The sequence below is a fragment of the Daucus carota genome, chromosome 9 (genome assembly GCF_001625215.2).
Source record: "Daucus carota subsp. sativus chromosome 9, DH1 v3.0, whole genome shotgun sequence".
Classification (NCBI taxonomy): Eukaryota; Viridiplantae; Streptophyta; class Magnoliopsida; order Apiales; family Apiaceae; genus Daucus; species Daucus carota.
In genome coordinates, this window is record NC_030389.2 from 13,343,858 (window position 1) to 13,415,946 (window position 72,089).

Here is a 72,089-nt window from a genome sequence, read left to right on the forward strand (position 1 = left end):
CTGGTCGAGTGCAATGACCTCATCAACCACCACAGGATCCTTAAACCTCCGACGCAGCGATTCCCTGATTCTTTCAGGAGCGCCTCCTTTATCTTCCCTGAAGAGATTAATGTCCAACATCTCCTCTAAACAACTTCACTACACATACAATTAAATCACTATATTCAGCTATTGATTTGATACAACAATAATAAATATCAATTCAGTTCAAGAACTAACAGAAACAGATCGAATCGCAGATTTAAACACACTAAACTTAATACAAACATGAGAAATAAAAAAATGCATAAGATTGATTGATGGACGAAAGTAAGTGCCTGAGGAGCGGCGGCTGTAGAAGAGAAACAATGACAACAAGATTAGGGGATTAGGGCTTTAGGATTTTTCACATACATATAATATATATTTTGTTAGGGCTGTGCATTCGGTAAAAACCAAACCGAACCGAATTTTAATTCGGTTAACCGAAACCAAAATAGCAGAAAAATCGCTAACGAAAACCGAACCAAAATTAATATTTCGGTTATTACCGAAAACCGGTTTTTAAAACCGAAATTTTACTAAGACGGAAACGAAACTAACTCAAACAGTTGCAATATCTCCAAGTTTATTCATCAAACAGTTCAAAACTTGAAATACAATGCATCAGATATTAAGAACGGGGACATAGATACATTTTATCAAACAGGTGTGTTGCATTGCACAAAATGAACCAATCTTTAAGAAACCAATTCCGCAAGTACCAACTCTTAAGACTTAATACAGAAGATTCAGATTATAAAGACAAAAGAAAGCAACTAAGTCACATCAAACTAACATGAGCAAATGAAACAAACTAAGTCCCTAAATCGTTTCGGTTCAATTAAAGAACGAATTAAAATAAAGCTTCCTTGATTATATACCTTGATGGCCGCGATACAGATATTCGATTAGGGTTCCGTTGGCGACTACTAAAAACTGAACTACTGGAATTTAAAAGTATAAAGTAATATATGCTACAAATCACGCTACAAATCACTGATATGGTAAGAGCATCTCAACTCGGGTCTAAGTTCAGCGGCTAGGGCAAGCCTTAAAACCAAGAGCGCCGTGTTGTACTGGAATTTTAAAGTACTTTTTTCATAATTTCATTGATTAAATTTGGGGAAAATTAATTTAAAGGTCCCTGAACTATTGGTGTTTTATTGTTTAGTTCCCTATGTTTTCAGTTTTTTTATTTGAGTCCTTCTGTTAACTAAGATTCTAACGGACGTTAGAATCTCGCTGACGTGGCAGACTTGTTGACACGTGTATATGAATTTTATTTTAGAGGTCCCTGAACTATTAATAATTTTCTTATCTGAGTCCTTTCATTAATTTAAAATTTATTATGTATTAAGATACTAAAATTTAATAGACTTAGAAGTTATTCAATTTTTAGTACAACTTAAGCTTTTTAATTCGTAATTATTTTAAAGGTCTAATAGATAATAAAAAAACATTAATATAACACAATAAAATAAACATTAATATATTTATTAATATAACACAATAAATATATTAATGTTTATTTTACACAATAAATAAATTAATGTTTATTAATTAATCAATTAATATTATTTATTTTACTGTGTTATATTAGGTTTTAACTCGTGTTTCTATGTATCTTAATTTATTGTTTATTATTTTTTTTATCATATAATAAATGACATGTAAAAGAGACTTGCCAAGAACATTGTCATAACAAACACAAAGGTTATAGTCCTATTAAAAAAAAGGCCTCACAAGATATTTGCCCTATTTGGAAGTTAGAGATTTGGGCCAAAATTAGTGTTTAGGGTGATTTAGAGGTTTGACCACTAAAATCCACTAATATAGGTGTTTGGTAGTTAGCGAATTTAAATAGAGGTTTGGACCCAAAAAACTAATTTTGAAAAAGCTACTTTGAGGAGTTTTTTGGGTTAGAGGTTTTGGTTTGTGTCAGAAAAAACTAATCAATCCGCTATTAATCAAACAGTTTTACGAGAAACAGCTACTTCAATCCGCTAGTCAAAAAATCTATTTCAATCCGCTAGTCAAAACATCTGATTCAATCCGCTAACAGTTAACCGCTAACAGCTAATCCCCAGACAGGATCATTGTCAAAAACTCTAATAACAAATCAATTTTGAATTTATTTAACTTAAAAGCCATGTTACAATTCAATATTAATTTGTCAAATAACTATCAATATTAATTTTGCAAGAATTCCAATTGGTGTTACACATAATATTATCTATTAGACGTTTAAAATAATTACGAATTAAAAAACTTAAGTTGTACTAAAAATTGAATACCTTCTAAACCGATTAAATGTTAGTATCTTAATACATAATAAATTTCGAATGATAAAGAAAAAAAGTGCTTAATTTCGTTTAAATCAATGGAAGGACTCACATAAGAAAATTACTAATAGTTTAGGGACCTTTAAAATAAAATTAATATACACGTGTCAACAATTCTACCACGTCATCGAGATTCTACAGTTAACGGAAGGACTCAAGCAAGAAAACTGAAAACGTAAGTGACCCGGATATTGGAATCTTTATTTCAGGGACCCAGACAATAAAACACCAATAGTTCAGTGATCTTTAAATTAATTTTCCCTTAAATTTGTGGGTATTCGATTGAGATTGTTTGAAACCCATTAAAATCTTTAGATATTCAATTGGAATTTTAAATTATAAAATCTGATGTTACAAAATATGATAGTATCTAATTAGAATTTTCAATTATGTTTTAAAACCTGATGGTATTCAATTGGGATTATTTAAAATCCATCAAAATCTGAAGGTATTCAAATGTTGATGATTTTTTTGGATTTCACAAAATGATGGATTTTGTGGCATTCTTTAGTGTATTATAAGTTTTTTGAAATCCCATCAAAATTCATGAGATTTTGAAGCATTATCCTTAAATCCTATCAACTCTGCGGCATTTTATCAAGAATCCACACAAAATCAAAATCACATACAATCCGTTAAAATCCATAAACTAAAAACAATCCATTAAAATCCCAATCGAATACACCCCCAAGAGGTTGTAAAAATCGGAACTCAGTCAAACTCGGTTTGGTTCCGGAAAAATGAGTACTCGGAACTCGGGAGAGTACTCGGAATGAGTTATCAGATAACTAATCCAGTATTTTTTTTAATTAATTTTTTCTCTTATATATAGTTATATATTGATTAATAATAAAACTATCTAATAATATTAATATAATAACACACTTGAAATAATGAATTTCAAAAAAAAATTACTTGTTTGATAGTTTTTGACATAATAATCATTCACAAGTTTTAATGATAAAACACATATACTTTCTAATTAATGTTTATACTTTACAAAAAAGACCAAAACATATATAAATTTACGTTTAGTCTCTTTTGAAATAATTTTCATATAAACAATAAAAAATTGATAAGTCAAACTTCGATTTGATCTCGAGTACTCAGAGTCAAACCGAGTTTTTAATAAATCGTTTTTTTAATAATCATTCGTATTAACCGCTCTGATGCCAATTGTTAGGTCCGAAAGCGATTGTAGAAGGGGAGTTGAATACAATCAATACCAAATAATCGCGGAATAAATCTGATTTAGACTTGTTAATCAGATTTTAATTAATTAAAATAACAATGTTTAAAGTCGTTACATAATTAAAAGGTTTCAGTTTTAATGTCCACTCATGTTCGTAGAATAAATTTGACAGTATGTAGTCTCGATTAGTGATTAAAACACACGAGTGATCAAAGCACAGAACTTCTGTATAACAAAGCAAGTTTATCAACTTGATCAAAGATTACAAAGTGATGAACACTTGAAATGAAGAATGTAAAGCCATATTTATAGGCAAACCATTAACTTGAAAGACAATGAAAGATAAGACAATTACAAGCTAGGTAGGACAACTACAAAGCTTGCAAAGACAAATCAATGAAGGGTAAGACAGAAATAAGCTGGGCAAGACAACCAAAGGACAAGGTAAGACAAACATGGCTCAGTAGGACAATAACAAAGATTGCCTACATAGCATAACCAAAACAGTAATACAAAGGACTGATTTGTCTTAGAAGCAACATGATCCATTCGGTAGGACAATGCCTGTATTTGTCTTGGCCACTAGTAAAGACACGGTAGGACAATCATATGGATTGTCTTGGCAGCTCCTTTGATCCTTCGGTAGGACAAATCAAACGATTGTCTTGGAAGCTATCTGAAGCCTCGGTAGGACAATGTAAGAAACTGTCTTGGTTGTTGTCTTGGAGAGCATTCCACACACGGTAGGATAGGCCATTGTCTTGCTGTGTTCATGTGTGATACACAACAACTCGGTAGGACAAACAGAAAATTTGTCTTGCCGAGTGGTTATATGTATATAGACAAATTCTTTTATAAATATAAAATCGTATATTATTCACTTTATTAAATTAATTGCATAACTTAATAAATTAAATCAATTCAAAAATGAATTAACTTAATAAATGAATTACACGATTAATATAATTATTTGAGAAGTGGAATAATAAACTATTAAATATTTAATCACCTTTCATCTGCAGCAAAGCCTTCTGTCTCTTTAATTTTGTGGAACTGCACACTTAAATAATCTGCAAAACGAAATCGACAATTTGGTAGTATCGTATTTAACACCTCCTTCAACTCTACTTACTCTTCCTCCAACTCTGCTTTGATTATCAACTTGGTACTTGAAGGATACATTTCTTCTTACTCTGTACTCTAACTCTGCTTTGAGCCTAATTATTTTTCTAATCTAACGCAATTTAGATTCAAGCAAGTGGTATTCCTTCTCTAAAATCCTGATTTCATCCTCAATGTTCTACTTCCTCCCATCATCAACTCTACCTTCTATATTATTTTTAACTTTAATTTTTTTATTTTAAATGGAGGCGTACTTCGGTAGAGAGTACTCTCTTTCCTTATGGTGTCTCTATCCTCATTCACGATCCTTTTTTCCTCATTTTTACGTCATCTCTGAGTGTGGAGGCTTATCGTTTAAATTTTCTTGTGCATTGTCTTCAAAAAGTTTATGATGGTTGAACTCTGGTGTGGTCCCGCTTCGTGTAGATTCAAGACATTATGTAACTATCAAGTTCAAAGTTTGAAATTCCTAAAAAAAGATTTGGAGGATTTGATCTAGTCATTTGTCAAATTCTTAGTACCTACAATATGAAATGTCCCACTATTGAAGATTATGTCAATGTTTCTAGTCTAGACTTTCACTATTTTATGAATATGTGAAAGTTTTTACAAATTGTAAAGTGTGTGATGAGGAACATTAAGTGAACTTATACATTTAGTCATTTTGTCATGCACATTTTTATCATGAATGGAAATAAGTTAGATTTTTATCATTGTGTCCTGTAATAAGACGATATATTTGTTTCAACTAGCTTATATGTCTCATTTCATTGTGTTGTGTTACTATTTGCATTGATTAATTATTTTGTTCTATAAATATTTATTGTGAAAGGGATTAGTATAACCTGACTAAAAAATACAATTAAGCTAGATTATGATTTTATAATTAAGATTATAAATAATATATGTATGTGTGTGTGTTTGTGTGTCTGTGTGTGCAACTATGTATCATACTAAAGTGTGTAGTTGTGTTAACGGAATTAATTATATATTTGCATCTTACGTGAACGGTTGTTATAATAATTTATGTGATTCTATGTAAATATCTGAATATTTTATTTTTTAAAACAGTTATGTGTTTGATATAGACTACTTCCAAATAATGAAAGGTTTAAAAATTATGCACGTGCAACGGTATAAATAAATTTTTAATTATATAGAAGAGTTGACAATATATTTGATTTTTAATCATCTAAAAGAAGATAATAAGAAAAACATTGTCAAGAAAAAAAAAAGATATGAAGAAATATTGTAGAAGATGCTTAAAAGCAAAACAATGAATTTCAAATTTTATTGCAAGGTGTGTCAGGTTGTTACATTGTTTGAGGAAATTATTTTTCGTTTTACCATTTCACATATATATAATTGTACAAATTTTATGTGCATCAAATATATAATTGTTCTCATCATCAAAATCTTCAGATATAATACTAAATTTCTCTAATATACTCGATAATAGGGGCTCTAGACAGAATAAATTTCTACAATTTGACGACCCATTCTTTCTTTGCCGTACGAAAAACTCAAAAAAATATATTTATTTAAAAAATAACTTATGGACAAAATTGAAATTATTAAAAATATAGGAGATTAATGTTAAAATAGTTTAACACGTGATGCCCTCCAAATCCGGATCATAGACTTGGGGGTCACAAAACAGTATAAACTTGTATATAACATAATATATGCAAGGAACCCAATAATCCACGGATCGCAACATGTTCAAGTATAAAACAAGCCACAACCTTAATTTACATTATAACATAACAAATCCCAACTATTTAGACTTACAACTCACAGTATATCATTCTTAGAAAACCTTACATCTCCTAAAGGTTAACAAAATATGTAAGAACATCAATATGCATTATAGCATCTAACTTACTTTCTTCCAAGTACAACTCCAATTGTGATTTGCTTTCATCACGTGTGTTTTGTTAGCTAAAATTCAATTCAAAGTCCTACAAAAAAAAATTGGCAAGTTAATTAAGAATCCTATTAAGTCGATCAAATGGATATCCAAAAATTTAAATATACATTACTTACATATCTTTCATCCATTGTTTCATTACAATCTCTCCTCTCAGCATCTGGAGATGACGTGACACTTGTAGAATTATCAGGAAATACTCTGCAATATTCCCAGTAAAGTTCCTCCATCCGGTCACGAACTTCCCAAACTTTGTCAGTATAGCTTATTGGATAAATTTTTTGAAAAACATACTCTACAAACTTCAATTTGTATCGGGGATCTAATATAATAGCAAATGAAAATATTAACTTGTAGGCCTCCCAATACTTTTAAAATTTTTCATTCATTTCATATGCCACTCCATGTAGAATACTACTCTCGTCTTGCATGTCCAAAGTGATATGTTATTGTATCTTTTACACCCCATGAAAATAGAGATCAGAAGTGGCATACTCACTTCCCGAAAAGAGTGTTGTGATATCATAAAAAGGTTTTAAAAATTGACAAATCTTGTGAACTGCAGCCCATTCCTCTTCTGTTAGATAAGGCAAATTTTTGTCAACCAAGGCATATTGTGATAAGGCACTCTTACATTGCAATGCATCATCAAACATAATGTAAGTAGTGTTCCATCTTGTTGGAGCATCTTGGGAAAGCTTTTTCTTATAATCTATTGAATGCTCACTAACAAATTCAGCAAATTTTATCATTCTAGCACTTGATGCTCTTATATATTTTGCATTTTTTCTAACTTTGCTCACACAATAATCAATCACCTTGATTCCATTTTGAACAATCAAATTCAAGATATGAGCACTGCAAAGCACATGCAAATACTTTCCATCACAGAGTAATGTACCATTAAGAGTCAAGTGACTTCTAAAGACCTCTATCAAAACATTATTAGCAGAAGCATTATTTAGACTTAATGTGAAAACCTTTTTCTCAATTTTACATTCCTTCAGCAAATTAATAACTTTATCTTCCAATAACTGTCCATTGTGTGGTGGGGGCATAAATCTAAAATTTAAAATCTTTGAATGAGGTTTTCAATTACCATCAACAAAATGAGCAGTAAGAGATAAATATCCGTCCATAACTGACGAGGACCACAAATCAGATGTAAGGCATACTTTTTCAAGAAGGGATTGTGTTTTAACGAAATTTCATACGGGTGAATGCTAAGCGAATTAATTTGAGCGATAAAATGAATAAAACAAGACAAACATTTGGTGACGCGGAAAACCCCGATGTAGGGTAAAAACCGCGGGTGGGGTTGGTTACCCAGCCGAAAGAAATGTTCACTAAAATAACTGTTACAAGAGCGTAGATATGCTTACAAGAACTTGAAGTCTAGTGAATAGCTCCAAGTCGAATGCCTCTAAATTTTCTTTCCTATTCTTTATATAGTGTATCGACTCCTAGAGTCCACTACGCATGTTCCCCTATCAGCCCTATTTTTCCTCCACCTGACCTCATTCGCAGCCACCAAACCAAACAATATTTGAATACTTCTTCCTGTAAACGTGGTCAGTTACAAGTGTTTCCATGTTTATCCACTTTCCCCAGCAGCTTGTGTCGTTATCACGTTGTGGGCCCGCCATCTTTTATTTATCACACCACAATCTTATTGTCACATATTAAAATTATTAATTTTGGCGCGCAACAATAGCCCCAAAGATTTTAGCTAACTGTACAAGTCAGATAAAATCTTTTGCAGGTCAAACGAGATCTTTTGTAAGTCAAAGCACATCCCGAGATGCATTCCTGTTGCGTGTATATCTGTGGTGTTATTCGTTTTGGTTACGTATGCTTTTGCCATATTTTCGCTTCGAATCCCGCGCCTTCATATTTTTCAAAATCTTCTACTTGATTACTCTCTAGTCGTACTCATCGTTATCAGCTTATTCTTTCTCATATATTTAACTCACCCTCCTTTTCTCTAAACATTCATCTTCCCCACTTCCTTATTCTCTCCTGCTTATCAGTATCTCTTCTGATGGCTAAGAGATCGCAAAAAAGCTCCGCCACGCAGGCTTCTAACCCTGCTAACAACCCCGCTCATCCCTCGCACTGGTCTGTCACTAAGCTTCTCGCGTCTTCGGAACATATTTTTAGTAACATGACTGCTGAGAAGCTTGCTGAGGTTACGATGTTATTTGATTCTAACATTGTCACCATCGTACCAGAGTCCCCGGTGGAAGCTGACTGGTTTAGGGAAGGATGGACCTGTTTCCACTACTACTACCCCTTTGAGTTAGGTATGACATTCCCTTTCTCTCAACTTGTCAACGATGTAGCTTCTTCGCTCAAAATTTCCTCTGCTCAACTGATGCCATCTGCCTGGCGTGTTCTTGCTTTCTTGGGCGCTATTGAGAATAACCACCGTCTTGGAATTAATATCGATGTGATTATGTGCTGCTTCACCCCTAAGAAGTATGCATGTCGGGTCGGGCTGCTCAACAATAAGGAGGACGAGCCGCTTATCTTGAAAAATAGGTTAGTGAATGACAGGGGTTGGGGTCGTGAGTTCTTTTTGTGGAAATCGCCTCTTTAGAGAATAGTGTCGGGTTCCATTTGGACCGCTGGGTCGACGAAGGTCCCAATGTTGGTAAGCACACCGTCAACATATTTATCGTTACTTTGTTCTGGATGTCATAATGTTTATCGTTACTTTGTTCTGGATGTCATAATGTTTGGTGAAAGGGTGTGGCCCAACTGTCTTAATAGGCCGATTCGTAATGCAAGCTTCGTCGATGTTACTGAATTTTCAAACAAGATGAGTAAAGAAATTGTTAAGTATGATGGTGACACCATCGAACGAATGAGTGCAAAAGGAACCGCTAGCAGGACACGAAGCAAGAAGGTCGCCGTTTCATCTTCCAGGCACTCTTTGTAATCTCTGCCCATTCAGAGTGTGTCTTAGGACTCTAGTGATGGCCCCAAAGATGGCTGGGATAGCGAACTGAGCTCTAGGCTTCTGTTCAATATAGGTACTTGTGCCTTTTAATTCAGTGCTCTATCTCAAGTTTGTGCTCAGTTTAACAGTGTTGAGTAATGTCTTGTTTAACTTGCTCTTCTTGACTGCAGAGTTCAAACCGCTCGCGCCCCCAATAGTTTCAAGTAAAGATTTGTTTACTAAGCGTAATCGTGAGGATAAGCCCACTGAGACCGAATCGTCCAAAGCTCCTATCTTGTTCAACCCCACTACTAGTCCTCAGCCCAAGAAAGTGACGCCGAACTCACCAGCTGACACCTTTGTATCCGATATTGCAGCTATGCCCATTGCCCATGGTTATGAAGTTGACGCTCACCCAACTAATTTTTCGCCTTTACTCAAAGATCTGTTGCCCCAGCAGACTATAGATGCCCACTCGAGCAGGAAACTTGAGAGCCTTATTGAGGAGTCATCTGGCTATACTTTCCACGTGAGCATCTAATCTCTTTTATACTCGTAATTAATTTCTTGCTTCCCTCTAGAGTTTATTCTTTTGACGTGTACTGTCTTTGTAGGCTCTGCAAACTAACCTTGTAGCCCAAGCTGTTTCTGAACACTACATAAGGGCTTTTAAGGAACGTGAACCTGGTGGTTGTGTAGTGAAACTTCAGGCTGCTCATGAAGCACTTGAGAAGGAGCAGAAAGATTTCGACAAATTTGCATCTCGGGTTAAGACTTTGGAGCGTGAGATGCATGATGGTGCCCGGAGGACCATCACTCAGCAAGCGATGAGGGCTCGAGTGGAGACTATGTTGGAATTCCATCGCGGTGAGTTGTTGCTCAAGGATATTGGTGAGGCTGTCCGTATCTATAATGATGCTTATCTAGGCGACAATTTCGCCTTTGATGATTCGATTGGTGGTGTTGGACAATCCCGTGTCGGTAACAATCCTTGTGACAAACAAAACTAAGCTTTGAGTTAGGTTGTGGGGCTATCTCTATTCTGTTGCGTCATTCTAATAATTTGGTATCCAAACTTGCTTTTGTTGATTTATGATCGTGGATTTAAATCCTGTACGGTTTCGTTTATGTTGGTGTTGCCGTTGTGGGCATCTTTGTACTTATTTATTATCTACGTTGTTTGGTATTTTTGTGACTTTCATTTTGCGTGAATCTCTTATTAGAAGGTTTCTGTTTTAGTTGTTGTCATTTACCTTGTGATATTGTTTATTATTTGTGATGTTGTGTTGTGTTCCCGAAAGTCAGCAAGCCCCAGTATTGTTAATTTAATAGTGTAGTTTATTGTCTTGGCAAAAAAAAAATAGTGTAGTTTAGTGTCTGGGATCTATGTAGTGTTTTGTTACCAGGATAAACGTGTTTCAATTCTTTCATTTATATCTCCAATTCTGTTATAGTCATCATCTGGGCTTTTGCATTTTAATTTTACGTGCTAGAAATACATGGCAGAAGTGGTGAGTTTTGTTGAGGCTACAAAACTCTTTGCCATCAAGTGTTATTATTTTTCAATTGCAGGATTATGTGTTATTGTATGTTATTCTTTGTTCAGCGACTTGTATTTCCAGACATCCCTTGTTCCTGGGACTTTGTGTCTTGCATATCCTGTTTCTTTTAACCACAATGTCGTTGCCAGAATGATATAGTCTGTTGTCTGTAGTTACACCACTTGTGTTCTGGTGTTACTTCATATTTAATATATTGAGCCGCGTACTCATGCAACTTTCTTGCCAGATCGCCATGTTAGTTTTGTTTCTTTGCGTTCTTGTCGATCCCCATATGCATTCCTTCTTTACTGATTCAAACATCCAGGCTTTCAGGTTCATTTTCAAGAGCACAGTAATGGGTGTATGAATTCCGAGATAACAAATCTATCTTTGGGTAGCTACTCATGGCTCCTCGGTTTTTCATCTTTAACGGCTAATGACGCCATTCGGTTTGTCGCAGCTTTGTAATAATCATGGATTTATTTGTAAAAGTGTTGACTATTTTTGTATGAGATTTTTGGTTCCGTTGCAAGAAATATTTATATATTTCTGCATATTTATCCATGTAGTTATTCGAATGTGGTTTAATTTTTGTTCCGGTGTTCACCTCTCAAATAACATATATTACTTCAATCTTCTGCTGTTGTTGGGTGGCGTGATTCTTTGGTGAGTTTACCAGTTTTTTGTTGATCTGTGACCCAGCTCCATGAGATCATGTATGATTAGCTGCCGGATAGTTTTTGCCTCGTGTTTAGCTCTCGAGCCCCAGCACTTTCAACCACTGTTTTGTTATTTTAATGGCTCAGGTATTTGATTTGTAATTCCGCGTATTAACATTGACCCAGTGTTAGGTCCTGAAACGATTGTAGAAGGGGGGGTTGAATACAATCGTCACTAAAAAATCGCGGCGGAATAATCTGATTTGAAATAAACTTGTTAATCAGATTTTAATTAATTAATATAACAATGTTTTAAGTCGTTATATAATTAATAAGGTTCGTTTTAATGTCCACTAAAGTTCTTAGAATAAATTCGACAGGATGTATTCTAGTTTAGTGATTAAAACAACCGAATGATCAAAGCACAGGAAACTGTGGATTTAACGAATAGCAAGTTACAAACAACTTGAAAGTTTACAAGGCAATGAACAAGAACAAATGAAGAGGTTGAAGCCATATTTATAGGCAACACCTTGAACTTGTATGACAAAGTTGGTATGACCATGCTACAAAGATCAGTATGACAATGTGAGCTAATGTCATGCTACAAATGAAATCAGTATGACAATGTGAGCTCATGTCATGCTGAAATAGAAATCGGTATGACATATCAGGACATTGTCATGCTGCAATTTTCGGTATGACAATCCATAGCATGACATATGACTTGGAGGTTAAGTCATGGAGTGGTATGACAATGTTTAGTAATGTCATACAGCATGAATTCGGTATGACAATTCATAGCAATGTCATACTGATTGAATTCGGTATGACAATGCATGGTAATGTCATGCCAATTCAAATTCGGTATGACAAAGTGTAACATTGTCATGCTACACAATTCGGTATGACAATTGAACTTATGTCATGCCACAGACACGGTATGACAAACCAGGTGCGGTATGACAATCTATATGATTGTCATACCGTGCCCAAAATCAGTTTTAAATAGATTTTCTTTAATATAATTAATTCAATAATTATTCACTTAATTATATTAATCATATAAATTCATAAATTAAATTAATTCAAGTGTGAATCAATTTAATAAATAAATTACATAACTTATATAATTAATTTGAGATGTGAATAAATTAAAAGAATAATTATATTGAGCACAGCCTTCAGCAGCAGGTCTTCTGACATCCTTTAAAAGATCTGATTCTTGTCTTGAATGAACGACCACCTATAGTTGATGCTGAATATTTAATCTGAGTAGCTGACACACAAATGTACTGTCTGGTTCATCTGTATCTAGCTGAATCAAATACTCCTTATCAATTAAACATTTGAGAAGTGGCTTGTTCGTCGAGTCTTTGTCTTCGTAGTTCTTCTTCATAAGTAGAAATAGTTTGGAATCTTCTGAATAAATAAAGTATTAAAACTTTATACCTTCTGGACTTCTGGACGTGCTACAAAATATTATTTGTACACTGAGGCTTGAACATATTAATGAACTTCTTCCAGTGTTGTGCAGCAGCATCCTGAAATTCTTCAGACATATGATTTTAACAAATCACTTGACGTTCTTCGTACGGATTCCTTCAATAGTGCTTGCTAATTTACTTTCTTTCTTATCAGAGTTGAGTTGATACTCTTAAATACAAATAGGCTTAACATATGCCTTTCAATCTCCCCCTATTTGTTTGTTAACATAACATGCAAATTATCGAGAGGATAACTCAACTAACTGATAAGACAAAGGATTAAACATGAATTGTAAATAGCAAAAAGTTTCTGGTATTTCATTAAACATTCACCAGAATTCAAAAGATTACATTAGATTACAAAAGGATGTTCTTATTGAACATATATTACAAATCCCTAATGAATCTAAAGATCAACTTCTCCTTCTTCGATATCAGAAGTATGAAGAATAGGAGTTGACGGTTCTTCTCTGGTTGGCACTTCAGATGTAGTGGATTCACCACGCTTCTTTCGTTCCTTTGCCAGAGCCAGTTGATGTAGCACTTCCAAATCCACAGGGTCTTCGCGGAAGTCTGATGGCTGAGATTTTGTAACATGTTTCATCTTTCGAAAGTACTGAGCAACATTCTTTCGAGTGCAATAAGCAAGAATCACATCATCAGCATCAGACTTAGCTTTAGAAGCAAAGCCCTTGGTTCTTAAAAGAGTGGAGGCAAGAGCAAGTTGTTTAGCTGGATACTTTGACAAGGCATCTTCGTTGAGATAGACAGTGCTGAAGATCTCCTTGTGAACGAACTTAACACAGTAAGGATTCCTGACAACCTGAGGACTGTTGAATACAGCTTGTTCCAGCAGTTTGTCACGAAGAAGTTCATTCAGGTTGGAGCTTCGCCTAACCTTGTTTCGAAGTACCCAGAGCTCAGATACAGAGAATGATTTCAGAGATTCGACAGATAGTCTGTAAGAACCATTCCTCTGTGTATAGACAATTAGCTCCCATTGCTCTAGCAAGTTGTTGACCCCCACTGTCACATAATTCAATTCCAAAGCAAAGGCATGCATAAAGACATCCTCGTCAGGGTTTACCTCTCTAAGATCATAGATCAGAGATAAGAACTTGTTGTCGTCGAAAGGCTCCCTTTGAGGTCCATTAAAGATTCTTCTTGCAATGTCCCAGCTTTTTCCTTCTTTCCTCCTTATATCAAGATTTTTCTGTTTGCACGCAGCATCATAGATTTTCTGCTTCTCTATCTTGATTTGCTGTTCAGTTATCAACTTGTCCTCTAGAAGTTTCTGGTAATCACGAAGCTTACGCTTCCTAGCTTCATTCTCAGCTTTAAACTTCCGGACATTCTCTTCATGTTCAGGGTCAACAGGTTCTTCATCCTGAAACAGATAGCTCTCCTCAAATTTGCCTTCTTCCTCTGCTTGACGGTAGGTAGCATCGAAGACGTCATCATCATCCATGTCTTGTGGAAAATCATCATAGTTATCAGAATTAAAGACATTCTCAGATTGATGTGCCGGCTCTTTGCCTTTAGACTTTCCAGAATTGTCAGGAGCAGATTCAGAAGTATTCCCTTTGTTACTTTGATTCGAACTATTGCCCCTGTCACCTTTGTCTCCATATCCTCCTCTATCTCTTCTATTCTCCCCCTTAGTTGAGGGATCCTCTCTGGAGGTATCAGCATCTGACTTTGAGTTCCTGAGGAGTTGATCCAGTTTCCTGTCGATATCATCAAACTTTGACATATATAGTGCATGATTAGATCTCATCTCGACAGTCAACTCATGAATTTCTCCTTTAAGCTCATCCCTGGAAGAACTGGATGGCCTTTCATCAGCTTTCTTCTCTAGGGTCACCAACTGTGCACCCTTTAGCCTCTCATTTTCAGCAATCATTCGGGCTAATTCAGCTCTAAGCTTAGACATTTGTTCCTCAAACAGAGCCGGGTTAGTGTGTGCACTCACCTCACGTACACTCAAAGCTGTTTCACTAGCCTCACGTGCATGTGTATCGCTCGGTGTTTGCCTTTCTTCACTCATAGTATTTACTCTTCCAGCTGTACCTGTGTAAACTACCAATGTCCCCTGAGATGGGTTCAAAGGTAGTGGAGGAACAAATTGTCCTCCGAATGCCTGCGAGGGCAGATTTACTTGCAAGCTGCCAAGTTCCTCCTGATCATCAAAGAAAGTGCGATCAGTAAAGTTTTCATACATATTTATTGGATTTTGAAAATCTGTGCAATCAGTAAACATAGTAACCTGTGTATCTGTTTGGTCTTGCACTAGCGTGAGTGCTAGCGCAGTGCTTGACTCTGTACAGGGTACCGTGGCAGGACGGTCAACTTCAATGGCATCATTCTGTTGAGAGAATGAGTCCAGAGACTGTTTCATTGCCTGTTCCAAGTCCAAGCCTTTTTGGGAAGGCAAGGATGAGGCTGCAGATGTCTCCAGGGCTTCCAACCTTGGCTTCTTTATGGAAGACAGAGCTGCGGGTTGATTCAATAAACTACTCGAACTCCGTTTCCTCGCAACTTTACGAACAGGTTGCATTGAAGTGTTGGTTGATGTGTTTGGAGAAACGAATATTTGTTGAAGAGAATCTTCAGCTAGGTTATGAACCTGTGTGTTGTCAGGTTCATTGCTGGTAGGCTGGAAAACAAAATCAAGGTCACAAACAAAATCACAACCATAATCTGACGTATCAACATTAAAATTAGATGATAAGTTAGAAAGTACCTGAGCTACCTGTAGGTCCTGACGAAAGGACTGCAACTCTGGATTTGAGGTAGAGTCAGCAGGTAGTGGTTGTGAGGTTGATTGTGTTTGAGGGTAAAAGTGGGTGTGTTGTTGTTGTGGTAGTGGTTCAGATGAAGACGGTTGGGTTTCGAAGAAGTTGTATTCCTGACGTTCGTCTTCAACTGTGTGAGTTTGATGCAGAGGGGAATGATGTGGTGATTGGTGTGGTGACTGATGTGGAGATTGATGAGGTGATTGGTGGGGTTCAGGTTGTTGGTGTTCTGGTTGTGGTTGAGGTTGTTGCTGTTGATGTTCCTGAGCCACTTGAAACTGATGCAGTTGTTGTTGAGCATTGAACTGTTCCAACAGGTATGGAGTTATGACAAGGGGAACATTTTCATGTTTTCTCTTGTTGGTCAGAGACTTCATCAGTTTTGTACAGGCACGCGGAGTTGGTGCAATTGGAGAATTGAAGTATGAATTCTTCTCCGCGTCTGTCATCTTGTCATTCAGAAAGAGCATCAAGAACCGAGGGAAAAAGCATATCACTTTGGCATTCTGTGCAACTGATCGGCTGCTGAGTGGTCCCAACTTCTTTAAAATCGACTGAAGAAGCAACTTGCCAAAGTTGATTCGTCGATTGTGAACAATACAGAACCCAATGATCTGAAGAAGGGAAGATATGATGTTGTAGTTGCTTCGAGTGGTAGGTGAAAAGACTTTTGCCAGCGTGTCGAAGAACAAGTCCCACTCTGGTTTAAGATTCCCTTTCAGCATTCTCGGTAGATGAATCTCTCCTTGATAGTGAATGGTCTGAAAGAATTGGACAATCTCAGCATCTGTAGGAATCTCAGCAAAGTTGTCGCGTGGAAATCCAAGAATCCTATTTACATCATCCACAGATATAGTGATACTTCGTCCACCACCAATATTTCCCGAGACTCTGAAGCTTTCCAGCAATGTAGTGTTGATGGCAGAGGAGTAAAAGTCTTGGAGTGGTCGAATCTGTAAATCAGCATGAGCGGTGATCGCCGTGCTGACTAAACTTTGACTATTCAGGAATCTCACCCACGGTCGGAATCTCACTAAACTGATATCAGGGTCTAAGTACCCATTGTAGTTTGTCTCCCCGATCACAAATTGGCCAGCCATTTTTATAATTAAGAATTGAATTAAGCGAGAATTTTTCAAATAAAAAGTTAATTCTCAAATATCTCGCAAATTTCAATTAATAATTAATTAACAATTAATCAATTAATTAATAATTCGAATTAAAAGGTTAAACTCGAATTAAAAATTAATTAAATTGAAAATGGTCCAATTAAGTTCCACTAAATCCAACTAAGTCCCTACTAACTTCCAATTAGCCAAACGAGCCCTTAACTTTACTAAAAACCCCAAAATTCGAACTCAAGGTTAGGGTTTCAAAAGCAGTTGAATTCAAACAAGTGCAAATCGATCTGTACTGGTACTCCACAGCCAAATAATCACAGAACCGGCAACAAAACGCTTAAACTCGGTCAAACTCGTCCTGACCCGGTCGACTCGGTTAAACTCGGTGAAAACAAAGCAAAATCGGGCAGAGTAACAGCTTAAATCGTGATTAAATAGTAACCAGCAAGCAAAATCGTGCTTGAAAAAGAGTAACCAGCAAGTTTTTATGGAAGAAACTTGAAAACCGAGTTGAAAACGGTGCGTGTATGTGTGCGTGATGAATGGGGAAGATGAAGTAACCAGTATGACAATGTTTAAATATGTCATACGGGTTTGTTAAAGCGTCAGTATGACAAAGGAGTGTTATGTCATACGGGTTACACTTCGGTATGACAATTTAACGAATTGTCATACCGAGGTTTTGAACGAGGTAGGTGTATAACTCGGTATGACAATAATAGAAATTGTCATGCCGAGTTTCACAGAAGCTTGTATGACAAACCACAACATGTCATACCGAAATACCTGAAACCGACTAAACAGACTCGGTATGACAATCTTTTAGATTGTCATGCCGAGTTAATTAAAAATAAAAACAGAAATATATATACAAATATTATGATTTTTGATTTTCTTTTGAAATAAAACCTTTTACACATAAAATCAAAAATCTAATACAAATAATATATATAATATATTACACATATAATTTGTAAAATTCAACTTTAATTAAATATAAATATTTATGAATTTAACTTTAATTCATTAAAATGAATTAACTTAAAAACTAATATTCATGTTTAATTAATTTTGAAAAATACAAAATAGACATAAATAATTATCTAAATGCTTGAACAATAATACAGGGGAGTATGCAGCACTTAGAAAATTAACAATAACATATATGAACATGCATAATTACTCAGAAAAGTATCAGATAATGTACAAACAATTATATAAAATCTAATAAAATACATATAATTACACAGAAAATTCACAAAAATATATAATAATATATATAAAACAAATATATAAAATATACAAAGAGAATCATGGCATATTTAACATCCCTAGCTCACAAACCAACTTAGAGAAAGTGGATTCATCAAGTGGTTTAGTGAAGATGTCTGCAATCTGATCAGCTGTGGGTACGAAATGTAACACCACAGTACCATTCATGACATGTTCTCGAATGAAATGATACCTGATATCTATGTGCTTGGTCCTGGAGTGTTGCACTGGATTGTTTGAAATGGCTATGGCACTGGTGTTGTCACAAAATATAGGAATTTTGTCGACAGAAATACCATAATCATTTAATTGATTTCTGATCCAGAGAATCTGAGCACAGCAACTGCCAGCCGCAATGTACTCAGCTTCAGCAGTAGAAGTGGACACAGAGTGTTGCTTCTTGCTGTACCAGGAAACCAACCGACGTCCTAGAAATTGACAGCTTCCAGACGTACTCTTTCTATCAATCCTGCAACCTGCATAATCAGAATCTGTATAGCCGGTTAAGTCAAAACCAGTATTCTTAGGGTACCAAATACCTAAACCAGGTGTACCCTTAAGATATCTAAAGATTCTTTTGACGGCTATAAGATGTGATTCCTTAGGATCAGCTTGAAACCTAGCACATAAACATGTTGCAAACATGATATCTGGTCTACTTGCAGTAAGATAAAGTAATGAGCCAATCATACCTCGATAGCTTGTAATATCAACTTTCTTACCAGATTTATCCTGGTCAAGCTTTGTGGCAGTGGCCATGGGTGTCTTTGCCGGAGAAGAGTCTTCTAGATTGTACTTCCTTAGAAGATCTCTGACATACTTTGACTGGCAAATGAATATACCATCTTCCTTTTGGCTTACTTGAAGACCAAGGAAGTAGGATAGTTCACCCATCATACTCATCTCATAATTACTCTGCATTAACTTAGCAAATCTCTTGCACAAGTTATCGTTAGTAGAACCAAATATAATATCATCAACATATATTTGAACAAATATCATATCATTATCATGCAATTTGTAAAAGAGAGTTTTGTCTATGACACCTCTAGTAAATTTATTTTCAATTAAAAATTCAGAGAGGGTGTCATACCATGTCCTTGGTGATTGCTTAAGCCCATAGACAGCTTTGAATAAGAAGTACACAAAATCAGCAAATTCTGGATTTTCAAAGCCAGGGGGCTGTTCCAGATATACTTCTTCTTCCAGCTTTCCATTCAGAAATGCACTTTTCACATCCATCTGATAAACTCGGAAGTTGGAGTGTGCAGCAAATGCAAGAAATATTCTGATGGCTTCAAGACGAGCAACTGGAGCATAGGTTTCATCATAATCAATTCCTTCTTCCTGAGAATAACCTTTTGCAACCAGTCTGGCTTTGTTTCTCACAACAATGCCATCACCATCTAACTTGTTACGGAAGACCCATCTAGCTCCAATAGTAGATTTTCCTTTTGGTCTTGGAACCAGGGCCCAGACTTCTTGTCTCTCAAATTGATTGAGTTCTTCTTGCATGGCAAGAACCCAATCAGGATCAGCAAGTGCTTCTTCTATTTTCTTTGGTTCTAGTTGAGATAGAAATCCAGAAAATAAACATTCATTTGTCGTAGCACTTCTAGTCCTTACACCAACATCAGGATGACCAATAATCAGATCAAAGGGATGATCTCTGCTCCAAATCCTTTCCCTTGGAAGTTGTGTCCTTGATGATTCAGCAGTATCATCATTAGGCTGATGTGTATGACTAGTTGATCCACCAGCTCCCCCTGAGCTGTTGCCAGGTTGACTTGATGATCCACCACTAGCATTAGTGGAATCTCCAGCATTATTGCCATTTCCTCCACCATTGCCTGGATCATTATCATTGTTGTCATCACCTGTTGCAACCTCAGGTGGCACATCATCATCTGAATCAGAATCTGGATAGTTGTCAAACCTCAGAGATTCAGATGGATCAGCAGATTGCAAACTTGGTAGTTTAGTGTCATCAAATGTTACATTGACACTAACTTTCACTGACAGAGTATCAATTACAAAAACTCTATAAGCATTGTTTGTATAACCAACAAAAATTGCTTCAGATGCCTTTGGCTCAAACTTGTTCAAGTTCTCTTCACCATCCTTGAGAACATAACACTTGGCACCAAAGACATGAAGATGTTTGACATAAGGCTTCTTGTTGTTATACAGATGAAATGGAGTTTTCATATGATCCTTGTTGATCAAAGTTCTATTCTGGGTATAGCAGGCAGTAGACACAGCTTCAGCCCAAAAGTACAGAGGAAGCTTTGCTTCAGCAATCATAGTCCTTGCAGCTTCGATCAGTGTACGATTCTTTCTTTCTACGACTCCATTCTGCTGAGGAGTCCTTGGTGCTGAATACTGCCTTCTAATTCCCTTTTCAGAGTAAAAGTTAATTAGAGTTTGATTCTTGAACTCTGTGCCATTGTCTGACCTTACAGCTTTGACTGGCACACCTTTATCCAATTCAACTAACTTTATATGATCAATCACTGTCAACGGGGTTTCATCCTTAGAAGCCAGGAAGTAAACCCAAGTAAATTTTGAGAAGTCATCCACAATAACCAAGGCATATCTTCCTCCATCAATGGATGCAACATTCACAGGGCCAAACAGATCCATATGCAACAAATGAAGTGGATCTGTAATGGTATTGATGGTTTTGCCTTTGTGAGATGCTCTCTTCGCTTTTCCTTTCTGACAAGCTTCACAAAGATCATCAGTTGAGAATTCCAGGGAAGGCAAACCTCTCACTAGATCTCTCTTGACTAGAGAGTTCATGGTTTTGAAGTTGAGATGTGAGAGCTTCTTATGCCATAACCAACTATCTTCAGCAGATGCTTTAGCATAGAAACAGTGAACTTCGTTTCCTGGTCCTGAAGATAAATCAGCTACGAATATATTGCCCTTCCTTATGCCACATAGTGAAGGATGCTTATCCTTGATATGTTTGATGATACATATCTCCTTTTCAAAATGAACATAATATCCTTTGTCACAAAACTGACTGACACTCAGGAGATTATGTTGAAGTCCTTCAACTATAGCAATATCTTCTATGATGATCCTTCCAATTTTGTACTTGCCATATCCCACAGTACGACCTTTGCTATTATCAGCAAAACTGACTGTAGGGCCAGCTCCTTCTCTTATGTCCTCCAACAGGGATTTATTGCCAGTCATGTGCATTGACGCTCCACTGTCAAGCACCCAGGTAACACGAACAACTCCACTGGCACCCTGCAAAAGACAACTTGATTAGACAGTCTTTGGGACCCACACTTGATTGGGTCCGGCAGTCTTAAAGAACTGATTTCTATCAGGTAATACAACAGAGCCTCTTGGGCTGATATTTGGCTCACTCTTGACTGAACTTACTTCCTTAACAAAAGCCTTATAAACCTTGGTTTTAGGCTTTGGAACATAAGTTTCCTTCCTAACTCGAGGAGGGCTAGCAGTCTTTGATCTAGCATGCTTGTGGTTTGTGTGTTGTCTTGGCGTCGTGTTTTCATTTTTAGCATGCAAATTTTTAAAATAAGCAGACATAGTATTGAAAGCACAGAGCATACAGTTATTAACACCACAGAATTTATGACATGAATCAAATGTAGGAGCAATAGGAATGTCAGTCATCACAGTAGGAACGTCAACAGATTCTACTCTAACTTTGTTAACAGTTTTAAAGTTCTCAGTAGAATGACATCTGTTATCTCTGTTCTTACTGTTTACGAAACTATTAGGCTTGTTGAATTTTGTTCTCTCAGAATTGACACCTAAACCAGCTTTAGGCAACCTAACATTGCCTTTCACTTTGATTGGTTTCAGTGATGTCGGGATCTCATCTTTCTTCTCATTACTCTCTTTCATTTTAAGGTCTTCCTGTTTGAGTTCATATTTAATGACAACAGGAGTTTCTAACAGAGGTTCAGCTTCTGAGGCTTTAAACAAAGGTTGAGGGGAATCTTTCAAAACAAAAGGAATTCCTCTCTCCTTTGCACTCTTCTTAAAGGGAGTAATGTTACTAGCCTTACCTACAGATTTGTTATAGTCAAAGCCTATTCCAACAGTTCTCTTGATCTCTTGTTTATCATTAAGTTCTTTGACTATCATGGAGGCATCTTTAAAGGCTTTACATTTCACTTTCTCTTCGTCTAGCTGAAGTCTTAAAGCAATCTCACCTTTCTCTAGAACTTTGACTTTAGCACATTGAAATCCTAAATCCATAGTCAATTGTTCTATTTTAGGTTTTAATACTTTCATCTCATTCATTTTATAAGCATGAATATCTATGACTAAAGTATCAATTTTAAGATTGGCAGCTTTCAACTTTTTAATAGCATCATCTCTTTCGAGTCCTAATTGCATAAAAAGTTTAGGGCATGTAGGATCTACCTGAAAGCTTCCAGCAGGAGGAGGTGAAGATGATCCAGCATTAGCCATGAGAGCAACATTCCCAATCTGCTCTTCTTCATCACTATCTGTATCATCCCAGCTTTTCCCTTCTGCTAGATATGATTTGCTCTTGAAGCCTTGACTTCCAGAAGTACCATGATGCTTTCTAACCAGTGCATCATACTTCTGTTTCAGCTCATCATACGAATCTTTTCTTTTTCCTTGAACCTTGGGCTGTTTGCATTCAGTTGCAAAGTGTCCAGGTTCACCACAATTGAAGCATTTGAACTTGCTTCTGTCCACCATCCCAGTCTTGTATCCTCCTTTGCTTGTAGAAGATGAATAACCTCCCTTCTGAAACTTACTAACAGTAGGTTTGTATTTATAGGAAGGGTTCTTCCGGAATCTCATGTTTCCAAACTTCTTGGCAAACAGGGATAGAGATTGATCTTCTAACAGTTCCAGCTCTTCCATTGTATAGAACTCATCATCACCACTGGAAGAAGCAGTCTGACCCATCTCAGGTACAACAAATTCCTGAGTGGTTTTAGAAGGAACAACAACATCCTTCTTCTCTTCCGGTACAGGTGACTCAACAACTAGAGCTCTCGAATGGTTCTGTGTTTTACCCCAGCCATATCTCTGTTTACTCTGAACTTGCTCCAGTTCATAAGTTTTTAAAACTCCGTAGAGTCTTTCCAGAGAAATCTCATTCAGATCTCTGCTTTCCCTGATGGCAGTGATTCTGTGTTCCAGATGTTCAGGAAGGGTTAAGAGAAACTTCATGTTGACCTCTTTCTTGTCGTAGAATTTCCCATTCAGATTTAAATTATTTATCAAATTATTAAGTCTGATAAATACTTCTGAAATCCCTTCACCGGGATGAGAACCAAACTGTTCATACTGAGCCATCAGTATCTCTTTCTTGTTTTCCCTAACTTCCTCTGAGCCTTCATTGATAATCTCTAACGTATCCCAGATTTGCTTGGCGTTCGTACAATTAACAACAGCATTGTACATTACTGGATCTAGAGATTCCACCAATATTAGTTGAAGAGCGTCATCTAAGTTCATCTGTTCACTCTCTTCATCTGTGTACTCAGAAAGTTCTTTCGGAATGATCTGATGAGGTATTAACACACCATCCTCTTCGTGTGCTAATATGACATTCATCGGAGTAGTAACACCTTTGTCCAAAATCCCGATGTATTTTCGGTTCGCGGTGCGGAGGAATAGGAACATGTGCCTCTTCCATAGGCCAAAGTGTTCCTTGCTGAACGGTGGGATTTTAATGCTACTGATCTTTTGTGTACTCATATTTAAGGATTTGAAGTGAATAGTGTTTGGATGAGATTTGAATTTTTGAAAGAAAAATATTTTAAATCAGAATTAATTTTTGGAATAAAATTAATTCGAATAAAAAATATTTGGACGTTACAGAGTGTGTATAGGATCTGATACGGAAAATGGTATCAACCGCTCTGATGCCAATTGTTAGGTCCTGAAACGATTGTAGAAGGGGGGGTTGAATACAATCGTCACTAAAAAATCGCGGCGGAATAATCTGATTTGAAATAAACTTGTTAATCAGATTTTAATTAATTAATATAACAATGTTTTAAGTCGTTATATAATTAATAAGGTTCGTTTTAATGTCCACTAAAGTTCTTAGAATAAATTCGACAGGATGTATTCTAGTTTAGTGATTAAAACAACCGAATGATCAAAGCACAGGAAACTGTGGATTTAACGAATAGCAAGTTACAAACAACTTGAAAGTTTACAAGGCAATGAACAAGAACAAATGAAGAGGTTGAAGCCATATTTATAGGCAACACCTTGAACTTGTATGACAAAGTTGGTATGACCATGCTACAAAGATCAGTATGACAATGTGAGCTAATGTCATGCTACAAATGAAATCAGTATGACAATGTGAGCTCATGTCATGCTGAAATAGAAATCGGTATGACATATCAGGACATTGTCATGCTGCAATTTTCGGTATGACAATCCATAGCATGACATATGACTTGGAGGTTAAGTCATGGAGTGGTATGACAATGTTTAGTAATGTCATACAGCATGAATTCGGTATGACAATTCATAGCAATGTCATACTGATTGAATTCGGTATGACAATGCATGGTAATGTCATGCCAATTCAAATTCGGTATGACAAAGTGTAACATTGTCATGCTACACAATTCGGTATGACAATTGAACTTATGTCATGCCACAGACACGGTATGACAAACCAGGTGCGGTATGACAATCTATATGATTGTCATACCGTGCCCAAAATCAGTTTTAAATAGATTTTCTTTAATATAATTAATTCAATAATTATTCACTTAATTATATTAATCATATAAATTCATAAATTAAATTAATTCAAGTGTGAATCAATTTAATAAATAAATTACATAACTTATATAATTAATTTGAGATGTGAATAAATTAAAAGAATAATTATATTGAGCACAGCCTTCAGCAGCAGGTCTTCTGACATCCTTTAAAAGATCTGATTCTTGTATTGAATGAACGACCACCTATAGTTGATGCTGAATATTTAATCTGAGTAGCTGACACACAAATGTACTGTCTGGTTCATCTGTATCTAGCTGAATCAAATACTCCTTATCAATTAAACATTTGAGAAGTGGCTTGTTCGTCGAGTCTTTGTCTTCGTAGTTCTTCTTCATAAGTAGAAATAGTTTGGAATCTTCTGAATAAATAAAGTATTAAAACTTTATACCTTCTGGACTTCTGGACGTGCTACAAAATATTATTTGTACACTGAGGCTTGAACATATTAATGAACTTCTTCCAGTGGTGTGCAGCAGCATCCTGAAATTCTTCAGACATATGATTTTAACAAATCACTTGACGTTCTTCGTACGGATTCCTTCAATAGTGCTTGCTAATTTACTTTCTTTCTTATCAGAGTTGAGTTGATACTCTTAAATACAAATAGGCTTAACATATGCCTTTCACCCAGTCGTTGTATCAATGTATTTGCTCGTCGATAATTCTCGACTCTTATCTTCTTTTTGTGAAAATGATAGGCGAGTCAATATGTATCCATAGCTTTGGTTGTATCCATTATTTTTTATCACCTGCTACGCTCCCGTGATAGTCGTACATATTATAATTTCTTGGTCATATGGCGGGGTCCTCTGTAATTTTTATTTGACACGGGTCGTGATATGCTAATCATTCGCACGTAGTTTATTTGTGTATATGTTCGTGTAGGTGGTCGGTGCTTCAGTGGCGTTTTTCCCATCCATAAATCTCTTAACCACGCATTTTGTTTTGCATTCCCAACTCGTGAATCACGTGACTCGTAGTTCGAGTCCATTGTTTCAGGATATTCGCGTCTTGAGTATTTAAACGGGGTCTTGGGTTTTATATTATCGTTGTAAATGTACTAGAAATTTAGTAAAATGTGCTATGTGTTGAGTGAGTCAAATAGGTTTGACTTCTCAATTAACACGTGATATGTTTTAGGGGTGAGCAAAAAAAACCGAAAAACCGAAACCGAGCCGAAAAACCGAAAAACCAAACCGAAAAAAACCGTAACCGACAAAAACCCAAAAAAACCGTAACCGAACCGAACCGATATAACGGTTTGGTAACGGTTTCGGTTTTACCCCTAAAACCGAACCGAAAAACCGAACCGTTTATATAATATATAATAAAAATATAACATTTATTATATATTATTATATGTAACATATTATATATATATATATATATGTGCTACAATATATTAATTATATATTTTAGTAAGAGAAATAGATATAATAAGTATATAAATATTTTTCTAAAATTAATAGAAGTATTAAATTTGTAGAGTAGTTTCTAATCATATAAAAACCGTGAAAAAACCGTAACCGACCCACGGTTAACCGAACCGAAAAAAACCGTTTGAAACGGTTCGGTTACGGTTTCTACCTAAAAACCGAACCGAACCGAACCGAAATACACGGTTCGGTAACGGTTTTAGGTAGAAACCGAGCCGAACCGACCCGTGCACACCCCTAATATGTTTGATATTCTCATGTACAAACATGCCTTAATTGTTTATACCTATTTTAATATTGCTTGTAATGCTTAAAGAATGCGGCCAGTTATTGATATGTGAGGTTGCCACATTTCATGTAGTTTATTAAAGTTGTTTTACAATTATTGACAAGTTACCCGTCGTAGTGCTCATGTGATGTGTCCATTTAGTAAACTGAATATTCCAATCAACCGAGATAGTGAATATATATGTATGCTTTTGTGTTAATTAATTCACTGTCGTCAAGGTGGTCATGTATTCTGTTTATCGATTAGCGCATTTAAAATGTATATATAAATAGTACACTATTGATGATGCGTATAATTTATGAACTCGACAAATAGAATATTTTCAAACGTTGGTGCATGCACTCGTAGGCTAGTTAAGAGGACTCACCCTCTTGAAACTTAGAGCAAGTCCAAGAGTGCCCTAAAATCATGTCCTGAATCAAAATTTAAGGCATTTGAAGTAAAATGGTGCTCCACCAATGTCCTAGTGGTGCCTCAAAACACTAGGACATCTAACAAATGCCTTATTTTTGAGGCACAATCATGCATGCCCTAAACCATTTCTATCAATAATATATTAGCTTACTCATATTCCAACACACCTCTCTTCTCTTTCTTTTTCACTTCCCTCCAACAATAATTCAAATATACTATTATATAAATAATAAGGCACAATAATAAGGCATATTGTTGGAGTTGTTATATTAAAATGATGTCCTAAATCACTAGGATATTATTATTTATTATATATATAGGGCACTTCCTAGGACATTGTTGGACTTGCTCTTAGCACGTAATCGTAGTTGTATAAGTCGGGAATAATTAAGTTTTTTATTCGTCGGGAACAATCTTATTGTGGCGTGTGTATTGACACGTTTTTTTCGAGTTATTCCAATGTCAATTGATTGTGAAGGGTGATCAGCCCTTTAGATTTTTATGTAAAAGCTATTTAATTCAACAAATGTTTAAATTGTCTAAGAAGGTAAACACATAAATATAAACATAGCACGTAGTTGGAAGAAGAGTATAGACATATGAACATCATGCAATCATATAAGTTTTTATGGACGAAGGTACGAGCATATCTTATTAATTAAAACTAACCGGAGCATGGTAGTTATAACAAACATCAAGCAAATCCTAAGTGGCGGAAGGCCAAGCAAAAACAATTCTCCTAACTTACTTATTGAAACACGACATCTAGAATAAAAAGGAAAAGGTAGCAAGGAACATTACACATGATATGCCTTCAAATGAAAAGCATTCCAGCTCCTTGGTACTTGCGACCCGTCCATTGTAGATAATTGATATGCTCTTCGTCCGACCACAGCGTCTATCAAATAGGGTCCTTCCCACGTGTCGGCAAATTTGCCTGCCATCGAGTCCATTGTGTTTTGAAATACCTTTCTAAGGACCATGTCTCCAACGTGTTTGTTGTAACTATTTGCAACCCTTTGTCAGTATGATTCCAATCGAACCTTCGCCATTTCTTTCAGCTCGTCCACAGTGTCGACGTCATGGACAAGTGCGTCCTGATTGTTTTCTGGCGTCTGTAGGCCATATCTTGCTGTCGGCATCATGACTTCAGTCGTCAAGACAGCTTCTGTCCCATAGACGAGGCTGAAAAGGGTCTGTCCCGTCGAGGTCTTTGGTGTCGTCTTGTCGGACCAGAGGACCTAGGGCAACTCCTCTGCCCATCGTCCTTTACATGCCGTCAACCTCCTCTTGAGGTTATTCATGATGATCTTGTTGCTCGACTCAGCCTGTCCGTTCGCCTGCGGGTAACGTGGTGTCAACTTGATCAAAGCAATGTTATACTTCTTGTAGAAAGCTTCCGTTTTGTCACTTATAAACTGAGAGCCGTTGTCACATATGATTTCAGATAGAACCCTAAATTTGCACAATATGTTTCTCTTGATGAACGAGATCACATCCTTCGATGTCACCTGTCGAAACGCCTCTGCTTCAATCCACTTTGAGAAGTAATCCGTCATCGCCAACATGAAGACCTTCTGTCCAGGTGTCGACGGCATCTTCCCAACGATATCCATTCCCCATTTCAGGAACGGCCAGGACGGTATCGACGCATGTAAGGGTTCCGACGGCTGGTGCAAGACAGGTGCATGTCGTTGACAGGCGTCACATTTTCTGACAAACTCGAAGGCGTCCTGTCGCAGTGTCGGCCAATATTAACCCGTGCGTAGTACTTTCAGGGACAAGTTTTTTGCTGCGGTATGGTTCCCACATTCGCCTTCATGGACATCTTGTAATAAAGAACTTGCTTCCGTCTTGTTCAAACACCTCTGCAAAACTCCCGACACCACTTCTTGAACAGGACGTTGTCGACGACTGTGAAGCGTGAGACTTTCATTCTTAGCGTCCTCTTCTGGTGGTGCCTTGTCCTCACCATCATTCATGTCCATACGGGGTGCTACGCTCTGCAAGGTCTTCTTTGTCGTGTTGGTCGACCTGGTGTGTCCTGTGCTCTTGTCTTTACGTAGTGTCGTGACCTCTTTCTGTAGGGAATCGATTGTCGCCTGTATTTTCTTCATTGCCTCTTCCAGCTGTTTGTTCTTTTCAGCGTCGGTTAGTGGTTTTGACGACTCCGGTGGTGGGCTGTCGGTGGTCATTATCAAATCAATTCGATCTTAGCACACTTCCCACAGACGGCGCCAAATTGTTTTAACGAAATTTCGTACGGGTGAATGCTAAGCGAATTAATTTGAGCGATAAAATGAATAAAACGAGATAAACATTTGGTGACGCGGAAAACCCCGATGTAGGGTAAAAACCATGGGTGGGGTTGGTTACCCAGCCGAAAGAAATGTTCACTAAAATAACTGTTACAAGAGCGTAGATATGCTTACAAGAACTTGAAGTCTAGTGAATAGCTCCAAGTCGAATGCCTCTAAATTTTCTTTCCTATTCTTTATATAGTGTATCGACTCCTAGAGCCCACTTCTAGTCCACTACGCATGTTCCCCTATCAGCCCTATTTTTCCTCCACTTGACCTCCTCATTCGCAGCCACCAAACCAAACAATATTTGAATACTTTTTCCTGTAAACGTGGTCAGTTACAAGCTTTTCCATGTTTATCCACTTTCCCCAGCAGCTTGTGTCGTTATCACCTTGTGGGCCCGCCATCTTTTATTTATCACACCACAATCTTATTGCCACATATTAAAATTATTAATTTTGGCACGTAACAGATTGTAATATATTTTTCATTTTCCTTTTCTCAATCCTATATGTATCCAAGATATTTCTTTTGATAATATTTCTTGAAATGGGTCGGACATAAGAATTCAAGTAACTATGCACATCCCATACACCATCATACTCAATCATAACTAAATGGCAAATTATGTTTTACGATTGCTTTGCCCATTGAATCATGATAAAATTTTTGATCAAATGGGGCATTTTCAAGTTCATCGCCAGCTACATTTTGTCCATGTCTTAACATGTGTTTCCGCATATTACTAGTACCATGCTCATAAGTATAAATTTGACCACATTTCTGACACTTTCCTTTAGATACTCCATGACTTTTGAATTTTTCAAATAAAGACAAGATTTTTGATGTTGTTTTTTATATCATTTCACACTCCTACTCATATTAGAACTATGTTCTTCTTCCATTAGATGCACACAAATAAAAGATCAACAAATACACCTGATTCGTTGTTCACGAGGATGAAGAAACACAAGAGTAAACAGATTTGAATACCTACATCACTCAAAGATATAGTTATGTACTATAAAATCTGGATGTGATAATTTATCAAACACTTGCCTTGCACTTTTATCAAGTATATATGTAGACTTACATATCAGATTTGTATAACCACATACTAACAACTAATCAAAATCATAGAAATTTTAAATATGTACTCAAATTAAATGCAATTGAGAATAAAAATCAAACAAAGATATGTATATACACAGCTCATATATAGATATATTAGTATGTAACATACCTCTAATCTCCGATTTTTCATGATTTGTCGATACCCATAACTCTCTTTGTTGTGTATATCCTCTCTTGGCTGTGTATATCGCGTAGGTAGTGTATATGTATCGCTGGGTTATGGGATCTCTTATGTAGGTAATTATCTTCTCTTCTCGTATACTGGGTTATTGTTTTTAAATGGATAATATGGGTATCACATATTTTTAGCCCATATAATTTAAGTAAATATATACCCTAAACGCAACACATAACCAAATAAAAATATGTGATATGAGCTAGGTCCAAGTCAATAAATATGGAGTGGTTTTGTATGGATTATTGGATTCGGATAAAAATTGACACGTCTACTACCAACAATCTCTTTCTTAACTTGAAAAGACATAAAGATTCGTAAGGGTGAGCGAACTAGCTCAGCGAGCAATATAAACAATAATGCGAAGATAAACAGTTATCAATTGAAGTTAATCAGGGTATCAAGTTTATTTTAAACAATTATTAGAATTGGATAATCAGATTTTATTTTACAAAAATCAAGGTTAGCCTGTTGATCAGTCACGCACTAACCCTAAGCAAGGTCTACACCATGCTCTAATACTGGATCCAAGGCACACTTTGGCCCAACATGACCTCGAATCTGGTCCGACCGAGAATCTGTTCCACATTTAGTAAACAATCCAACTCTTTAACAATTCAATTTGATAAACAATGAGATTCACTAAACCTGATCATAATCATCATTTATAAAACATTTATCTAAAAGCAGAATGTATATCATAAGCATTTCAAAGGTATATCAAAGGTTGTTAACTGTACGAAGTATGGTTTCGTGTTTATAGAAGAATCAGATTTAAAATTGAGAATGGTTTATTGGATATATAGATTTTGGTTCTTGGAAGTTATAATGTATTGTAGGATGTGTGTGTAATCATATGTCAGAGGATTCTATTTGAGTGGTATGTGTTTGGTATGTATGTATTGGTGGAGTGATATAGTCTTTAGGTGATATTGTGTTTGGTGTTTTAGGAATCGATGGTTTTCAATGGATCTAGTTTGTAATCAAGTATCAAAGGAACTGGTTTAGGGTTCAAGGATAAATAGAGTAATCAACGTATGCTATAATCAGAATTATCTCGAAGTCTGGTCAGAATACTTGCCTTATACATATGATCTCAATTCATAATTGGTCTCGCTCGACAGAACTACTCTATAGCCACCATCTTTCCCTTTCCACGTCTCGCTTATTCAATAAGAATCACAATAATTATCTATCAATACTCAATTCCATATCACTCTAATCGTAACACAAACAAAACAAGTTTCTATTTTCCCTTCGTTTCACCCAGATTCGAATTACAAATCAAAAGTTACAATTACAACAATCATACGACGTTCATATAAGCATATCACACATCAATCAACTAGCACATAGCACATAACATGTAAGGTAAAATTTTTTTAAAGAAGATTCATAAATTTACATTGTTTTGTTTTGGAATACACTCTTTAATAATGGAGGACCCCCTGCATTCACAACAACCACACCAATCAAAATACACAAAATTTATAGATTTTAGTGCTTAATATATGGGCACACACTAAACAAACCATACATACATACATACATACATACATACATACATACATACATACATACATACATACATACATAAATACATACATACATACATACATACATAAATACATACATACATATATACATACATACATACATATATATATATATATATATATATATATATATATATATATATATATATATATAATGTAAACTGGCGCCACTTGACTTGTGGATTGTATTTGGCTAAGTACAAAGCCGGCGGCGCCTCCCATGCACCTGTGGAGCACCACTTGGAAGTTGTAGTGTAAATCTCTAAGTCCCAAGTGGCGCCTACACCGTACACGTAGAACTGGCGACACTTAAGGTCAACTGATGGTCAATGTATCAACCTTGGCGCCACTCCACAACTCCCTCCGCTCACAGTAAGACGCCACTCTGTTGTGTTGTATTATTTTGTTAAGTAAAAATCTTAAGTGGCGCCACTCACCTATGATAGACCCCGCCCCGAACCCCGCACGAGAATATTTTTCCTCCCTGATCCCCGCCCCGAACGGAGAACGGGGATCCCCGCAGGGATTTGAGGAATTTTATTTTTTAATAACTTTATAATATATAATATACTTTTTGACAAGAAAACAAACTGCTAATTGTTAATATACTAATAAAATGATATTATCTCATATTTTTAACAAATCATATTAAAAGTGATTTATAATATAAATAAAAGACAATTTTAAAAAGATATTATATTATCATATAATTATAATCGACCAACAAAAATAAAGATTATTTAATTTCAATAATATTATAAAAAGTATCTATTTTTAATAATATATTAATATAATATATTTAAATATATTGTTATTTTTATATATATACAATCGGGGTCGGGAATCGGGTGGGAAGACACTAGCCCCAAATCCCACCCCGATCCCGAATTTTTTATAAATCCTTCTCTGCCCCCATCCCTGATCCGAGCCCGCTCAGGTCGGATGGTGTTGTTTGGGGCGGGATGAATGCCTTTCCCAACCTATGATGTATTCATGAGGTGCCCTTCAAAATTTTTGATGAATTTGGCCAAGACAAATATGTCAAGGGGATATCAGCGCCACTTCACATCCTTAACCATACGTGGTTAATTTACACAACCTGGATCACTCCAAATATTAACTAACTTCTCGATTATAAAGTTGGCAGGGACAGGGAGAGCGCATGTTTGTTGCAACTTGCAAGTTCACTACGTAATGAATGCAGTGCCAATAGCTGTATCGCCAAAATTTCTCGCACTCACTAGAGTTACATATATACTGTAATCTACAAACATTTAAGCATGTTTAATCCGGATACATTAGCTACTTGGATACAAAGGATGATGGTAACTAAACAAAATGAGAAGCTTACAAAAAATATCACCAGACTAGTACAAGAAGAAGCTGGTGAGAAGCAACTTAAAAGCGGCGAAATCCAAGTACATAATACTCAACAGTACAATTCACTTTGGAGTTCAAGAGAAAGACAATGCCTTTTTCTACTTCAACAAAAAGGAACCTCAAGAACTTTACTTCTCCAAATGCATGCTTTGATGATCAAAGTTTCCCTCCAAGCAAATGTTAATCTCCTCACTAAATTCATTACTACAGTGGCTTCAATGGTAGGAATTAAGTATGCTCGCCAGCTGTTTGATGAAAGGTCTCATAGAGATGATGCTTTTTTTTGCAATATGATGATGAAAGCTTATGTGGGTCATGGTCATTTCGATGACACTTTGATTTTGTATAGGGGTTTGAGGAGAGGGACTGTTTTTGTTCCTGATAGTTTTACTTTCTTGAATTTGGCGAAAGCGTGTAGTTCTGAGTTGTGGTTTTGGGAAGGGATGGAGATACATAATCATGTGGTAAAAAGTGGGTTTGGTTCTTATTTGTTTGTGTCGACATCCTTGATTGATATGTATGCGAAGTGTATGAATATGAGTTGTGCTAGAAAATTGTTTGATGAAATGGTTGAAAAAAGTGAAGTTTCTTGGACTGCTCTTATTGGGGGATATGCAAGATCTGGGGATGTGGATAGTGTAAAGGATTTATTTAATCAAATGCCTGAGAAGGATACGGCTGCATATAATATGATGATTGATGTTTTTGTGAAGTTGGGAGATGTAGACTCTGCTCGGAGTTTGTTCGATCAGATGCCAGAAAGGAGTGTGGTGTCGTGGACTAGTATGATTGATGGGTATTGTAATGTTGGGGATGTGGTATCCGCTAAGTTGTTGTTTGATGAGATTCCAGAAAAAAATTTATACTCGTGGAATGCCATGATTGGAGGATACTGCCGAAATAAAGAATCACATGAAGCATTACAACTATTTCGTGAACTGCAAGCAGAAACCTTGCTTGAACCAGATAATGTTACAATAGTTAGTGTTCTTCCTGCTGTTGCTGATTTAGGTGCTCTTGATCTGGGTTGTTGGATTCACAACTATGTCCGAAAGAAGGAGCTTGATAAATATGCAAATGTCTGCACTGCACTAGTTGATATGTATGCTAAATGTGGCGAAATTACAAAAGCAAGAACAGCTTTTGACAAAATGTCAAACAAAGAAGTAGTTAGTTGGAATGCTCTAATAAATGGGCTGGCAGTCAATGGCCGTGCTGAGGAAGCATTAGAAGCATTTTCGGAAATGAAACAAAAGGGATTTAAACCAAACGATGTCACCATGATCGGTGTATTGTCCGCTTGTAGTCATGGAGGTCTAGTGGAGGAAGGTATGAGGTGGTTCAGAGAAATGCAGGAACTAAAAGTAACCCCAAAAATTGAGCATTATGGATGCATGATAGATCTTTTCGGCAGATCTAGGTGTTTGGAGGAAGCTGAAAAGTTAATAAAAGCTATGCCCTATGAAATAAATGAAATAATACTGAGTACCTTTCTGTCTGCATGCAATGATCGTAAAGATGTTGCAAGGGCTGAGAGAATATTAAAGAAGATGGCTGCAGGGAAAGCCTGGAGTGATGGGAACTATATCATGTTAAGGAACCTTTATGCCCTCGAGAGAAGATGGGGAGATGTGAGGGAAATTAAAGGGGTGATGAGAAGGAAAGGAACAAAGAAAGAGGTTGGTTGTAGTTCCATTGAGGTTGATAGCAGGGTATGCGAATTTGTTTCCGGAGATACTGTGCACCCACACTGGTGTTTAATTCATTCCATCTCAAAGAAGTTACATATGAACATGAGGAGCAAATATATTAATTGAGATATTGAAAGAAGTCTTCTTTAAACCTAAGGTTGCCTTATTATAGTTTCTTGACATATCTACAAATGTAAGTATTTAATTTAAAGGCCAAAAGAATTATTGTAACGCGGGACTGCTTTTCAAGGTATTCGGGGAGAAGAAGTAAGTTACATGAAGTTTGAAATATTCTTAAAGGGAGTCTGTGGCTGCAGAAGGGCAGTGGGGACTGGGGAGTCCTGTCCATAAATATTTGTCCTGCCTCTAAAGAACTCATGGTTGGAGTAAGAAAAAGAACTTGCTAACCAACAAAAGGAATGTAACTTTGGTCAGGAAACCATAAGTTGGTTTTAGGAAAAGACTGAATAATGTGAGGTTGCTAATTGTTTGAGTTGCATCGGTTCAGGTGCAGAATTCAAACACAGATATGGGTTTACATGTCTCAATATATTGCACTACTTGGATACCAATCCAAATTGGACAGTGCAGCGACTGGATATGGAAGTCTGATGTGTTAAAAGAGCATTCCCAGGTACATTTCTAATATTGTTTTATATCAATTGATTTTAGACATAAGTATGATAAATTCTTAACTTCAAACCAGAAGGATGTAAAACCGAGCATTACGTGATCACATTATAGTATGTTTTCTAACAACTTTAATATGGTTAAACCATTTGGACTTCAATCTTGTCATGCATCATTGTCAGCATCCGCATTCTGTACATGTATTTGCATGAATCCTTAATGTTTTCGGACATTGAAGATGACATAATCTATTCTATACACAGGCCCCACGTGTACAACATAGAAACACACACAAGATTCCATCAAGTGTGTGTACTTATAAGGTTGACCATTAAGCTTCACAAAGTATCCTGTTCTGCTCCACAATGACCAGCAAAAATTCAGAAGCTGCTGGCTCATCAAGTAAACCTCCTCAGCCTTATGAACGAGATCAGCTGTTGCCGATTGCGAACGTGGCGCGAATCATGAAGGAAATCTTGCCTGCTAATGCAGAGATAGCCAAAGAAGGGAAAGAAACAATGCTGGAGTGTGTTTCTGAGTTCATAAGCTTTGTGACAGGTGAAGCATCCGAAAAGTGCAGGAAGGAAAGGCGGAAAACTGTCAATGGGGATGATATTGTCTGGGCTATTGACAGGCTTGGTTTCGACAATTATGCTCAGCCACTCAAGAGGTATTTGGATAGGTATAGAGAGATTGAAGGGGATCATAGAGCAAATATGAATATTGTTCATAATAGAGTTGGTTATGATCATGAAGAAAATGGACGGTTTCACTTGTATGTTAAAGATGCCCAACAGGATCGAATAGATGATAACCATCCGAATGGTGATCATTAAGCTGAAGCTTCAAATAGATTAAAACATAAACGAGTACATTTTGACTTTCATTTTGTTTCTATTCTATTTAGTGCAGAGATTATATCTTCATGTGTCTTCTACAGGCTTTATATTTTATATCATTCTTGTTGCAGAAAGAGGTTACCAATGTTAGCTTGCTTGTTTAGCTTTATGTATGATCCTGTTAAGCCCTTCTAACAACTTGAGGTTTTGGGAGAATAAATTTTTGTCCTGCCTCTAAATAACTCATGGTTAGAGTAAGAAAAAGAACTTGCTAACTAACAAAAGGAATGTAACTTTGGTCAGGGAACCATAAGTTGGTTTTAGGAAAAGACTGAATAATGCGAGGTTGCTAATTGTTTGACTTGCATCAGTTCAGGTGCAGAATTCAAACACAGATATCGGTTTACATGTCTCAATATATTGCACTACTTGGATACCGATCCAAATTGGCCCGTGCAGTGACTGGATATGGAAGTCTGTCTGATGTGTTAAAAGAGCATTCCCAGGTACATTTGTAATATTGTTTTATATCCAATTGATGTTAGACATAAGTATGATGAATTCTTAACTTCAAACCAGAAGGATGTAAACCGAGTAGCCTATAGGGACATAGGTTGTTGATCTCATTTGCTGAACTGCTGGTGACTAAAAGTGTAATCAAGATATTTCAGTATGGATGTTACAGCTAATTCGAAGACTCCGGGTATAGTTGGATTGTGAAGGAAAAAAATTCTTAAATTATATTGTATACGATGCTGAGTGGGCTTTTGCAGCCAGTGCTTAGTGGACTTGACCATGATCTGAGAGACCATCACAGGAGATAGATCTAGTTTGGCACTTGGCAGGATTGAAGATGATGCTGTTTTAAGTGTTTCCTGTTCAGGCTTTGGAGTTGGGGATAAAGCAATTTATCCAAAGGCTTAGCTCCAAGCAAGGAATCAAATGTACAAAGGGTCTTGTATTCCTTGCTTCACAGTAATTCTAAGCCTAACAAGGCACTCAATACCTTCTTTTAACTCTCTATATAGTCTTACATAGTCATCCTATTGAATTTAATCTGCTTCTTATTTTAAATATGGGTATGTTCATGAGCTTCATGGGTAAAGGTGTGTGTATCCTTCAACTATGTTCTGCTTTCTGTGTTTTGTATGCAACAGTTTTAACTCTATTCATTTGAAACTCATTAAACTTGCATTCTAACCTCTTTCTTTTGGTGACAGGCTTGCCTACAACACAGATGCTCAGCTTGGTTATGGGAACACTTTACAGAAAATTTATTGAAAAAGATATAAAAAATTTGGAGGACTTTCAAAAGGCGATTCTCGATATTTTTGAGTAAGATTTCTACATAATTTTATTTTTCAAAGAACTTCATATATATTTAATTAACTTGAACATTTATCTTGTATAGCACCATAAACTCAGCATTGCCTGGTAAACATTATGATGTTCCACCACAGAAGGACGTGGAGGTAATAATTCATTGTAATTTACGCCCAAACTGCATCAGAATCACAAAAACTCATAAAAAACGTTGTGATTTATTATTATTTTTTCCCGAATTAGGCATGTTTCAAAGAGTGGAAAGAAGCAAAAAAGGAACCCGAAAGAAAGAAGCTGTTCACTGAATTCATGACAAAAAATGTAATTCTTGGGAAACTTGATGAGACTAGCCTTGTAACTGGACTAGTAACGCCACCAGCAGCAATGGCTGCAAAAAGAGCCGGAGAGACCTTGCCGCAGCTAAGCATAATTAAAAGCATACCTGATGTCATTTTCGTGCCAACTGCCACCATATTGGCTCTGATCTCCGTCAAGGTCTCCAGGAGAATGTTTGTAAACAATGTAGCATATCCATGATAATGTATGGAGTTTCTCCTCTATAATTTGAACTCCATTTCTTAAATTGCAAATTTCATTTTTCAACTACACTCTGTACACAATGGAGCATTCTTTCGCAATTCGGTGTGTGATTTCTAATATATGGAGTAAAGAATGGAATGAAGGAATGAATGAAATTTATAAACATTTATATAGTTCAAATTTCATTTCATTCATTTCATATTCATTTACCCTGTCAAACACAACGTTTATGTTTTCTTAACACTAACCGACGAGATGTATTTTAGATATTTTACATAGGAATAAATGATACATAAAGATATTTTAAAACTAATTTGAAAAGTAGGTAGATTCGTTATCGTCAACTATAAATGCCACACACGGCACGTACGTCCATTCTCCTGCTTCACTCTCCCATTTCTTTGCAACACCTAACACACCCAGCTACCAAACACTCATCTCTCTCCCATCCCTCTCTCGACTCTCATCTCTCTCTCTCTCTCTCTCTCTCTCTCTCTCTCTCTCTCTCTCTCTCTCTCTCCCTCTCTCTCCCTCTCTCTCTCCCTCTCTCTCTCCCTCTCCCTCCCTCTCTCCCTCTCTCTCTCCCTCTCTCTCTCCCTCTCCCTCTCTCTCTCTCTCTCTCTCTCTCTCTCCCTGACATCTTGTATAATACTAATAATGCTTATGAAGCTGTGCACGATCTTCATCAGTTTGATGGCAGCAACGACAAGTGCTCTGCCTTTTGTGGTCTTTCATGGTAATATTAATTTCTTATTGCTTTTCACCCTTCCTCATTGTCAAGTTGTTTTGATATTGTCTCGTATTATGCATCACCTGCAACTCATTCACATATAAAACAAATACTATCATGCTGTGCTTTGTGTCATCTTTAATGTCTACTTGTTATCGCCGTATCAGTTTAGTCGCGAGTTTAGATCCTCATAGGTTAGTTTGGTTGATTACAGGGGCGGGCTCGGGTTTTAGACAATGAGGGGGTGATTTTTTTCCGAGACTTGTCCCGTATAAATATGTTTTTTTTGAATATTTCTATGTGAAAATATTTATGATAATGTATTGAAATTTGATTAAATATTATTGACCGATGGATTATATTCTTTTAGACGTTTTACATTATTTTTTTACATTTTATAAATAGATACAAATAATATATATTTTTATCATCTATCTTACTAATATATGTTATTTAGGGTAGCTTTATTTCTTTTAAATAATTGAAAATTATTTTTTTTCTTCATTTATAGAAAAGTATAAGATGAATTATGCTGGTGTCTTTTATTATTTTTAGAGCTTACTGCACTTTGCAACCCTCTACTTTGCTCGAAAAACACTTTGGTACATAGACTTCTAAATGTGTCAGTTCGCCCTCCAAACTTCTAATCCGTTAGCAGTTTGCCCCATTCCGTTAAATTTTCCGTTAACTTTGATGTTAAAAATAGTTTACAGCAGTTTGCACCCCTAACTTTATATTTCGTTTTAGTTTGCATCCTTGAAACACTTTTTCATTAAAATCAATCATATTTCGTTAAAAACAGAATCAAGTATATTTTAATTTAATAGTTTGTATCTATAAAAAGAATTTTTATAATACAATAATATCAAAAAAATAATATGCTTAAGTTTGCTAATTAACTAATTGAATAACTGAGCAAAATATTTGAAGCAAAAATTCGTCACTAAAAGTACGAAATAAAGACTAAACTTTATTTTATTATATTATTTGACAATGCAGACTAAAATTTATCTGTTCTAATACTTTTCGGATGAGCCAGAGTCGAACCTGGGGTCTCCCGGGACATCGGAGGATAAACCCACCACTTGAGTTATCTAATTGTAGTCTCGTGTACATTTTCTCAAATCGTCTTTTTAGTGACTCAAGTGGTGGGTTTATCCTCTGTTGTCCCGGAAGACCCCAGGTTCGACTCTGACTCATCCGAAAAGTATTAGAACAGATAAATTTTAGTCTGCATTGTCAAATAATATAATAAAATAAAATTTAGTCTTTATTTCGTACTTTTAGTGATGATTTTTAATTCAAATATTTTGCTCAGTTATTCAATTAGTTAATTAGCAAACTTAAGCATTTTTTTTTGATATTGTATTATAAAAATTCTTTTTATAGATACAAACTATTAAATTAAAATATACTTGATTCTGTTTTTAACGAAATATGATTGATTTTAATGAAAAAGTGTTTCAAGGATGCAAACTAATACGAAATATAAAGTTAGGGGTGCAAACTGCTGTAAACTATTTTTAACATCAAAGTTAACGGCATGGGGCAAACTGCTAACGGATTAGAAGTTTGGACGGCGAACTGACACGTTTAGAAGTCTATGTACCAAAGTGTTTTCCGAGCAAAGTAGAGGGTTGCAAAGTGCAGTAAGCTCTTTTTTTATATGTATGTTTATTTAGTATTTAAATTAATGCAAAGAAAAAGCAATTTAAAAATAAAAGATAGATTACTGCACTACATCTTATGTTGTTTTCACTTAGACTTAGATAGAATGGAACACAATGGAATGAGAGAGAATCGAATGAATTTTGCATTTTAAAATGACGTTGATTAGACAAAATGTTTATACTTTCATTCCTTAGGTCATTCAATTCATTCTACTTTAACTACAACGCACATGTTTTTTAAGTAATGCTCATTCCATTTCTACATCATGTTACAATCTTTATCACAAGAAAATTAAACACATTCATTTTTAGTAAATATTATCTCATTTTTTTTTCCTTTCTCCATATAACTTCTATATAATTTTTCATTCTATTTTCCACTCATTCAATTCCATCCTATTGAACACAACCTTGTACACTACTATACGGTTATTATAGTTTAGTATAAATAAACATGGAGCAAATTAACTATGATAAGTTCACAAGATATATATCTAGGTAATGCATTGCTAAATTGGAAGGTGAGGGAATCAAAGAACTAAAATTATTCAGATTGAATACAAACTTCCAAAGCATTACACGGGACGGATGTGTTCATGAGCAGAGGTAAAATATGATCGTAATGCTTGCACTTAAATTTATAAGTACTGTTTTCTCTTTTCGGAGTCACTGGTTTTCAACCTATTGACAATTTCTAATTATTGTGAGCGCAAAGTGCTTTATAAAACTTGAATAAACACAACTATTGTGTCTTAGTTCTGCATGCTCATTTACATGCCTGTCTACTGATTCTTTGAGAAAACCTGTGAGCACTGATGATGTTTTTAAGTTTCCTATATTTATGTATGTAAATAATGTGGCAGGAGTTCTAGATAACTGCAACAATGATGGAGTTGGGAATTTTACTACCATTTTAAGCAATTGGTCTGGGGCTCAAGGACATTGCATGTATGCACATTGTTCAGTTGCTGTAAATTCGCAAATAATATAAGCCGTTTTTATTATGTTGGCCGTTCGGATAATGTTAAAAGAAGTTACCTATTAATTAACATAAAAAATGAATTATAAGTGATAAGTAGGTTTGGAGTTGCAAGTTATTAAAATGTTCGGATAATGTGACTACTTATAAGTTGTTTAAGTGTTTAGATAAATTTACTTAGACTAGTGTTTGGTAATTTAAATTAGTGTTTGATAATTTAAATAAGGAGAGTGTTATTTGAAAGGAGGTAGAAATTATAAAAAATACTAATTTCCTTGACTTCCTACTATCTCATGAGCTTCTTAGAAGTGCTTTTCCTTCTTAATTAACACGAACAGGCCAAGAAAAATGGAACCCTGCTTTTTATTAAAATAAGTTTGGCTTCCTTTTGCCCAAACATGCATGTTGTTTCGAATATGTCTGTGATGCTATTGCTCCCTTGTAAAGCTTATATCCCTATAGTTGTGTTTGATTGGTGATAATGGAATGAAATTTTAGTAGAAAGAAAGATTAATAATGGAGGTAGGACATAAATTTTTGTAAAAACAAACGAGTAAGTGAAAGGGATAATTAATTTATACATCCTTAAACTTTGGCTCATTTTTGATTCGCGTCCTTGAACTAAGTTTGTCAATTTATGCATCCTCAAACTTTGTAAATTTCCAATTCAGGTCCCTCCGTCAGTTTTTGACTAACAGAAGTTAGTAATTAGGGTTTTGAATTTGGGGGTTTTTGACTCGTTAATGGATTGTTGAAATTGATGGTATGGGAAGTTTCAGGAGGTCAAACCGAAGAGATTCATGTAGGTTTCAATGGCGGAGGATTGCCGGAATGATGGCCGGAATCAATGGCCATTTTCCGGCCGGCGGAGACATTGCCACCATTCCGGCAATCCTCCATCATTGAAACCTACATTAATCTGTTCGGTTTGACCTCCCGAAACTTCCCATACCATCAATTTCATCAATCCATGAACAAATCAAAAACCCTCAAATTGAAAACCCTAATTGACTAACTTCCGTTAGTCAAAAACTGACGGAAGGACCTGAATTGGAAATTTACAAAGTTTGAGGATGCATAAATTGACAAACTTAGTTCAAGGACGCGAATCAAAAATGGGCCAAAGTTCAAGGACGTATAAATTAATTATCCCTAAGTGAAAACTTTCTTATGATCAGATTTGAGAAGAAAATGAGTACGTTAGAGAAAGGAACATCCTTTCTCAAACTCAGAAATTTTGAACTCTAGTTTTAGTTATAGGGAGTGGAATGAAGGAAAGGATGAAACTTTTAAACATTTGTCCATGGTCTATTTCAAATATGATTAAATTCCTTCCAAATGCATTCACCCCAAACAAAACACAACATGAATCTATCTTATAATCTTAGAAGCGCTTAATCACTTAATAACACAAAAAATCATTTATTAACGCTGGAAAAACAATTCATTATGTTCTCATATCCTGAAATTTTCATTAAATTTTGTCTCTTTACAAATATAGCGAAATTGGAAACGGGGAATGGGATTCCTGGTTTATGCCTCTTGAAGAACAGGTGAGTTTTAAATTTTTATTTTAAAGAAATATCAATTGAGTCACTTCAAGTAGATTATCTTAGATTTTAGTAAACTGACATATTTTGCTTTATTTGTAGGTTGAAATTGCTTGTCAAAAGGTGCTTAACTACAAAATAGTGCTTCAGTAATCATATTCTAAGTCAAAATTAAGGCTTTGATTTTTTCACACTGAATTGTATGCTTTAAATAGGTCAAGACAATGAGTGAACTTAATGAAGGTTACAATATTGTTGGGCTTTCCCAGGTTAGAAACAAGCTTTTTTTTCTTGAAAATGGGTATATAGCTAATGAATTATGATGTCTCATGTGACAACCAAGATTATGGGCTGATTCCACAAGCAATATGCTAGAAGCGAAACTATAATACTCTGGCTGTGTTACTAGCTTGTGTTATATGGATCGCTATTTCGTCGAATTTTACAAGAAAAATGTTTATTTGATGACTTTCGGCAGAAATTCTTAAAAATATTTTTAACTATTTTGGAATGAGATTATCATATAGATAAGATGGTCATACTCTATTCTATAACATCTTGAACATGTTGCCATATACTTTTGTTGTGCAGGGTAACTTGGTTGGGCGAGGACTCATTGAGTTCTGTGACGGAGCACCTCCTGTAAGAATAACTTGTTGAAAATTATTCGTATAGTACTTACAATTTAATCTCGATGGTGATTTAAACTACTCACTTTGCAAACAAGACATATTTTCAATCGAACAAAAATATTGTATTCTTTCATTGTTCTTGTTTAGATGTCTTTGTAGACAAATAAATAATCAAAATGACTAACTGATTTTACAATTTTATTATAATATAATACAATATTTTGTATACAAGTATAATTTTCAAGGTTTTCTTTGATGTCTAAAAAATAAATTAAAGTTAGAGTTTAGTCGATTTGACCAAAATCTGTCAAAGAGACATATGATGAGTACAGAACAAATAATTCTATGTAATACTCTGTGGCTTATTATAGAGGAGGGCATGAAGACAAATTGAACTATAAAATGGGGAGACAGTCTAGTATTCAGTCCTAAAGCACATATTAGTTTTAAAAATGAGTGTTTTTTTTCGTCATACAAAAGTGAAACTAGAAAATACCAAGTATCAAAACGATTCAAATGCTTATGTAGGCGACTGACAGTAATTTGTCATGTAAATGACAGATATTCGCTAGCTTGTGAAGTTGCAATTTATTTTGGTGCCGTAATTTTAGTTTCCACGGTTTGTTAGCTAATGGGTCTTTTCCATGATTAAAAAATAGGTGAAGAATTTTATATCATTGGCAGGACCTCATGCCGGTGAAGCATCTGTCCCATTTTGTTCGGTACATATCAAAGTCCTTTATTTTAGTTTTCCTTTTAATTTTTAATATTTGCATACACTAGTTACTAGTAACTGACATGAAATTTGGCGCATAATCTGCAAAAGATTGCACTTATACTTTGACATTTCTTCTTTATGTAGACGGACATAATATGCAAACTTGTGGACATGTTGATCAAATCAGCAATTTATAGCAAATATCTCCAGGTTTAGATGTCATTCTTAATTTTCTCTCTCATAAATTCTAATCATAAACTTTTTTAAGAAAACAACACGCAAATTAATAATTTCTTGTTAATAATTAAATTCGGTTGGAACAAATTAATGTCGTGATGCATTGCAGGATCATTTAGCACCGGCTGGATATATTAAAATTCCAACGGTGAGTTGAAATAATCTAATGCCTCTTCAAGTCTTAAGAACAGTTTCAGGTGTAATTTATTCCTATGTACTTATAGTAATTTGAAGGCCATCCCTAAACTATAAACTATAACAGGAAATTGATGAGTACTTGAGTAAATGCAAGTTTCTTCCAAAGCTTAACAATGAAATTGCTGGAGATAGAAACTCGACTTATAAGAATCGCTTTACAAGCTTGCATAATTTGGTGCTCATCATGGCAAGTTCAATCCTTTATTAAATTTTACAAAGATTTATATTTGGGGATGCGGTTGAAATAATAAAAAACGTTGGTAGTTATTGTAGCTATATTGTCGTTGTTTAATAATCTTCAATAAAAAGTTATTTTTAATATCTTTCAGTTTGAGAAAGATTCAATTTTGATACCAAAAGAAACATCTTTGTTTGGTTATTACGAAGATGGATCATGGAGCACTATATTGCCTGCACAAAAGGTAACTTTGTTTTTGAAATTGATAACCATATATGTAGTATGCTACTGTTTCTTATTAGCTCTAACAAAAACATGTCTTCTAGAAGGCTTTATAAATCATATTAATATAATTTGACTAAGAAATTTTATATGTTCATATCCTATGTTTGATAACAAGAAAATTTGTGTAAGGCTTCACAATCAGATTCAATATTTTTCGGATGTAGGAAGGTTTTAAAAAAATCTATGCATTTCTTGTCTTGAATGTAATATATGATGGAAGTGCAGACAAGGCTTTATATTGAAGATTGGATCGGTTTGAGAACATTAGATGAAGCTGGAAAGGTGAAATTCATAACATTATCAGGGAAACATCTTGAAATTTCTTTAGAAGATATGAAGAAATATGTGCTTCCTTACTTGAAGATTAATCAAACTACTGCAACGTTAAAGACAATGGACACTTCGAGTTCCATTAACAAAGTCACTGACTTTTCGAAATTGGAAGACCTATTGATGAAAACTCCAAGATAGAGCTTTGAGAGCTCTGAGTAAACGGCGAAAAATGGAGATAAGGGTAGTAGATGAATTAATTTTTCATGTCACTTTATTCCACTAGGAGATAAGTAGAGGTCAATATTCATAATATTGTATTTATATTATATTGGATAACATTTAAATAAACTTCTTTTGAACTTCATCACATGAATACTTGAGTTTTAAGTTGGGAGAGAAAATGTGATCTATGGTCACTTGATTGAATGAAATGAGGCAAAAACAAAATGATATTTATTTTTTCATTAATGAAAGATTGATAAAAAAACAAAATGAAATGAGGCGGGAATAAAATGAAATGTAAATTCTTGTTAAAGAAAGATTGATAAATATTTATAATCTTCACGTCTTTCATTCCATTCCAAGATAATATTTCTAAAGGAATGCTCAATTTTATTTTTCATCATTTGTTCTGCAGTTATAGAAAATTATTTTTTTTTCATGTCTACAATCTTATAATTTTGCATAATTTTTGTTCATATTTTTCATTTCATTTACTCCCACTTCATTCCAAACATAATCTTAGTATATTTTGATAGTAAGAATTTTCTGACTTGACGAAGGGCACTGTCAAGTCCAACTCTTTTTGGTAATTATATTTTATATTACACATTTTCTTATTATTTACGGACAAGAAACGTAAAATCAAAATAAACCTCCTTGTCTGATCTCTCCCGGCCGTTGTTGCTCCTTGCTTACCCCTTGAGTATTGGTATAACAAGTGCACAGTGTTTTAAAAATTGACGATAGTTATAGTTTACATTGAATCGTGTAATTTCTTTCTGATAAATTTTTTATTTTCTTTTTTCTCTTGCCAAATTTCACTGTACATTCAAATTTCATAATTTTAAACTTTCATATGAGAAAACATGATTATAAGCAATGTTATATTTCGGGAGAAAAGGGTCTAAAATTGAAGAGAATTGCTCTAAATATCACATCCTGAAAATATGATCATGTATACCACGTTAAAACATGGTATCATGTAGGTTAGTTTATAACCATAAAACGCTACATGATATAAAGTTTAAGGGATATTTTATATGTGTCGGGTTTCCAATCTTAGATACAATAACGTTATTTTATAACGTTACATAATCTAATGTTAGGGTTTCGTTTGTAGGTTTTTTTATAGTATTAGGTTAAAAAAATGGTAAACGTACACGATGTAGCCTTTGAAGACTACATCGTGTACGTTTACACCATTGAAGACTACATCGTATATACATGATATTGGGATCCTTAGAGACTTATTTTCTTGGAGTATTTGAAGGCCATGTCTCGCACCGTTAGATTAAAACTACACTGAAAGGTAGATCGGCAGGACACCTTGCAATTTTTTTTAAATAAAAAACTAATGCATATTTCCAAACTATTGATTAGCTTACAAATCGTATACACACAAGATCGTAATCCCGTAAAATACGTGGTTCAAGGGACAGTTACCAGTCCATTGTTCTTCTAAATTTTCTTTGCTTAATCAACACCAAAGTTCTGAGAGATAAACACGGAGAGATAAAGAACTACAGAGCAAGTGCAGAATGAATCTATCAAGTGATTACATTTCACGCATATATTGCTGAGAAACGAGAAGAATGAGTTCAGATTTGTCTCGATCAAACGTATAGCATAAACAAGTGATCTGTTAAATTTTCGATTGTAATGTTGTTTTCATGGTTTAATGTTGCTTAAATGGTCATTGCATGTCAGTTTTAGTAACAATCTGTGACGAATTGATGAATTTGGCTAGCTTAAATTAATTTTGGATGAGCCAATTATCAATTAGTAAAGGGGTTTTGTTGTTTAGTTGGATATGCATGTAGAAATATGCAAAATAAACTTACAATGTACTATGTATATTATGACTAATTGTTTTTTATTGCAGTCATTCTGACCCATATTGTTTCTCTAATGGCCAAGTATATTTAGAAAAATGATAAAAATGTTAATTTATGCCTTGTATTCTAGTTACTAGCCTGGCCATTGTTAATAAAATGGTGATCGGACACATTTTTTTTTCATGATTTAATTACATGACTAGGTCTGCAATTTCTTTGTTGTGGTGACTTGATAATTGGAAGAAAAGCTGTAAACATGACATATACGCTAAATTTCTTGCTAATGATCTATAACTTTTTCGTCGAGGGTCATCAAAACTGGTACCTAAATAGGGATGTGCTCAAATTAGAGTTTGATTTGGAGGATTGTGGTTAATATAACTGGTGTCGTCTTTTTATTGATAAGTTGAAAACTTCACAAGTATCTTGGTTGCTGTGAAGAAAAAATATTACATAGGATTGTTACCAATCTTGACTGTGAGTTTTTTACTAATAAATAATTTTATTACCGATAGGAAACTGTAATTGGGTATAAACTGCTTATGTCTTGTATTTGATTATGCCTTGCAATATTGCAATACCTATATGTAAGCATAATTCATAACAAGAAGTATGTTCATGTACCACCAATGTTCCCATCATATCGAGGGTGGTCAGATATGCTGATCTGGGAACGTCAAAAACTTGAATGGACTAAAGAAGTGTTTGACGTAAAGAAATAATTGATCTTATAGAGGCAGACGAGGCAAAACATTGGTAAAGTTTATGAGTTTAGATCCAGTTGCAACGAGTTCTAAAGTTGACAGATATATTGGTTTTTTCTTTCCAACAAGGTTCAGTGCTTGCGGATAAGACAAGGGTTGAAGTTTTGTTCCAAACGATGAGGTGAACAAAGACACAGGAGAGTTGCAAGATTATAATAAGGATGACGGAAATGAAGGCACTCAAATGGTAAATATTAGGATTTTAAGAATAAATTAGTAGCACTAAAGCTAAAAAAAGGTAATAATCCAAATTTATAGTTACTTAATCTGATAGCAACCCATACATATCATATAAAATAATCTAACCCAGGATATGACTTGGAAATTGAGGTGGTCTAAAAAGTCATAAGCAAGCACAACGACGTAAATTCCTTGCAGAATCTATCATACCTCCAAGATAACAATATGCTCAAACCAAAGTCCGCTTCAATCCGTAATAAAATCCTAGTTTCTCGGATTTTTTGATATATATATTATTTCCTTGCTTTGGGATCTTTCGATCGCTGTCACTTTAGGCAAAATCCATTTAGATTTTTTTATTATTTGAATTATCATTTAGTGGAGAAATAGTTAGGATAAATGTAACCTAATAGATTACATTATTCTTAGCGAAATGAATTCATCTAAATTACATAGCCAATTTTAACATAAAATGGAGAAAATCATGATATATCAATGATATTGCATGTTTCCGTTGTGTTGTTTTGCATATATTTCTATCTAGCATGAATGATTTTGCGACTGGATATCAATTTACAACCTATCAAAGAAGAGTGATATTTTGTATCAAAGCCCAATGATGGTGAGATTTGGTTGGCAAGCTTAAGCAAATTTTGTTGACTGTGGGATATTTGTAATGATACACATGGAGACGTACATGGGAAACCTATTTAGATGGAGGACAGGACTCCAGACATAGAGTGTATTTTTTAATTACATTTTTGTTTTCGAGAGATTTTAATATGTGCATAGTTGTTTTTTCGACGGCTAATTATATAATAGAAAAATTTGCTGGACAATCGGAAAAATCTGCTAAACAAATTAAGAGTGGTGTATGATCACAAAATCCTAACTTGGGATTACAACAGTAAAAAGATATTTGTGACTAGAGGGGCAATGTACCTGGCCAAGGGGAAGAAGGTTGCAAGATAGATAGTGGCATACATTGTTGGGTAATATTGGCCAGTATTTTATTTGCAAATTATATGAATGCAATGTTTGAACGTTTTAATTAAGTGATGTTTTCCTTGTATTGTCAAGATGAATTTATCTATGTGAAGAGATTATTTTTAATGTTTGATTTGGTTTGAAAATTAAAAGATGGTTGTTTCATATTGAATACATTGTTTTTACCTTTCCTAGTCTTCTCAAAGTATATACCGTGTAGGGAACATTATCCTCACCATCCCTATTGCGGAATTGTGGTACAACTGGATGTTGCTGCACCCAACAAGATAGCAAGTCATCCTTCCAACTATTTAGTCCAAAAAGCTGTTGCTATTATTATGAGATGTCTCTCTGAAAAATTTAATATTATAGGATATATTGACTGGAACTGCGATAGATCCCCTACAATTCTTAATTGATGGCTATTTATGCATTAACAATATTTTCATCTGAGGTAATACATCGCTGAAAACATATAAAAAGTCATTTATTGCTAGACTTACTTTTTGATCTGACCATAGTTTCCTACAAAGATGACAAGATTGGTAGTGGCCTCCGGAGGGTTTTCCGGTATTATAAGCTATATATAAATAGCTTTACAAGGACCTAAAGAACCTATTAGGAATCAATAATTTTTGATGATAACATAAACATTTTGTAACATGTCTTACTTAGAATCTTTATCAAATTTCAGTTGAAATTGTTATATTTCTTATCTTTGGGAATTATCAACGGATGGGTAGAATGGGATGACTAATTGTAAATATCCAATGCCATGTAATTTTATCTAAGTGAAGGATATTCAACTGATGATATGTAACTATTCAACTGATGAAGACTAGATCATGTTTCAACTGATGAAAACCAAGCATTCAACTTAAGACAAAGTATTCAACTGATGATGCTAAGGAATTCAACTGATGAGACTGGAACATCATTCAACTGATGAAGTATGTAATTCGTTCAACTGATGAGTCTAGCACAACATTCAACTAATGAAGTCAAGAGCAGTTGAAAGTAACCAGAGCTTTCAACTGATGAAGCAAAGAGCAGTTGAAAGTGACAAGAGCTTAAGTCTGACAAATCACATGGATCGAATTACACTAAAATAGACATGGAAGCCTGATTAGGAAAATAAAGAAGTAGCAGAAACATTCTTATCTCATGCAATGCAATTTGGATCAAATCAAGATGAAGACATCTCAGAAAGCATGCATAAGACAAAGATGTGCAGCATTGTTTTTAGATTAGAGTGCAATTTGTAATCTAGTTAAAAAGCTTTGTAAAACTTGGAGTATATAACCAAGTTAGAAGCATCAGTTGAACTTGTTCGAAAAACTTGAGAGAATATCTGAGAGTTATAAACTATTCAAGTGATGAACCTGCAGCTGGGCGAATTGTAATCAATCCACAGATTCTTCAATATAAAATCTCACGGGTGGATCATTCAATCCACCGTATTTTTAATACTTGGTGTTTTCTGTTTATTGTTCTAAAGTGTTTGTTCTTGAATCTTTTATTTTTGTAAAAGATTGTATTCAACCCCCCCTTCTACAATCTTTCTTATAGTTGGTGTAAAATAACAGAACCAATATGGAGCATATTAGCACTTAAAAACTAAGGAAATGCAGTTCAAGTATCTGTTGTAGTTGTACTTTAAGTTCTCTCTTTTTCTTAATTGCCTTGTTTTGCATATACTTCTCTTACTCAGGTTTTCAAAGCCCAAAAGCCATTTTCTTCTATCAACATGTATATTCTATCCATAAACATGAAAGCATGTACCCATATTCGTTATCCACAAATTAGAATATTCAATTTTTAGATAGTTTACTCCCCATGGCTATGTATAATTAAGCTAAATTAGATATTCACTAGTATAAAAAACACTTTTTGCAACGCACCCACTACACCAAATATGGGCTATTGCAACCCCAACAAGCATTTGTGTTGCATAAAATGTTGCAATAGATAAAAAATTTACCAGTCTATAGCAATATTTTAAAACGTGTTGCATAATATGTAAAAGTGTTACAAACAAAAGTGGCAAAAACAAATTTTAGATCAAACGCAATACTTTCAAAACCGTTACAATACATTGCAACGAATTTAGCTAAAATTTGGGCGGGATTTCAATTTTTATACTTAGCGGGCTTTCAAATATTGGGGCCAAAACTTTTAGTATTGACACATTTTTACAAATAATAAAATTTTACTACAAAAAATAAACATCTCTCCTTCTCTAGGTCTCTCTCTAGGGTTTCTGTAAATTCACATTTAGGCGTTTCAAATCTGGCGATGCAAAATTGAAGAGAGGTGGAGAAGATGAGTCTGCGTAGGGGTTCGAAAGTGTGGGTTCAGGACAGAGACTTTGCCTGGGTTGCGGATGAGGTCATCGAGTTTATTGGCAAACAAGTTCAACTCCTCACTGAATTTAACAAAAAAGGTGTTCTCCTCTCTCTCTCTCCCCCGCCCTCTCCCTCTCTCTCTTCCCCTCCCTCTCTCTTTCGCTTGCTCTCCCTCTCTCCGATCTCTTCCCGCCTCAGTGTGTGTTGGATTGATGATTAGTGAACTAGTCTCTATGTGAAGTTGAAAAATTGCAATGAATTATGTGAAATAATTTCTTTGAAACTCTGTGTGTGTGTTTACAATGAAGTAGTTTGTGTTTATTTTTTTTGATTTGATTGGTTTTTTTTGTGGAGTCAAATGATAAAGTAGAATACTGGTGGAATTTGATGAATATGAACTCTTAACTAATTAGCCACATTAATAAAAATTCTCGATGGATATATATTGTTACTAAATATTCACATATGGTAGTGAATTAATTCACCTTGTGTAGCGAATTAATTGATAAGCCCAGAAAAAGTGTTGCCTGTTATTAAGGAACTCATGAGCAGTGGCATCAGTGTTTGGATATACAGAGGAGACACGGATGGTCAACTTGCTCAAATGTAAAGATTAATTAGGGTCAGTTTATGCTATGTACTCCAGAACAAAGAGAGTACTACCTCAAGTTCCTCGAAAATGCACAGGAAAAAAGGTTAAGGCTAAATCATAGTCTATATATATATCTGAATAAAGTGATATTAGCATTTTTATCCGCTTCTTGCTGTTTATAATTTTCTATATCGGGTATTATCTTTTCCGCGTCAAGTCGTCAACTCAATTGATTATCCCATTGATCGACAGGGATATGATTCTGTATTCGCGGAGTGGACTCTGATTGCCATCCCTCTCTGCAAACTAAAAAGCCTCTCGTTTAAAATCAAATTATTTTTGTAACAGTAGCATTTGATTTCAAGGTTGTGTTAAGTCTGACCTCGGATGATGATAGGAGAAGGTGAGTGAAATTAATTTGGGGGTTGTTTTGGTAAGAGGGCAATAGATTTGCTCTACTATGTATTGTTATATTCTTGAATACAATCACCGTGTTTATTCCAATCGCAGTGCAGATGTTAGTCTAATTCACTCTGCAAATTACCCCTACTTAATTCTTATAATAATATATTAAATGGAGGAGGTATCTGAAGCAGACCCATCCCACTTACTCCTCCACCACTTGGACTCTATTTTGGACTCTGATCCTTATATGTAAGTCTTATTTCTGATCCTTTTATGTAAGTCTTTCTTCCATTCAACTCACATTCACCTTGTGTTAATTTACGATATATTCCTTACTAGTCGTTGATTGTTTTCTAGTAATGAAGTGGGACAGTATAATGATAGCAAACTTCTTATTTTGGAATTGCATGGAATGACAGGTCTTCTTTTCTATTATGTGTCATGCCTTTGATTTTTATCTGCTCACATATCGAATACTAAAATAATGGTACATGATTCCTGGAGCCGGTAGTGGCGTAATTAAATGGTAATCGGCTGATATTTGTCAATAAAGACGTCCACCTCAAGGGGTCTATATAGGTGTGGCATAGTAATATGCAGTATGCCTATTCCTGAATAAAGAATTATAGTCAGTCCATGATAAGAATTCAGTCGAACAAGCTTAGTACTTGAGTATATCATCTATCCAGTTGGATCTGCAGTTGCAAAATACCACTGTTATGTGGTTGAATATATTTGTATTAGTTGCATTTAATCCAATAAAATTAATTATGCTTTATGGTCCTCTGTTTAGAACTTGAAGACAAGTATTTAATATTAGTGTTGGCAGTCAAAGAGCACTAATAGGTTACTCATGAACTAAATATTTTGAAATAATGAAATGTTATATTTTAAGTGATGAGCTTTACGTAGAATTTTAAAGACACAGACTTTGCAATACATTCTACATCAATACAAGTTGTCACAGCAGTCGCAGGCCACAACATCCAATAAGCTAACCAGTAAATTAATGCTACTAGCACTTTATTCATTTAAGAGGACAGTTAGTACATAACCAGTAAATTTATATTACTTCCGTTAGCTAATTGGTGTTGTACACTTATGGTTAGGTTTGCACTAGTGGTAGTGGACAGTGCAACTGCTCTGTATAGGATAGATTTTTCTGGAAATGGAGAACTGTCAGCTAGGCAGATGCATCTTAGCAAGTTCTTGAGGAGCCTGCAAAAGTTACCAGTCTATGCTGGTAAAACTTGGTTTGTACATCCTATATGAGCGGTGAATAATAGCAGAGATTATATTTCAATGCGGACTATACAAGATTATCTAGAAAATTTAGAGGTATATAGTATTCATTTCTATTCTCTGTGATTTCATTCTCCTTTTTGATGAGTAATAGATGCCAAAATAATTGTTCACTTCTAACCTCTATTTCGAGATGAGCTTTTGCCTTTTGATGTAATATTATAATTTTGAAGGGTCACTTGCTGAAGCTGAAAGCTACTCCTGATGATGTTGTAGCCATTCAGAAAATGATGTTGCTCTGCATACTGAAGATGAAAGAATTATTTGGTCTTAGTAGTTGCATGCTCTTTACAAATCAGGATCATGTGAATCTCCATCCGCGCTAAGTTACTCCACTGGCTCTGTCACCCCAGAAGAATCATGTTTGTTGTATATCTTATTGACGTGCACATATATTATGGATAAGTGAGAAGGAGAAACATATATGTTTAAGCCAACTCCTGCAGAACCACTAAAGGCGAAAGAACGTGCACAAGCATTACGGACAATCTACTAGAAATTATTACAACTAGGATTTTTCTTGTAAAAAATTGACAGGATTTTTTTTAGTTTTCATTCTTATATTTCTTTCTTATTTAATTTTACTAAATTATAATCAAGGAAATTTGAATGTGATTTTTTGTTTGATATGATTTGATAATGGTATATATAAATTTCAAATAGGGTATTGCAATATGGAGTAATAAAAAATGTTGCACATAAGTGTTGCCAATAAAATATGAATGCATTACAATATAACAAATGTGTTGCAGATAATTGTTGCAATAAAATACTTTTGTAACATTTTAACTACATAAATGTTATAAAAAAAATATTACAGTAGCCTATTGTAACACGTTATTTCTGTTACTATAACTTCTAAAAGTGTTACAACAACGTTTCTATTGTAATACTAATAAAGTGTTGCAATAAGCACAAAATTCGTTGCTATACGGTTCTATTGCAACAGCAGTAAACGCAACGCCGATATTTGACAAATATGTTACATTAGAGTATATTGTAACACTTTTGGGGTCTAATATTACGATTTCTTAGCATTGCAATAGGCCATATTTGGTGTAGTGACCTTTTGTGTCGGTTTTAGCAACAACCGTCGCTTAAAACTCTTTTTTGCGTCGGTTCAGTACTTGACCGATGTTTTAAATTCTTTTTTTTTATTTATAGCGTTGGCTCTTCAAAATGCCGACGCCTAAAGATTGATTTTTACGTCGGTGCAACAATACGGCGACGTTTAAAATGTGTTTTTTTGCGTCGGTTTCAAAAATGTCGACGCTGTAGGGTATGTTTTTTTGCGACAGTTCAGAAGACCCGACGCTATAGGGTACCCTTTTTAGCGTCGCCCCTTGCTTTACCTGACGTAACAGATATATTTTAAATAAATAATTTAGAAATCTGAATATTACCTACCAAGCGCGTATCAATCCATCGGGTTTATTTGCTTATTTCTCAATTGCTCTCCACGACTTAATCAATTTGCTCTCAATCGCTCTCAGTTTGTGCGTATAGTGAATCTCTCGACTAAATCTCAAACTCAATCTCTCGACTATCGTCTCTCAATCTTAATCTTTGGGTGTTGCAAAACTAGGGTTCATCTCAGCGAAGCTCTTGAGTCTCTCTCAATCTGAATCTCTCATGTGCTCGATTTCAATCTCCAAGTCCGCTACAAAACTAAGGTTCTTGATCATGTATTATTCGATTGGGTTGTATTAATTTGCTGGGTTCTTCGCTCTGCTTATAAGGGTTCCTGATACTTCTGCGAGATACTTTAATTTTATTCGATTGGGTTGTATTTATTTGCTGGGTTCTTCGCTCTGCTACAATACAAGGGTTCCTGGTACTTCTGCGAGATACTTTGGTTTTATTTGCTCATACTATTAGATGTAATTTATGTACTATTGAATGTTATAAAATCTGGTGACAGTAGTATGAAATCACTTGCACAGATTCCAGACAGGTACTTGTGTAATATTTTAGTTAGGCTATCACCTATCAGTACTTGAACTAACAAAACCAGATTAATGACGAATTTTTTTATTTATGATGCGACATTTGCCAATTTGGTAAACCTGTTGAAGAATTAACTATAATAAAATATGTCACATAAATTATACATGTTTTTTGAGAATAGAGGACTACCATTAGGACAGGGTATCTTTCCTCTGGTAGAAACCTTCGGGTCTCGGGTACTCGAGTTCGTTTGGGTAAACTGAAAATTAATCGTTCAAATGAATAAATATGTACTCGATACAGAACCAAATGACCAATCTGTTCAGCTAATACTGGAATTAAGGGAGGATTTTACAAAACTACGATTATGCTGGGTTTGGATATTTAAGAAAACAATCTATATTAGTGCACAGGCTTCACTAGTAACAGGCTTCACCAGTAATTTTTAAAGTAATATTACATTTATATAAGCTCGTCAGGTTTCAAATATTATATATTGATGAATATATGATAGCCGGGGGATTATAATTTTAACTAGGATTTTGTTCAGGATTTTGCAAAACTAGAGTTTTTTTATCCATGAATTTATTCATTGTGATTTTTTAAAGTATTTTCAAGATTTGGCGAATCCAATACATTTGGATTTAATTTGATTGAGAAGTCATTCTGGCAGAATGAAACATTTGGCTAGAAGTTGATTAAAACTAAAATACCACCGGTATATAACTATCTAGCAGCTTGAGGTACAAAATAAAAATTTCGAACTACTTACGGTGTAACAAACTATTTACCAAATCACAAGCGTGCGTATTGAGGAAGTCACTCAGTATATGACAGAGCTTTTAGTCGCGAACAAAGATAAGCGTTTTATCTTTGCACCATACATCCAAGAGTAAGAATAAAATAAATTTATTTGAGTATTTTCATTGACATTATAATCTATGTATGTTTATCAATTATGTGTGCGTTGTTGTAATGATCATTGGATTTTGCTTTTTATTTTGTTTGGATGAAAGTGTCATTTACATGTTTGATTCATTAAGAAGGGAGCGGGATATTCGGTTGACAACACCTGCACGAACGTAAGTCATATTTGATTTTAATTTCAAGAAATAAATTATATAAACGATGCGGATTATGTAGCATATTCTTCTTGTACAGGGCATATAAACTATATGTAGCACAAGGTGGCAGGAAGAATAACCAAAAGGAATTTCTTTGGTGTCATGCAGATGTTCAGGTATTACTTGTTGATTAATATGAGTTTATTTTATGACATGATTTATTCTTTTCTGATAATATTATTGGTTTCTCTGTATAGTGTCCTCAACAAGGAAGTACGGAGTGCGGTTTATTTGTTATGAGGTACATGCATGAAATATTCCTGCTTTCTCAAAAAAATCCTAATAACCATTGGAAAGAGGTAAGAACAAAATATGTAGTTAATGATTTTTTGAGGAATATTAAACTCAATATTTTGTCTAAATATGTTATCATCATTTGCATTTGCAAGGGCCTTGGTTCAAGAAAGTATTTAAAGAAGGAACTCAGTAAGGTTCGAGAACTGTGGAATGAGTTTTTTACAGTCGAATGTCTATAATCAGGTTTGAAAACAACTTCCATTAATTAAATTGTTTTTTTTAACTCCACTCTATAATTAGGTATAACAAATTATATGTATTCGTTTGTAATCATAGAACTCGTAATTGATTTACTTGTTTATATATACAGATAGTTGACAGACTTTAATGGCCACTACAAACTTTTTAGTGGTAGCTGACTTATTACTACATTTCATAATTTTTAGTGTTGACATAAAAAAAATTAAAGAAAAATAAACTTTAAGCCACGATAGTTTGATAGCCGACGCTATAAGTTTAATCTTTAGCGTTGATTGTTTGACTAGCGACGCATATGACTGACCAACAAACATGACTTTAAGCAACACCTTTTTGACTAACCGGCTTAAAGGAGGACTTTTAGCGTCGCGTCTTTGACCGGCGATGCATAAAACTGCATTTTAAGCAACGGCATTCTACATAACCGACGCATAAAATTTGCTTTAAGCGTCGGTTTACGTGTCTATTGCGTCGCCAGTTAACCATGGCACGTTACCCTTTAGCGTCGGTTATTCAACCGACGCAATAGAGACCACCCTATAGCGTCGGGTTCATATACTACGCTGGAATGCCGACGTTAAAGGCCTAATTCGACCGTAGCTAAAAGTCTATTTTGTACTAGTGATTTGAGAAACCATTCTCAAAGTTTAATCACCCTATCTCCAAGGACTTTGAGTCATATTAGTTTCTATGATATATAGAAAGGATGAAATGAAGCTTTAATCTGAAACTGACATTGCTGGACAACCGAAAAATGTTGCTTTAAAAGATAACTGCGACGAAAAAAGTCTGGATTTTTTAGAAGAAGAGTTACAATCAGCAGAACAAGGAAACGATTAAGGGATACACATAGTGAAAGAGAAGATGTTAATGGCGAAACCACCATCCGGAGATGGCGCTCCACTTGTAACGGTCTGTGCTAAATTGTTTATACGGTGTACATATACCATACGAAAGAAATAGCATAATGAAAATAGAAATTTTAATTATAAATTAAAATCTTACCAGCCGTTGGATTTTAAATGAATTAAGGGTCAAGATGCAGGATACCAAGTCTCCAAAGATTTGGGGTCTCCATAGAACAAAGTCTCCAAAGATTTGGGGTCTCCACAGAACTTAGACCGCACTAAATAATATTACGTTATATATAAAAATGATATTCGGGGTCATTATTTCCAGGCATAATATTTGAAAATTTATTGACTGACGTCCCCATGTCACCTCATGTGGCGATATGAGGGCGAAAAAAAAGAAAGAGAAGGATGGGGTTTCTCTCACTTTTCGCATAGCGGGCCCCCATTTGGAGGCTCGCACGATGAGCTATTCTTAGTGGTAGAGCGCACCCCTGATAATTGTGTCTTTTTTCCCGGACTGTGAGGGCTCCATGGATAGTTCAATGTGCTTATCAGCGCTTGACCCTGAGATGTGGATCATCCAACACACATTAACATTGGCGCACTTTGTTAGAAAAGAGTTGCTTTGACACCCCTTATTAGTGTGAAACATGATTTTCAAGTGGCCTTAGATATGGAGTACTTACAGGTGCCAACCATCAAGAATATAACTTACCATTCTCAGGAGATAGTAGGAAAAAGGCTTAATGATGGCAACTGAATTGTTTGGACAACACGTCTACAACAAAGCCCAGCCTCAGGAACTTCAACAAGGAACGGAAAATGAGGAAGATGAATGGAATCCAGAATTCAATACAGATGACTTGGTGGATTCTAATGTAGATACCTCACTTGCTATGGAGGTTCGGCTCTCACTGCCCCAAATATTGAGAAGTAAGATTTGAAGAGAACAACCATCTTTCAAATACTTGTCACATGTGATAAAGAATTACGGAAGCTGGTTAATATGGATGATGGGAGTTGCATGAATGTGGTTTCAGCCTCTGCAGTTGAGATATAGAAGCTTCCTGAGCCACATGACAACCATATCATATCACATAGATTAACAAACTGCCATACCGATAACTCATTGTTTAGAAATTGTGGTAAAAGGGAAACACTGCTTTAGAGCATGCCACTTCAATTGTACTCTTTTGTTAAACGAATATATTATACTTATTATATATAAATCAGAAAATCAAAAATCAGATCGACTCGATTTTGTTCTAAAAAAATGAGCACTCAGAAATCGGAGAGTACTCTGAAACGAGTACGCAGACAACTACTCAGATATTAATATTTTTTTCATGTTCTAAATTCATTTTCAATCAAATATTAATTTTAGTATACAAATTGCAAATGTTTAAACCTTGAAACTTAAGTATAACAGTTCAAGCATATAATATTGTCTTGATACTATCTCACAATATAATATAAAACAAATTATAGTAATTGCTATATCTATGTTTCTGGTTATTGTCCATACTTTACGGAAAAGCCAAACCCGAGTTTGACTCAGAGTACTCGGAGTCAACCGAGTTTTGACTGATTTCTTACAAAATCGTTTTTGGATGCGAGTACTCAAAACTCGGATCGAACAAGGAGTTAAAAATGAGTACTCGGATGAGTACTCAGCCGAGTTAACCGATTTTTAGAACACTGTATATAATAATAGCAAGAGCATAGCTGAGCGTATACTACTAGAAATGTATTACCTTAAATAATTAAAACCTAAACCATTACAGTTTTGTTTTGAGAAAAAATAAAATTTAAAAGTTTTGGATTAAATTAAATGGTTGAACTAAATAAACCACATAAAAAAATTTAGTAATTTGATATATGTATGGTAGTAAGGAGATTGCAATGATGATTGAGACTCAATAATTAAATTTTCAACAAACTATTTGAAGGAATTTTTTCAAGATTTTTCATGTGTATACAGACAATACAAAAAAAAAAAAAAAGAATTTTCATGTGTACCTAAATTTTAAGAAACAAATTTAACAACTATTTACCAACACTTTCATATAAAATTGTTCATTCAATCTAACCGTTAACAATCTAACTTGATAAACACTTGACTCAAGCCATCAGAATCTGACTTGATAAACACTTGACTCGAGTCGTTAGTCGCAAGGAAAAAAGAAAAGAGAAAAGGTCATATTTGTTTCAATAGATTATAAACTTATATAACTACCGTATCTTCACTAAATTTAAAAGATTTATAATTAAATATGACTGTATCCTAACCAATTTTCCTAATTTGTTTATAAGAATTGTAGTACATTTTTTGACAAAATATTCTAATTCCATATAAACGCAATAAAATGATATATTGATATATGAATTAATGAGATAATAAAGATACTAATCCGGAATCATAATCACTTCAAACAAATAATATGACCTAACATATAATCGCTGATTTCTAGCCATGACCTATGTTATGTTTATTCCAATTGGCATTTTACTGCCATTCATTTAAGGTAAATTTCAATCAGTGTTATATATATAATCCTAATAAAAAAGATCTTCCCCGAGAATAATTTGTACTTGAAGAAACATTCTTAAAGAGCCTTAGCTAGAGCCACAAACTCAATTAATAAGAATTGGAACCACAAACAACCTCTCATTATCATCTCTGACTCTCATTTCCTCTAAGTGGCTGCTTTAACAGTTTTGAGCCACCTGCTTAGTCACGTGTAGTGTACATGTGTGTGTGACACACACACACATATATTGATTAATGCTCAAATACAAATCATTAAATGCAAACCTTAAATACAAACCAGGAGAAAGTAGGTCTATATTTCATCATCCACCCGTCCCTAAGGCCAATACTTTACTTTACTTTACGCCACCACCTTCTCACTAGAGCCCACCTCCATCCGACCTTGCCAAGGCCCACCTTGGGGTCCATTCTCGAGGCACACAAACTTCCCATAAAACATTGATTCACATTTAGGCACACAAACTTCCCATAAAAACATTTAGGTTTATATTTACTCACTGTCCCATAATAAGTGTGACTTCGACCCTTTTCACATAATTTGAGATGCAAAACAAATACCTTTCTATATATTATTTTTCGGATTTTCTTTTTCTGAATAAAAGTTTAACATCTATAATTTAATTCAGAAAAAGAAAATTTAAAAAATAACATGTAGAAGTATGTTTTTTAACATCTTAACATGCAAAAAGTCAAAACGACACTTATTTTTGGACAGAGAGTAATAGTTTGTACTAGAGTAAAACACTCTCTCTCTCTCTCTCTCTCTCTCTCTATATATATATATATATATATATATATATATATATATTTGAACTATCATATTGTCAGAACTCAAACCCCGAAAAAATCATAATCCAACAATAGTTTCATAACATATCTATGGGAGACTTGGTCTCAAATTCTCGGTAAACCACAGAACAAAACTATCAATGTAACCTTCACACAAAGTAACTCTATGGTGCCAATATGTTTGTACAAACAAATAATATGAATGGGAAGGAAATGAGAAGAAAGTTGCGGATCAGATCTACACTGATCACAATTTGATCAAGCAGACTGCCCACACAGAAAGATTCTACATTTATCACATTATAACTTTTGATTATATTGCTCGCACATAACCGAACATTTAAATTTGCTGCTTCAACGACATTGATAACACCCTCAAACAAATAAGCGAATTAGGGAAGCTGATCATAGAGCTATATCGAAGTTTCTGTTTGATGGTGCTCAAGATTTCGGAGTACAATCCTTGCAAAGATTTTCGCTTCAAGAGGTGCATTAGCTGCTGCAGCTGCTGCTCTTAGAACCCGTGGTGCAGCCGTATTCTGTAGAAGGGATACATGGTGTAGTGCGTGCCTGCCACCCGGAATGGTAAACTACAGAAGGTAACAACAAAAGACTGACAATTTAGTTACTAGTAAAGTCTGAATATGTTCAATTCACTCAGGAACAATATCAAAGGGTAAACTTAAATAATAGAGATAGAGTTCAAATTTATTAACCTGGAGCAGGGCGAATGCTGCACATGCCTTGAGCACAGAAGATGGATTTCTAAGCATAATTACAAATCTTCCAATTTCAGCTCCACTGAGCGGAAATATACAAAAAACAAAAGATGAGAATAAGATTATTAAGGAAGTAAGATATGTAACAAGCAAAACCAACTATTACCTAAATTGATACAAAATCAGCATCATGGGGGAAACACTCACAAGATTTGGTAAAAAAATCCTAAAAACTACTGTCTTAATTGTGGTCAGTCCATATGCTTACAAAAGGATTCTGCACAAAACTATGCTGGCTATCCTGGAAATAAATTAGTTCTGTAAAACAAAAAGGAAGAGAGGGAGAAAGACCTGCATCTCAGATGACCCGCCTCATGAATACGGGACAACTCCGTGACTTGCGTCAATGCTGCAGGGGCTGAAGAGGCAGCTGCGGCAGTAAATGCTTGTGGGTCAGTAAATGTAAGTATAAAAGCTTCAATATTTTTCAGCGCCATTCTCCTAGCCCCCTCTAAATTCACACTTTTTGAACTGCTTTCTGTGGAAGTCCCAACCAGCGCAAACTCATCCATTCTGCATAACATTCAAAAAAAAAAAAGCACTTTATTCTAGAGAATAGAATCTTTATCTATAGACAATTAACAATATTTCAGGAAAAGCAAAGACTAGGCCAAATTCAAACACTAACAATTTATACGAATAGAAAGGTTAAATTTGATGATCAAGTAGACCTAGAAGACTGTGCTAATGTGGAGCAAGAAAAATACTGGTCATTCTAGTTCAGGGCAAGCCCTTCATATACAAACATTTTACTTGAGCTATATTGTTGTAATAATTATAACACTAACATACTAACAGACATATAAATCTAGGAGACTGATAAGATTCTACATGAAACATCAAAGATAGTATATCCTCGCTACTTTAAAGTTAAATTCCCGATTAGAAAACTCCACCAGACCCGAAAAATCAACAAGACTCGGGTAGTTGGGAGTGAACATCTCAAATAATGTAAATTACTTATAATAAGTGTTGTACCATTATATACTTCAACAACCGAAGTATATCTAACCAAAACTTAAAAATCCTTAATACATCCAAAGATGAACTAAATGGTGATGGCGTTTTCCATTTTGCCTTTAATAAAAGTAAACTAATGTTGCAAAAGAAGGAATCAAGTAAGATTGTTTTGATGACTTCACTCAGTTAACCTCTATCTTGAACTTGAATTTTACAGACAAGACTTAGTTGTGCAAGTCTAAGTGATTAGAGTGTATGAAACTTACAGTCATTTGTTTGGCTGAACTAGGACAAATTTTGTGGCTTTTACAGTCATATGTTTGGCTAAACTAGGACACATTTGTGAATCACACTCATATGTTAGGCTTAACTAGGACAGATTCGTAACTTGCACTCATGTCTGGCTGAACTAGGACACATTTGTTGAATAGTAGGTCGAATGCAGCACTCAACATGTCTGTATGAACTAGGACACATTTGTTGAGCAGTAGATCGAACGTAGCACTTAACAGAACACTCAGCATTAGTCAATCTTTGGCCTCCTTACTCATATTAGACTATCTAAATATCAAAATATATAACATTTATAATACATATATCTAGAGTCATAGAACGTGTTTGTTTTGTCTAGTTGCTTATTACTTGAACTAATTATGAAAGTTTGCTATTAACTGTTTGTGTGAGTAAAAATTAGAAAATAGAGAAATGAATAACTTATATGTTTTAAGTGACTTAAAGTACTGGTTATGTACTTATTTTGTATTACAAGTTGACTTCATAAAGATGTATATTGTTCCCTTTAAAGGGAACTTCAGATAGTATCTTATTGTTTTTTATATATTACAATTCACATAACACTAAAATATCCAAACTTATAGTAACTTGTGAGACAGATTATACTTGCAAGAGTTACTTCTTAATGGTATGAATTGTCTTATAATTTTTAGAGATACAAACTACCAAGTCCATGTCTGTAAAACCCTAAACCATTTATTCTATATTTCTCAGTTCTTGGGTCAATTCTTAAGCTCTCTCCTATTTCTATCATGCAAACGATTCTACACTTCAACTTTGTTATACACACACACATATTATAATATATATATATATATATATATATTTAAATTGTAACAAATAATCACTACAAGATGGCGTCTAGTATTAAATACATATACAGACACACATATGATATATCCATATACCTTCCATCAAACATATATGACAGCGCCAAAGCAGCCATGAATCTTGCCATTTTTGATACAGACGAAGAACAAAGGTTAACTAAAGCTGGTACTCCCCCATCCTCCACTATCCGAAAAGCATTGCCAGGATTAAAAGCAAGATTCCAAAGAGCTCCAGCAGCAGTCTCATGAACATCCTGAAAGAGATTAGACACTCAGGATTTAGCGGAAGCATGTGTTGCCCTTGTAAGATGGTTACTGGTTTCCCCGGCCTCAAATATGAGTTTATGACTGAGCTCACACTTTCTTTAAGATAACTTTAGTAATCAAGAAAAATCTCAGAAAGAATTATAAGATGTAACTTCAAATACTCAGTTTAAAGTACAGATCATGTCACAATAGTATATACCAGTGAAGACATGGTTATATAATAAGTTAAGAAGATTCAACTCTTTGGAACCAAAATACGCAACATTGAGTACTTACTTCGGCTTCGGATCGTGCCAGTGCGATAAGTGGTGCAACACCTCCTTCCCGCCCAATAGCAATGCTGATACAAGAGAGCAATGCATTAGACATTAAATCAGGCCTAGTCAATTGAAGAGGGAGTGAGAGGGGGGAGGGGGCGGAGAAGAGAGAGAGAGAGAGTTGTATCAAGCCTCGTCAATTGAAGGGGGAGCGGGGAAAGAGAGAGGGAGGGAGGGATGGGGAGAGAGAGAGAGAGAGAGAGAGAGAGTTCAAACAATAACTACATATTTGTATTTATTTTGAAAAGCGAAAGGATGCCAGAAGGTGCACAATAATGAACAATTATAGTACCCTTCAAGAGTAAAAGAAAGCTGATGGAAAAAGTCACAAATAAGATGCTTGATGAAATACTAGAAAATTGACGGGAAAAGAAACATTTGCGAAAAAACAAACAAAGACAACATAATTTCTGTGTAACTTTGGGTCACACGTATAAAAAGATTATAAAGTATGTACAAACAAAATAATTTCAGGTGCAGATAGTTTGCAGGCTCTATTCTCTGGAGGACTGGATCAACCAATCTTCCAAAATCCATGTTTCAAGAAACTGCATTAAATACATATATCTCAACTCCAGAAAACTTGTTTCATGGGGTTGGGAGAGATTTTTGTTGACTCTAAGTACCAATGCATGGATGTCATATGAGCAAGTTCGTAGCATAACATCTTTAATGTCATGTATATAACTAGATGACAAGTCATTTGTTTCTTTTTTTAATTTTAGGAAAGTTCCAAGAATGTTAATTACCATTTACATGTATCAAATTCTACATCAGGGATCAGTCCCTGAATTTCATATATCGTAGAAAATATCTTCTCACTACTAACTAGTATATATTAGGAAACAGAAAAACAAAATCAGGCAGGATATTTAAATCATTTATGGTTGATGCGGGAAGAAGAATGACAGAGGATGATTATCATCACAACATGGTCAAGCACGAAAGTTAAAAGATTGCAATACCTATTAGTTTCAGAAACCGATAACCCCCAAAGAGCACCAGCAGCCCTCTCCTGAAGACCAGGAGAGGCATTTGAACACGAACGAGCAAGAGAAACCTAATGGAAGTAGAAGAAAGTTGCATATTACAGATGACTAGTTGCATCATTCTTTAAGTAAGCAAGGATACAGAAGTTTATCATGACTTGTTTAGAAACATATTGCAATACCAAACTAACTGGAACTACAAAATGAAGATAATGATGTAGAGTAACTTAAAACAAGTTTTCATTTCGAAAACCACCAACCCTGAAAAATTATCACGACGGTTAAAATCAAATTTTAACTCAAACATAGTTCATGTCACTCTTTGACTCACGATCAATCCCCAACCAGTAAATGATTAAGGGTACATTCGGTTCCTAAGGTTTTTACACTAAGTTTGGAGTAATACAGCATCAGGTAACATAACACGGGCGTCTAAAATCATCTAGTTGGTATGTGTTTCTATCAAAATTATTATGCATGATTCACAGAAGGATTAGTGAAGAATCCTTCATTCAGAAGTTTACTGTGTTACTTTCTGAAAAATCACAAGTGTGTGGAATTTTGTATAGCTCCTTAATGAAAGAGCTCTATTGTAGAACCTAAATTAATAAGCAAACCTCCAGATTTTATTGTGAAGCAACACATAACGAGTGCACTGATACTACCAGAATTGCAGTTCATATATATATTACATAAGTTCTCAAGAATGGCAGTCCATACCAAGGCTTCAACACCACCAGTCGCTGCAATGGCTTCTCGATTTCTGTCATCAAATGACAAATTCCACAACGCACCAGCAGCTTCTTGTCTATACAGGAAAACAAAAAAAAATTAAGCAAGATGTCAAAGATGGTAAGAACATATAAAAAATCGATAAAACACTCCCTCCATCATCAGAAAGATAAGAAAAATAATAAAATAAGTTGGTGCCAATAAGGTAATATAACTACATAATTGCTCGTGTAAGGACTCATTTTGCTCATCAATTTATAAGAGTATCCAGTATACCCTCTCCGTGGACTCAATTTTCAAATCATTTGTTCAAAAGGCACTTCTTCAAACCTTCACATTCTTTAAAGGTTGGATGAAGTATATTGGAGACTTTAGAAATGTGGCCACATTTAATAATGTATATTACTATCAGTAAACTATTGAGCATATAACATTTGCAGGGTTTTTTCTCACTTTTTCAAATACAGTGTTGACAACTAATTATATGCTTGAAACACAAAGATAATATATTATCTACAAAGGGAAAAAAAAAATAAACTAAGTACTTGCTACCCATAAGTTACAATAAAATAATTGAATTCATCAATGTAATCTCAGTAATAATTTTTCCTATAATCCAGGCTCCAATTGTGAGGGAGGAAATCTTGTGTTCTGGAATTAGGCAACATTTTACGAGGTAAATATTTCCTCGCTTTCATTTGTTTTTTCTCCTCGACTTTCTTTGACTTGCATGATACAGTATATTCGTTGACTATTATTTTTAAGAAAAAGGAAAAACAAAATCATATTTTCCGTATAACATTTAAAGCCAAACAAATAGGGCCCTGGTTTATGTTTACGGTGCATAATTTAATACAAAAGGCACTAATGAGCAATTACCTCGAATAGATGTGCTCCTATGGGCAAGAGATCCAGAAACCGATTAAAATAAAATATTTACGAAGGAGTATCACCTTCAAATGTTTCCAAAGAATGTTATTTAAGTTTCGCTGATGTTTAATTGATAAGACTTCTTTTTGCAGCTGAAATATGCTAGATAGAGTGAAAACTAATTGTCGAGACATACTTAATACAAATTATTTCGTACATGTTGCTTTTAAGGTAATTACAAATTATTCTTACATCTCAAATTAATTTAACGAACACTTTTCCAAAAAAAGCCAGGTATTTTTCATCTCTTGTTTTCTTCAGTCAAGCAAGTGTAATGACACAAATATGAAAGGATTTTTGAAACAGTCAGTGGACAGTCTAAATTTTGGCTACTGAGATAACCGAGTCATGGCCAAACATTATTAACTCAGCAAGCTGAGAACTTATCGACACAAGGATAACACAAAAGGTTATCTTCACTGCACAAATACATACAGCAATTTTTTATGTAGTTGTAATTTTATAATATTGTCTTGTGTTCCTATTTACTTCTGCCAATAGTCAACAGCATTGTAATGTAAGTCTAGATTCTGGTATAAATCATCTATACATAAAAGCACTAATTACAGATACAACCACCCATCCATACATATAAAAGATGTGAATAATGAGGTATTGGGAAGACATACGACAGCAAAAAGCTTTATTACCATATTGCAAAGAACTACAGGCTACAGTAACCATTCAACAGAGCTGTCTTCTCACCAAAGATTAAACAGCATAAATATTTAATTATCACAACTCATTACTATAAAATTTATATTTGATAAGTTGCAAAAGATGCACGTTGACTAAAACATTCACAAACACCATAGCACAATATATAGGTTAATAGAACTTTAGAATCAAAATTTATTACCTGACACCATCATGAGGAGAACGAGTAAGCTGCACAAGTGCTTGAAGAGCTCCAGCCTCTTGTCCAACAGCAGCATTATTACCGTTGCTATCTCCATGAGCAGCTAAATTACCTAATGCACGAGCAGCCTAGGAAATAGACAAAACAGGAATTCATGACTACGAGGCAGATGACAGGGATTTGTACATAGACCTCAACTGAAGGACAAGACATGTCTAGAATAATGTTCAATGAATTGCAGAATACCTTGTTCGATAAAACACAATTAACATAACTTCAAACACCACTCGGCGTAATGCACTCTGAGGTAGTTGTCAATTGTCTTTTATTTACAGCAATAGGAAGAAGCAAAGAATTCAATGACATGCTAAGCTTGACCAGTATCAATTTATTGTTAACGCACACATTACAGAAACGAGGCATTAAGATGACTCTTCAAGATATTGCATCAGACCAAATCAAATAAACTATCCTAGATACCATTACAGGATTAGAAGACGCTTGTTCTTTATTTTTAATATCCCAACAACTATGGGAGATTATTCAGTTTTTAACGGCCCAGTGGTACGAATTTCAACTCTATTCTCAAGAGGCCCCACATTTTCTGATTCATCAAATTTGATTATAAATCCAATTTCTATTATATAGAACTCTCTTATGGGTAATCTGATCATAAATCAAATCTAACATTGACAAATTAAGAGAAAACACCAAGTGCTTCGCAATATATATATATATATATATATATATATATATATATATATATATATATATATATATATATATATATATATATATATATATAATGCAAAAGCTTCTTAATGATAATTGAAGATTTGGTACATGAATCTTGTGATTGGCTTCAGATTTCAGATTCCACAACCACCTGATCGTATGAATAAATATCCTCATAATATTTTGGTATGTGATACATCAAGGATAAAATAGAATTGGTTTATGATGGAAAGTAAATCACCTTTAATTCTTGAAAATGACTCTTTATGATGTGCACAGTAAAACATAGAGTAGAGAAAGAACGATAGATAACTTTTTTTTTCGAAATCATTAGGAAGTTCTACCTGCTCTTGCACTCCCTCATACTCGCAGCTACAAGCAAGCTTTACAAGAGCATGTACACCACCTACCGCAGCAACAACCATGCTACATTTGTCATCGGCAGCCAAATTTGCCAGAGCACCAGCAGCACGTTCCTGCAAAAATGACAAGTACACATCAGTTTATCCTCTTATCTCGTACACATGAAGTTTGTAAAATGACGAGCGACACAAATGTAAAAAATTGAGCATGATTCAAATCAAGGTATGCTAAGCTTACCAATTTGAACTTGTATGTCTCTATCGGTAAAAGAAAATATAATAACATAAAGTGTAGGACAATTAATGTATTTAACAAATAACTAAAAGTAATACCTTTTAGGACTAAAAACACTACTTTCACATATTTCATAAGATTCATCATTAAACAATGATGTTTTACACTTGCAAGTAGATGGCACCAGATAAGGCATTATATAAAATATATACACACAAACACACACAAATTGACCCAGCTTAGACTTTGCCTTGCAAAAGAATAATAATGAAAAACTTTTACCATATAAATTATCTGTAATAAGCCGTCTGCAGATACAGGCTGAACATAAGAATGACACAGGTATAATATAAAAACGTAGACTTCCAAATATTACATACTGATATATATGTTTAAGGAATATATGATACTATTTTATCTTAAAGTGCATCAGTAATTAAAAAAACTATATCAATATCATCTCAGAAGTTCTACAAAAATCCTTTTCTGAAACCAAGAAAAAAGATGAATATTAAATGAACGTGTATTTGAAAAGTTCAGAAGATAAAGTTTACTCATTGGTCAATACACCAACTTAATAAAAGGTGTAAACTTCAACATTTAAAGTTTTTCCTTAGCAAGACAGATGGATTCATTTATAGAGGCTTGGCATAATTGCTTTTAGTTTTACAACTTACAAAATAATTACAAGCATTACAGCATGCATTAACATGACAAATCAAACACATACCAGAACACCGTCACCACCAACAGACCACTTGAAGATTAGATCAACTAATGCCTGTACAGCACCAGCTTCGGCAATAGCACCCTGAAGTCGAAATACAATAACTGATTCATCAAAGTAGGAAACACATATAAAAATAAAAATAATGTGAGAAAAACTGCACAACAGACAACCTTATGCTCTTCACCGACAGAAAGATTCCAAAGTCCTCCTGCAGCCTCTTCGGCAACCAATCTATTCATAGATCTCGCCAAATTAGTAAGAATATTAATTCCTCCATCTTCTGCTACAGCTTTTGCAACATTAGCATTTACG

At 34.9% G+C, this 72,089-nt stretch overlaps 6 protein-coding genes and 1 long non-coding RNA gene across 14 annotated transcripts in view; 5 read left to right on the forward strand and 2 right to left on the reverse strand.

The window, feature by feature from the left end:
- LOC108202987 (serine--tRNA ligase) overlaps window positions 1-1,129 on the reverse strand; it is a 6,968-nt gene extending 5,839 nt beyond the window's left edge. The window contains exons 1-2 of one of the 2 annotated variants that reach the window (XM_017371661.2): window positions 903-1,129; window positions 1-138 (exon numbers count right to left, since the gene is read on the reverse strand). The exon at window positions 1-138 is cut by the window's left edge and continues 13 nt beyond it. In XM_017371661.2, coding sequence (XP_017227150.1) covers window positions 1-120 — 120 coding nt within the window. In that variant the 5' untranslated portion in view covers window positions 121-138; window positions 903-1,129. The remainder of the gene's footprint in view (window positions 139-902) is intronic. The other variant, XM_017371662.2, reaches the window with a different exon arrangement.
- A 32,249-nt stretch (window positions 1,130-33,378) lies between these two features.
- LOC108200232 (pentatricopeptide repeat-containing protein At2g44880) lies at window positions 33,379-37,838 on the forward strand. Its single transcript, XM_017368307.2, has 2 exons — window positions 33,379-36,218; window positions 37,725-37,838. The coding sequence occupies exon 1, from the start codon at window positions 33,794-33,796 to the stop codon at window positions 35,708-35,710; it is 1,917 nt and encodes a 638-aa protein (XP_017223796.1). The 5' UTR covers window positions 33,379-33,793; the 3' UTR covers window positions 35,711-36,218; window positions 37,725-37,838.
- LOC108201289 (nuclear transcription factor Y subunit B-4-like) lies at window positions 36,580-37,050 on the forward strand. Its single transcript, XM_017369581.1, has one exon. It carries the CDS (start codon window positions 36,580-36,582, stop codon window positions 37,048-37,050), a length of 471 nt encoding a protein of 156 aa, XP_017225070.1.
- Window positions 37,839-37,865: 27 nt separating the features above from the next.
- Window positions 37,866-38,982, forward strand: LOC108200233 (uncharacterized). Of its 2 annotated transcripts, none has more exons than XM_064084767.1 (4): window positions 37,866-38,006; window positions 38,274-38,388; window positions 38,465-38,525; window positions 38,620-38,982. In XM_064084767.1, the coding sequence occupies exons 2-4, from the start codon at window positions 38,291-38,293 to the stop codon at window positions 38,911-38,913; spliced, it is 453 nt and encodes a 150-aa protein (XP_063940837.1). In that variant the 5' UTR covers window positions 37,866-38,006; window positions 38,274-38,290; the 3' UTR covers window positions 38,914-38,982. The 2 variants fall into 2 exon arrangements, with proteins under 2 accessions (XP_063940837.1, XP_017223797.1); XM_017368308.2 differs by lacking the exon at window positions 37,866-38,006 and adding an exon at window positions 38,021-38,159.
- Window positions 38,983-39,285: 303 nt separating this feature from the next.
- LOC108200795 (uncharacterized) lies at window positions 39,286-46,730 on the forward strand. Of its 4 annotated transcripts, XM_064084034.1 has the most exons (13): window positions 39,286-39,652; window positions 41,815-41,922; window positions 42,180-42,264; window positions 43,797-43,848; window positions 43,948-43,968; window positions 44,061-44,114; window positions 44,437-44,487; window positions 45,137-45,199; window positions 45,340-45,405; window positions 45,542-45,580; window positions 45,695-45,817; window positions 45,960-46,052; window positions 46,319-46,730. In XM_064084034.1, the coding sequence occupies exons 2-13, from the start codon at window positions 41,913-41,915 to the stop codon at window positions 46,562-46,564; spliced, it is 903 nt and encodes a 300-aa protein (XP_063940104.1). In that variant the 5' UTR covers window positions 39,286-39,652; window positions 41,815-41,912; the 3' UTR covers window positions 46,565-46,730. The 4 variants fall into 4 exon arrangements, with proteins under 4 accessions (XP_063940104.1, XP_063940102.1, XP_063940105.1 ...); XM_064084032.1 differs by lacking the exon at window positions 41,815-41,922; XM_064084035.1 differs by lacking the exons at window positions 41,815-41,922; window positions 45,695-45,817.
- Window positions 46,731-52,482: 5,752 nt separating this feature from the next.
- On the forward strand, window positions 52,483-55,627 carry LOC108200278 (uncharacterized). 2 transcript variants are annotated; one of them, XR_010287968.1, is made up of 3 exons: window positions 52,531-52,797; window positions 53,544-55,034; window positions 55,172-55,627. It is a non-coding gene; the product is annotated as an uncharacterized LOC108200278 (long non-coding RNA). The 2 variants fall into 2 exon arrangements; XR_001802646.2 differs by having other exon boundaries at window positions 52,483-55,034.
- Window positions 55,628-62,819: 7,192 nt separating this feature from the next.
- Window positions 62,820-72,089, reverse strand: part of LOC108202674 (protein ARABIDILLO 1) — an 11,757-nt gene continuing 2,487 nt past the window's right edge. For both annotated transcript variants that reach the window (XM_064084307.1, XM_017371189.2), the window contains exons 4-14: window positions 71,948-72,089; window positions 71,778-71,858; window positions 70,795-70,926; window positions 69,716-69,843; window positions 67,915-68,002; window positions 67,171-67,265; window positions 66,165-66,228; window positions 65,700-65,875; window positions 63,829-64,050; window positions 63,475-63,559; window positions 62,820-63,348 (exon numbers count right to left, since the gene is read on the reverse strand). The exon at window positions 71,948-72,089 is cut by the window's right edge and continues 17 nt beyond it. In XM_064084307.1, coding sequence (XP_063940377.1) covers window positions 63,172-63,348; window positions 63,475-63,559; window positions 63,829-64,050; window positions 65,700-65,875; window positions 66,165-66,228; window positions 67,171-67,265; window positions 67,915-68,002; window positions 69,716-69,843; window positions 70,795-70,926; window positions 71,778-71,858; window positions 71,948-72,089 — 1,390 coding nt within the window. In that variant the 3' untranslated portion in view covers window positions 62,820-63,171. The remainder of the gene's footprint in view (window positions 63,349-63,474; window positions 63,560-63,828; window positions 64,051-65,699; window positions 65,876-66,164; window positions 66,229-67,170; window positions 67,266-67,914; window positions 68,003-69,715; window positions 69,844-70,794; window positions 70,927-71,777; window positions 71,859-71,947) is intronic.

Excerpts from the sequence above, each read along its gene's own strand:
- LOC108200233 (XM_017368308.2), top strand. The coding sequence starts at position 38,129 with ATGGGTATGTTCATGAGCTTCATGGGTAAAG. Across the intron at positions 38,160-38,273 it reads CATGAGCTTCATGGGTAAAG|GCTTGCCTACAACACAGATG; the intron begins GTGTGTGTATCC and ends TTTTGGTGACAG. Across the intron at positions 38,389-38,464 it reads GCGATTCTCGATATTTTTGA|CACCATAAACTCAGCATTGC; the intron begins GTAAGATTTCTA and ends TATCTTGTATAG.
- LOC108200232 (XM_017368307.2), top strand. The coding sequence starts at position 33,794 with ATGTTTAATCCGGATACATTAGCTACTTGGATACAAAGGATGATGGTA.
- LOC108200795 (XM_064084032.1), top strand. The coding sequence starts at position 39,574 with ATGCTTATGAAGCTGTGCACGATCTTCATCAGTTTGATGGCAGCAACG. Across the intron at positions 45,200-45,339 it reads CATCTGTCCCATTTTGTTCG|ACGGACATAATATGCAAACT; the intron begins GTACATATCAAA and ends TTCTTTATGTAG. Across the intron at positions 46,053-46,318 it reads CTATATTGCCTGCACAAAAG|ACAAGGCTTTATATTGAAGA; the intron begins GTAACTTTGTTT and ends ATGGAAGTGCAG.
- LOC108201289 (XM_017369581.1), top strand. The coding sequence starts at position 36,580 with ATGACCAGCAAAAATTCAGAAGCTGCTGGCTCATCAAGTAAACCTCCT.